The sequence below is a fragment of the Carassius auratus genome, chromosome 19, assembly GCF_003368295.1.
Source record: "Carassius auratus strain Wakin chromosome 19, ASM336829v1, whole genome shotgun sequence".
NCBI lineage: Eukaryota > Metazoa > Chordata > Actinopteri > Cypriniformes > Cyprinidae > Carassius > Carassius auratus.
In genome coordinates this window covers 18,189,870-18,261,958 of record NC_039261.1, presented here as the reverse complement: position 1 = coordinate 18,261,958, position 72,089 = coordinate 18,189,870, and the positions used below count along the sequence as shown (strand labels likewise).

At 38.0% G+C, this 72,089-nt stretch overlaps 2 protein-coding genes and 2 long non-coding RNA genes across 6 annotated transcripts; 1 reads left to right on the top strand and 3 right to left on the bottom strand.

Moving 5' to 3' along the window:
* Window positions 1-198: 198 nt before the first annotated feature.
* LOC113119691 (glycosylated lysosomal membrane protein-like) lies at window positions 199-5,745 on the bottom strand. 3 transcript variants are annotated; one of them, XM_026289299.1, is made up of 6 exons: window positions 5,602-5,745; window positions 4,246-4,520; window positions 3,351-3,542; window positions 3,056-3,274; window positions 1,643-1,908; window positions 199-670 (listed from the first exon to the last, which is right to left on the bottom strand). In XM_026289299.1, exons 1-6 carry the CDS (start codon window positions 5,696-5,698, stop codon window positions 499-501), a joined length of 1,221 nt encoding a protein of 406 aa, XP_026145084.1. In that variant the 5' UTR covers window positions 5,699-5,745; the 3' UTR covers window positions 199-498. The 3 variants fall into 3 exon arrangements, with proteins under 3 accessions (XP_026145084.1, XP_026145083.1, XP_026145082.1); XM_026289298.1 differs by lacking the exon at window positions 5,602-5,745 and adding an exon at window positions 5,202-5,301 and having other exon boundaries at window positions 4,246-4,565; XM_026289297.1 differs by lacking the exon at window positions 5,602-5,745 and adding an exon at window positions 5,202-5,301 and having other exon boundaries at window positions 4,246-4,518.
* Window positions 5,746-25,988: 20,243 nt separating this feature from the next.
* Window positions 25,989-28,810, top strand: LOC113119666 (uncharacterized). Its single transcript, XM_026289286.1, has 4 exons — window positions 25,989-26,053; window positions 26,154-26,498; window positions 26,732-26,800; window positions 28,482-28,810. Exons 1-4 carry the CDS (start codon window positions 25,993-25,995, stop codon window positions 28,652-28,654), a joined length of 648 nt encoding a protein of 215 aa, XP_026145071.1. The 5' UTR covers window positions 25,989-25,992; the 3' UTR covers window positions 28,655-28,810.
* Window positions 28,811-48,605: 19,795 nt separating this feature from the next.
* On the bottom strand, window positions 48,606-50,325 carry LOC113119682 (uncharacterized). Its single transcript, XR_003294493.1, has 3 exons — window positions 50,140-50,325; window positions 49,163-49,978; window positions 48,606-48,797 (listed from the first exon to the last, which is right to left on the bottom strand). It is a non-coding gene; the product is annotated as an uncharacterized LOC113119682 (long non-coding RNA).
* Window positions 50,326-50,507: 182 nt separating this feature from the next.
* LOC113119690 (uncharacterized) lies at window positions 50,508-51,246 on the bottom strand. The gene is made up of 2 exons (XR_003294508.1): window positions 50,899-51,246; window positions 50,508-50,784 (listed from the first exon to the last, which is right to left on the bottom strand). It is a non-coding gene; the product is annotated as an uncharacterized LOC113119690 (long non-coding RNA).
* Window positions 51,247-72,089: the final 20,843 nt, after the last annotated feature.

Sequence of the window (72,089 nt, the reverse complement as noted above, 5' to 3'; positions counted from 1 at the left end):
TGATTCTTTAGCTCCGCCCACACGTCACGCCTCCAGGCGCTCGTGTTTTTCCGGGAAAAATCGGTACAGACTATCTTTCTCTTATGAATATAATAAAACTAAAGACTTTTTGGAGTTATGAAGGATGCAGTACTACTCTATAGGTACTCAAGATTAACAGGAGATTGAGTGAAAACGAGCATTTCACCCCCCCTTTAAAATATGTGCAGCTGTTATCAATCTGGTCAATTAAATCGATTTTACAAGCAGGATTTTGGCACAAACAAACATCAAGTATACAAAACGATGGCATAAAAACAAAACAATCAAATAATAAATTATTTTTGATCTGTGATCGATTGATTAGAATGAGATTCAAGTATAAAGGTGTAAAAAAGTATGTAACATTTAAATCAAAACTTTATACAGTTATATTGAAATCCCTTATCCACTCGTCAGTAACCTCATCACTGATTGGCAGGTGGGTGCATTTGGGGGCGGGGCTTGTAGCATAAGGTCTCAGTTGATTGGCTCGTAGCCTGACGAGTGTGACATCCTCTTGCGGATCCAAACAAACACTCCACCCACAATAATGATGGCCAGAGGAGTACCAAGTCCGACGGTGATGATGATGATGATTAATGCAGAGAACGAATCAGCCGGAGGCTCGCCCAAGCCCACTAACACAGTCCTGAGAGCAAAGTGATTCACACAAACATTACTCACACAGACCAAACACACACTCAGAGTACATTTAATACGCTCTAAAGCTGTAGGTAGAGTACATTACAATTTCCACAGTGTCAATGTTCAGAGTCTCTTTTATTTTTGATGCTTTCTGAACTTTCAGACTCAACCAATCAAGAGAGTTTGGGGGCGGGGCTATCTGTTTGACTGACTGATGACAGAAGAGGGGTGCATAGGAAGAAAAGATTAAAAACATTTAATAGCCTACATATCATCAAATAAAAATATGCAAGAATAATTTTAATATTTTAAATATTAAAAAAAAAATCATAACCAAACTTTTTAATATTCAAAATAGAAAACAATACAATCTAATATTCATTTAAAAAGAGCATGTATAATATTAAGAATATCAGAAAATATTCACATAATATTACAAATATTATAAATATTATATAAATATTATTTTTTATGAAAATTCTTGGTTGAAGCTAAACAATTATTTTTATTATATTTTGCCATTTTCTTTCATCATTGCATATGGGCTTTTTACTGTTTTGTCTTGCTTTTCAAAGAAAAAAATCAGTAACCAAACAACAATTTAAAAATATTTACTTAATACTAAATGTTTTTAACATTCTAGCACACACAAATATTGCAAAATTTTACTTAAAATTAATAAGCCAGTAAAATAATATTTTATGGCCGTTTCCGAGACCCCTTCTTGAATCAGGCATGTATTTTACTGTACAAATAAATGCAGGTTTCCTGAGCAGAAGAGACTTCTTTAAAAACACTACAAAATATCACAGATCCTAATTTGAACACGGTTTGAATGTTATAATAAATGTATTAACAGAGCTGTTGTAATTATCATTATCACTGTATTTTTTATTTTGCAGAACAACAGTAAAATTACAAATCTTGGTTAGTTTTTTACATGTTAATGCATCAGTGCTGTGGCAGTGTGGCTCACCAGGTGATGTATTTGGAGTCGCTGTAAAACACGGGGTCTTTAGCGATGCCGAAGCTGATGTTCAGGCCGTGTGTGTGAGGATGGTCTGTGAAATAGGCCTGGACCAGACCGGACCGAGGGATGTGGTTCAATGACACGAGCTGGGAGTGTTTGCATGGTGTGGCGTCCTCAAACACCGGCCGAGGTTTACGATACGCCACGGGTTTCCACTGATTATAACCCACAACACCACTGCTGTTCACCCGAGACGACACCCACTGAGACACCTGACAGACAAACACTCGATTAAAACACTCACAGCAATCAACTCAACTCAGTTAACTCCAGATTTCACATTTATACTCATGTATTTACACTTTTATCCAAAGCAATAAGCCATAAGAAGCCACAGTATTCTTCCACCAAACAATGTAGCTCCTCAGAATCAGTTGTGGTTGCTACAAAGTGGTTGCCGAGCAACACACAGAAGTAAACAAAGGTGTTTGTTACATTGTAGAGTCATTTGGAACAGCTTCGAATGTGGCTCAGCCAATCAGAATCAAGCATCGGAACTCTCCGCTTTATAATGTTGTTTTAACAATAGCTAAACATTCTAATGAACACTAATCTTACCAATAAAAAAAAAAATTTAAAAAAATAATGAAAGGTTAAAAAATATATAACAATAATGCATTATAATATTTTTTTAGGGTGTTGGTCATGTTTTAATGCATTATATATTTTTTTAAAGGTTTAATGATGAATAGATTATAATATTATAATGTTTTATGCAATTTCTCATGAGATCATTGTAAGGCGCACTACAAAGCATAATAACTGCATTCAGACTACTTTCATATAGAAAGACTTTAAGTAAAGTTTTACCAGCATTTTTATTATTTTACAAGTTCGAAATCAGAAGATTGACCTTGTTCAGATCAGTGCTGGACTGATTAAAGCCTCATGTGAACGTGCCGCAGGATGTCTACTCGCGTCATTGCAATGTCTTAACATGTAAATCACTCACGCTTAACGCTTCATTCAATATTTCTCTGAGATACAACTATTTGAAAATCTGGAATCTGAGGATGCCAAAAAATCTAAACCTTGAGAAAATCATCTTTAAAGTTGTTCAAATGAGGTCTAAGCAATGCATATTACTAATCAAGGTTTTATATATTTAAGATGGGAAATTTACAAAATATTTTCATGGAACATGATCTTTACTTAATATCGATTTTTTGCTTAAAAGAGAAATGTATAATTGTGACCCATACTATGTATTGTTGTCTATTGCTACAAATATACCCCAGAGACTTCAGACTGCTTTTGCGCTGAAGAGTCACAAATAGAGAAACGTGTATCATTTATCAAACTGAATCGTGACATTAGTGTATTGTTACACCGCTAATGTCTATGTTTGCTAGTTTTCACCTTAAAGATGGAGGGTGTGTACTCATCATCTATAGAGCTGTGGACGTCCACTCGTCCCTCGAACCCTGGTTCTCCGACAGACTGAAACTCAAGAGCGAATCTGGAGCCGTTTCCTCGCGGCGTGACGTCGTCCAGCCACACGCGCAGCTGCGAGGAGTTCGCGTTGTGAAGGAGACTCGGCCAGACTTCATCTCGACCCTCCGACTCAAACGCTGAGAACTGAGGACAGAAATCACACACTTACTGTACATTACATGTTTTAATGTAATAAGTCAGCTCCTGTAGTTCTGCTGACCTGCAGACAGAGGGAGCCGTTGACGAAGCTCTCAGTTTTCTCTCGGCCGCACAGCGTTACTGTCACATCCGTCTGGTTAACACTGACGTTCAGTGACCAGAGGAAGTTCTGCAGCTCGTATGGAGGGTAAAAGCTGGACTGTGCTGTCTGCTGGGGGTCTGCGGTGTTATTAACATCATCATACTCCCACACCTGACAAACACACACAGCAGAGATCATGCTTTCATTACAAACCTTCATCTTTCTGTCTGTGAAGGCATCAGCTTCAGGAACAGCTAAGAATAAACTATTCAGTGTTCGTGTCTACACTAACAATAATAGATATTATAATTTCTACAAGTTATTGTAAAACAGCACTTACAAGTTATTATAAGACGGCACATTTATGAATCAGATGAACAAGATTAAACTTTTGAAAATCTGGAATCTGAGGGAGCAAAAAAATCTAAATATTGAGAAAATCATCTGTACAGTTGTTCAAATGAAGTTCTTAAAAATGCATATTACTAATCAAAAATTACGTTTTTATATATTTAGTGTAGGAATTTACTAAATATCTTCATGGAACATGATCTTTACTTAATATCCTAATGATTTTTAGCATAAAATGAAAATGGATAGTTTTGACCCATACAGTGTATTTTTGGCTATTGCTACAAATATACCCCAGAGACTGCTTTTCTGCTCCAGTGGTGTGCTCATACTGAATAAAAGTATAGAAATAAATAGTGCATTTAAAATATCCGGATGATGCACTTATTTAAATGTTGGACACTATCAGACTCTGATTATTAATGACAAAATAACTATTACATTCATACACTGTATAGCTGAGCACATAAGTACACAGTTCACAGTATATAGTGTGTGATTTGGGCCACAGTTTCACACTCACTCTGGTGAACACTAGTGCACTGCTGTACTGCACACTGCTCTCCGGCTCCACCTTCAGGCTGCTGGGTGAACTGCTGTTGATGAACTCAGGCCAGTTCACCTTCACTGCTGACCGAGTGCTGTTCGTGTGCACCATCAGCAGCGCAGGAGCTCCAGCATTACACAGCAAGAAGTGCAGCGTGTCATTGAGCCCCAGCCCTTGCACATGAACCAGACCCACTCCAGGAGGAAGAACCGATGGAGGAGACAGACCGGGATTCAGCTCCACAGACACCTGACATCACGAGAGAGACGACCACAGACCAGTCTTTAGAGCACAATCTGAGTTACAGAGAGACAAACCTTTAGAGCGTAATCTGAGTTATAGAGACGACCACAGGGAAAGCTATCTAGCTGAATAACACAGATGATGTTTTGTTGACATTTTAAATGGCAGAAACTGACATGTGAAAGTTGTGGAAGAATCACACAAACCAGAAATGTTTTGTTCCATATGGTGGTATTTTCTTGCGTACGTTTTTATGAATTTAAAATTGCCTTATTTAGGCTAAATAGAGTTTCAATACAGTTATATGACTTAAAACATTTTCGTAGCAAAATATTTTTTTAATAAAGGAAGCATAAAATCGAATGACACTTCATAAAAATAAAAACTTTTAGTGTTAGTGGAGGGACAAGTAAAAATGTTGGAAGAGAACTACTTTAATCAGAAAAAACAACAGAGAGTGAAGTGACTAAATAATTTATGAATCAGTTTGACTGAATCACTAAAATCAACCAGTTCAAATGAATGATTCGTCATTATATAATATTTTACATTATAATGAATGTTGGATTATAAAATATGATGCAGGTTATGGGTTTTGATACATCAGTACACATAAATAATTACTGTATATATACAACACAGGTTAATGTCATTAATTATACTGAAACATTATCTAGTTCTGTTCAAACCTTTCAAACACACAAAGAGGAACTTGACGACCAGCAGCACAGACACAAATCAACCTAAATGTACACTGGGAGTAAAACAGTGATTTAGACACAATACTATAGTAATGTTGTGGTTGTTTTGGATATGTACCATGGTAAGTAGTTGTTTGATTAGAACCAATGATACTTATTGTTAGGTATGAGCCTCAATATATACAGGAAAATGGTACATTTATTATTATTATAAAACTTGATCAAAAATAAACACCATGTCCAAAGACTAGATCAAACAACGAAGCGTGAAAATATTCTTCTATGATATTCCATGATGTAGGTATTTGTATTTTTCTAAACGTTTGTTGTTGTTGCACAGGAATGAAGTTTGTTTCATTGTTTCATTGTTTTGTCTCTCAATGCTACTTGCGTCGAAATGTATCTCTATTTCCCAGGATTCCAAGCGCAGCGCCAAACACGCCAAACAGCACAAAACACATCGAATTCGCTTTAAACGTTGCCATGTTTTAAACTATGAACACAAACGCGGAATGAAGAAGTGACAGTTCCACCGCAGCAGTGGCGTAGCCAGGGGAGGGGCCATGGGGGCACTGGCCCTTCCTGAAAACGGATTGGTATATAGGTCTTTATTTTTCTACACCTTTAGTCTATTTGCGTCTGTAGATTCCTAATAAATTCAGTTGGCGTTCTAAATCACCATGGTGCTCCGCGATTGCTGTCTGCACTCTGGAAAGCTCTCTCTCTAGCTCTCTCTCCCTCTTCTCAGATCTCATAACTCTCTTCACAGAAGTTATTGACAAAACGTCATTTGATGACACCCAGAAACATTCTCAAAAAAATCATACACAATTATTTAATGCATGATTAAATTGCAAAATAAATAACTAATACTAAAATAACACTGGACTAATTAAGCTATTCTAAACTGTTTTATAGGATCCACATATCCCAGACAGCAAGCAGTTTCGGCCCAGATCTGGCTCACATCTGGCCCACGTGAAATCCATGCGGACCAGATGTATGCCAATTCTGGGCCGAAACTGCTTGCTGTCTGGGATTTTACATGTTAAACTAAAGCTACCTTTTTGAACAAGTAGCTTTCTAACAAAGTATGGATATATGATATTTTTAAATCAATATGCTCAAGGTTAATTAGCCTTGACATAAGTTGATTTTGTTTATTCATCAATGCAAATTTACTGCAACTGCTGCTATGCAAATTGAATGGGATGTGGATAATAAACAAAAACATATAATTAAATTATATTAAATTTATATTAGTTATATTGATTAATTAATTGTGTATTTATTTCTATGAATTATTAATGTTATTCTGCATTTATATAAATAAGGCTAATATATATATATATATTATATAAGGCTATTATAAATAAATTATATTATTATTATTTGTGAGTTGTACACTATTCATACATTGGATTATTTTATTTATTAGTTTTTCTTTCACTTTTGTAAAGTGAAAAGTTAATACAAATTGTATTTGATTTTTTTTTTTTTTAGAGCAGTGAATAACTGCTATTAAAATATAATAGGGTATCACTGTTTATTACTGATTTTAAAGGTTACTGAACTCTTGAAATGATTTGGATATACAGTTCAAACAACACAAGATTGGCCCCTCTGAATTAATCGTGGCCCCTCTTGTGCCCCCCAGTTGAAAAAATCCTAGAATCGCCCCTGCACAGCAGTGCTGCTTCACATCAGTCATGTGACCCCCTGCAACGCCCGTTACGTGACGTCATCGAGCGTAACTCATCGCTCATTCATTCTCACGGAGTCGTGGAGTAAACCTGCTTTATTTCGCCGTGTGCAGCACGAGTTGTAGGGTAACTTATGGACAATAGGATAACGGTTTCCAAATACGATTTGTGACAGTAGTGATGCTATAAGAACGGCGCACATGATTATCACGTGACATCACCTCCTCGTGGCTTTTTAAAGGCACGTGTTGAGGGACTGAGCCCCGGTACAGTTGCTAGATCTTAATACTGGGAGCAGGGGCGGATCTACCGGGGTGGCATGGGGTGGCAAATGCCACCCTAAAAGAAAGCCTTGCCACCCCTGCTGCCACCCCAGTTGGCAGCAACGAATTAAAAGTTATGGCCATTTGAAAATTTACGAGCGCGAATCAGTTAATGCTGCAGCACGAGAGGACGCCAGAGCGGCAAGAGACTGATTTGTTTGGAAAACTAAAAAATATATATATCTATCTATCAAAAAATAAGCTTTAATGAAAGCACAGTGCTAGCCTAGTTGTGTAGTCTAATACGTGATACGTTGCCCACTTTTAAAAAGCGTGAGGATACGTAACAACTTCGTTGTTTCAGAACTTTCACACTTTCATTCATAAATTCACCCCGTCTGTGTTTGCGAAGCGACGGGGATTGAATCGCGGAATTCAGTCACTAATGGAACTTGCTGTATAAAGCAGAACGTCATGGAAATCGGACATATTTGAAGGAATAAATCAAAAGTAGGCTGTACATTTAATCAAATCTCGATATGGACTAGTGTCTTTGAATATTAAAGGTGTTGTTATACACCCCCTGGGAATGAGTGCTCTACCACACACGCGCGCGCGGTGTTTTCAGCTTTTCACTATATTGACACATGATGTAGGCTACACATGTGCACAATAGAGTATGCTATAGTACATCAAAGCCGCGTTTCCACCGCAGGAACTTTACCCAGGAACTAGGGACTTGGTCCGGTACTTGGTGTGTTTCCACCGCAGGAACCAGGAACTAAATAAAAGTTCCGGGTAAAAAAATGCCCCCCAGAAAGTCCCTGCTGGCGAGGTGGTACTTTTTTAAAGTTCAGGAACTTTCGGGGGCGGGACTTTGGCGCTAAACATTCTGATTGGTTGAGTTCACGCAGCATTGGTTGAGTTCAACCACCATTTATTCGGATCAACATTTTCAAAATATTACTGTTATTGTATCATGAAATGTAATTTTAAAAGTATTTCAGGCGAGAATGTAGTTGTTTAAAACTCAAATCTGTTGTTTATTTATAAAGACAGCGCCTATTTAAAAATGTGTTTCGTCGATCTCTGAGACGGTGAGCTCCACGCAATCAGCGGAGCCCAGTGATCATCTATCCGCCGAGAAGCAGCCTCTCCTGGGATAGACCTTCTGATATGTGCCGCTGGCTCTGGTGTGTCTTTAGTGGTTAAACATGACATATAATTCAGCTGCGGGGTAAATCTAACAGGTTTTCTTTGGTCTGTATTCAATTTATCTATATGTTAAAATGAAAATAAAAAAGGCAAGTCTATATAATATTTCGTTTCATTGTAATGGCTGTATATAACGTTACACATATCCCTGAACTAAGTACATTTCTGCAGCTGTTATTATGTTTAAATGAAAACGAAAGAAGGCAGTGGTATTTTATATCCTATTTCGTGTTATTGTAAATATACCGAGGGAAAAATTGCTGTAGCCAAAGCCATCTGAGTTCACGCAGCATTGGTTGAGTTCAAACACAATTTTCGGATCATTTTCAAATATTACTGTTATTGTGTCATGAAATGTAATTTTAAAAGTATTTCAGGCGAGAATGTAGTTGTTTAAAACTCAAATCTGTGGTTTATTTATAAAGACAGTGCCTATTTAAAAATGTGTTTCGCCGATCTCTGAGACGGTGAGCTCCACGCAATCAGCGGGAGCCCAGTGATCATCTATCCGCCGAGAAGCAGCCTCTCCTGGGATAGACCTTCTGATATGTGCCGCTGGCTCTGATGTGTCTTTAGTGGTTAAACATAAAATATAATTCAGCTGCGGGGTAAATCTAACAGGTTTTCTTTGGTCTGTATTCAATTTATCTATATCTTAAAATGAAAATAAAAAAGGCAAATTTATATAATATTTCGTTTCATTGTAATGGCTGTATATAACGTTACACATTTCCCTGAAGTAAGTACATTTCTGCAGCTGTTATTATGCTTAAATGAAAACCAAAGGAGGCAGTGGTATTTTATATCCTATTTCGTTTTATTGTAAATATACAGTAGGGAAAATTGCAGTAGCAAGACGAGCTGACTGAAGTTATCAAGTATAATATATATATATATATATATATATATATATATATATATATATATATATATATATATATATATATATATATATATAGTATATAATTACGCTGCTGTTTATAGATTTACCGGACTTGCGTCGTTGTGGACATCACACTCCCCAGTCGAATGCACAAAGTCTGACCTACCGATGATGCACGTCCAAAATCAGCGTACTTTTTTTTTTTTTTTTATCAGCGGTACTTTGTATTGAGAAACGCGCGCGGACCTACGTCACCAGTCATTTGCCTAATCTTCCCGGTACTTTACACCGCGGTGGAAACGCAGAAAGCAACAGGTATGGGGGGAAAAAAGTTCCTGGGAAAAAAAGTTCCTGGTAAAAATGTTCCGGGTAATTTCGGTGGAAACGCGGCACAAGTAGGCCTAATAGCTTCTTCTTCTTCTTCTTCTTCTTTTTTAACGGCGGTTGGCATCCAGCTTAATGGTGCATTACCGCCACCTTCTGTTCCGGAGTGTGGATCAGTCAGTAGGTTTACAGTATAATCTATAATATCCAAAAAAATAAAAAAATAAAACCTAATAGCTAATAATAATAATAATAGTTTATAAAAAAACACAGAAACTCTGTCTACCCACCTCTACAACCCACCAAACTAAAAGTTCTGTCTAATTCAGAAAAAAAGTAAGAAATTGCACAGTAAAGTATACTTTTAAAAAATCTAAAAGGTTATTTTAAAGGAATATCACACACGTTTTCCTATATGTTTTAATTTAAACTTGCCAAAACAATAACACCTTATTTTTCAAAAACAATTTCTAAAAGTACATTTGTATTTGTGCCTATAATGTTTATTTATTATTATTGTCAGCTAAACGCTTCCCCTCTCACACATCTGCCACTCATCACCTGTGTCTTAACCTTAATGTCTTTCCTGTGATAAAGCCCCTTACTTCTATCACACTTTATCATCTCCTATTAAGTGAGATCACATTTTATGGTCACTTATTCCTTATATGAACTGTTTCAAACGCAAGACATTGATTGCATGAGATTAAGTTTGTAAATGGCAGCCTGTGCCCTTTTGTAGTGTGCACATATACAATTTATCTTCAAACTGTGATAACTGTGACTAAATTCAGTATACAGGTGCTGGTCATATAATTAGAATATCATCAAAAAGTTTATTTATTTCACTAATTCCATTCAAAAAGTGGAACTTGTATATTATATTCATTCATTACCCACAGACTGATATATTTAATTTTTATTTTTATGTTTAATGTTTATTTCCTTTAATTTTGATGTTTATAACTGACAACTAAGGATAATCCCAAATTCGATATCTAATATTAGAGCCAGAGCCAGAGCCAGATTCTAATATTAGAATATCTCACTTCAAAAAGGACTGGACTGCTGCTGAGTGGTCCAAAGTTATGTTCTCTGATGAAAGTAAATTTAGCATTTCCTTTGGAAATCAGGATCCCAGAGTCTGGAGGAAGAGAGGAGAGGCACACGATCCTCGTTGCTTGAGGCCCAGTGTAAAGTTTCCAGTCAGTGATGGTTTGGGGTATCTGGTCATCTGCTGGTGTTGGTCCACTGTGTTTTCTGAGGTCAAAGGTCAACACAGCCGTATACCAGGAAGTTTTAGAGCACTTCATGCTTCCTGCTGCTGACCAACTTAATGGAGATGCAGATTTAATTTTCCAAAAGGACTTGGCACCTGCACAAAGTGGCATAGCTACCAGTACCTGGTTTAAGGACCATGGTATCCCTGTTCTTAATCGTCCAGCAAACTCGCCTGACCTTAACCTCATAGACAATCTATGGGGTATTGTGAATAGGAAGATGTGATGTGTCAGACCCAAGAATGCAGAAGAGCTGAAGGCCACTATCAGAGACACCTGGGCTCTCATAACACCTGAGCAGTGCCACAGACTGATCCACTCCATGCAGCGCCGCACTGCTGCAGTCATTCAGACAAAAGAGCCACAACTCAGTATTGAGTGCTGTACATGCTCATTCTTTTCATTTTCTGAGATACTGAATTTATGATTTTCCTTAGTTGTCAGTTATAATCATCACAATTAAAAAAATAAAATAAACATTTGAAATATATCAGCCTCTGTGTAAGGAATGAATTTAATATTCAAGTTTCACTTTTTGAAGGGAATTAGTGAAATAAGTCAACTTTTTGATGATATTCTAATTATATGACCAGCACCTGTATATACGTCTTGCCAGTGCCACCCCTCAAAAAATCCTGCCCCCTTCTCGCCACCCCATCAATATTTTTCTAGATCCGCCCCTGACTGGGAGGTTATTTATTTATTTATTTATTTAATTCTGGCTTGGGTTTCGTTCACACAAAATTACTAGAAATCAAAGGACTTCTGAACATGGCATCACGGTTTAACCCGTGAGTATGATTTAGAGCTCAGAGCAAGGTTTATGATTGCGTCAAGTTTTGACCAAACATTTATTTATATTTAGACATCTCAAAACGCAAAGCAGTTAACCTAAGCTAACTTTTGTTAGACATCTGTCGAGGTAATTGCGCAATGCTTTCTGGGTGATGCTGTTTAAAGAGTTAAAAGTTGGTACAGTATTGGAAATAAAAGAGCGTAATTTAACACATGATAGTGCACACATGCATAGAAATTATAACACTAATATAAGAAAAACAGAACATTAAAACAATGCACTTTAATTGATATAACGGATGTACAAATTGTAAAAAGTGTACTAATCGATTTCACCATACTTCCCCAGTTGATAAATCACATTTAGATCTGCAAACATCTTACCTGTATAACAAGTTTTCTGAAATGTTATGCAAATGAGGTATCTTATTGAATATGCATTCATTTGCATAAAAAAATGTGTGGGGTCTTCTTTAGATTTTTTTTTATCACTGCTTCAGCAGACCGATATAAAGTTGGTTCGACGTTTGACATTTTGTCAGAGATTCAGCCTCGGAGATCTTCAATAATTATTTAACGATTTAGCACAATGACAACAAAGTTCCTATGTTGTAATTGTTTTCAAATGAAGAAGAGAACACACATTGTGTTTTAATGGTTTTAATCTGCCTTATGGAATTATAACTGATAGACCTTATAATGTAAAAGTGCAGGCAAGGGTCTATCTACAAAGTGCAAAATGAAGAGAAAAATTCCATCTAAATGCTTTACTTGTGAAATGTTTAAATAATAAATCTCAAATCAAAGGGGTGTGTCTTATTATGTGTTCATAAAAGAACACTTAGCTGTTGGTTTCATTCACATAACTGTAGCACAACAAAAGTTATTGAAATTTACAGACTGAGAAAATACTTGCAAAGCATGACACAGATTGTGCAGTTTAGCGCCACCTAGAGGAACATATTGCACTTGTCTCGACCAAGTCTGACATTCAGAAGTTTAAATAAATTCATTTAGAATGCATACAGTTTGATATGTAAATTGAAATGGGTGTGTCTTGTTATTTGTTAAAAGAACAACATTTACAGCCATCTTTTACTATCACATGTAAATCGGGATGCATACTATTGAATTAAATTTGAACCCATTAAAGCTCCAATATGGAGGAATTTTGTAATACAATTTCCGAAAAATAACTTGCACAGTGTGATATATTTCCTCCAGTTGTGTACTTACAATATCTCAAAAGTCTCCAAAGATTTTTTATTTCAGAGAAATTCCGATTTTAAATAACTGGCCGTCCCGGAAAAGAAATGTCGCCTCTCAGTGACGCAATGTCCGCTCTATACTTTGTTTCCGGTGTAGACCATGTGATGTTCCACCACACCAGTCAAATGTCACATGGTCAAATGCAGAAGTGGTGGTTAAGCCGCGCATATGGTTTGGTTGTCGTTGTTATGGATCACGATTACTCTTTGGCGAGTATTGAAGTGCCAGTAAAACATAAGCATCCATATTCGGATACACGCAGACTGTGTGACAAACGGAGGAATAAAACCAGGATAAATATCGGCCAGGCGTTTATGAGATGGAGAGAGCTGCGCAAAAATCTTGGACTTGACAGAGACTCTGCTGTAAGGATTTTTATCACGTGTGGTGACCGAGATTATGGCAGTACAATTAAATACAATCGGATATGTGTTGTTAAAAATATATTTAGTCATTACTTGCAAATGTTCATTCAAATTTACTTTTAGAACGATTGGTTTGAGCACGTTAAACAACACGGCATTAACCATAAACACGTAACACTGCACAACATTAACCCAACAAATCATTTAACAAATAGCTGTAAGTTGTAACGGGATAATATAGTATAACATTTCACGTTCCTTGCAGTTCATTAATTACATAAAATAATACGATCAGATATACAGGTAATACAAAAACGAATAAATTACCTCATCCGTGATCATGATTCGTTTATCCAATTTAGATACATTGCTATGGTGAAAACGCATTAAAAACGACTTCTCCCATCGTCACCTGCTTCATAGCGTCATCAAGCTTCGTCTTTGTTATTGTTGGAAATGCGCCCTCTTGTGGTCAATTACACAAATCGCATATTGTAGCTTTAACACACTCATTTTTAAAACATACAGTATTCCATCTGAACTTCAAAGGGTGTGTCTTATTACTGGCTCCTAGAATAACATTTTGATTGTGGTTTTAGCCACAGAACTATAATAGAACTCATACTATTGAAAATGAAACCAATACATCATTTAGTTTCAAATAAATACAGCTACAAAGGCTGTGTCTTGCTACAGATTCAATAAATTATATTTTGCAGCAGTTTTCATTGTCAAAAGTGATGGCAGAATTCATGCTATTGACTTGCAAAAATCGCTTGTGCAGTCTTCCATTGAGTCTCCAGTATTACTGCCCCCTAGAGGAAGATACTGCAGCTGTTCTGAACCAGTATGACATTCAAAGTTATACATTATTTTAAAATCAATAAAGTCTTCTATTTCAACTTCTAAAGGTGTGTTTTGTTTCTGATTTCTAAATGAACATTTCAATTCAGGTTTTACATTCATATGTAATTCAGGACACATGCTATTGAATTAAACAGTAGATTTCTTGAAGCATCTCATTGTTACAGTTCTTCTGGATTTATTCTCTCTCAGTTTGTATGTCATTCCAGACAGACTAATGATGATCAGATCAGATCTATGTGTGGAGCACTGCCTGCTGTCAGACAGAAATCCCACTGCATTATTAAAATTAATGGCCAAATTAATGTTTGGAAATCTAAAGTGATATTATGCCTACCACTGCATATTATATATTTATATTTACATTTATTAATTTAGCAGACTCTTTTATCCAAAGCGACTTACAGATGAAGAGAGTGGAAGCAATCAAAAACAACAAAAAGAGCAATGATATATAAGTGCTATAACAAGTCTCAGTTAGGTTAACACAGTACACGTAGCATGGCCTTTTAACTAATATAATAAATAAAAAGAAAACCGATAGAATAAAAAATAAAGAATAGAGCAAGCTAGTTAGAGGTCTTTACACATACACACACACATACATATACAATTGCATAATAAATGAAAAAAAAATAGAATACAAAAAGATTAGAAAGGTAGTTAGATTTTTTAAGAATAGAATTAGAATAGTGAGTGTTAAAGTTCGAGGGTCAAATAAAGATGGAAGAGATGTGTTTTAAGCCGATTCTTGAAGATGGCTAAGGACTCAGCTGCTCGGATTGAGTTGGGGAGTTCATTCCACCAGAAGGGAACATTTAATTTAAAAGTCTGTAAAAGTGACTTTGTGCTTCTTTGGGATGGCACAATCAAGCGATGTTCACTTGCAGAATGCAAGCTTCTAGAGGCACATAAGTCTGAAGTGACAAATTTAGGTAAATGGGTGCAGAGCCAGTGGTAGTTTTGTAGAAAAACATCAATGCCTTGAATTTTATGCGAGCAGCTATTGGAAGCCAGTGCACATTGATAAACAGAGGTGTGACGTGTATTCTTTTTGGCTCATTAAAAATTAATCTTGCTGCCACGTTCTCGATTAACTGTAAAGGTTTGATAGAACTGGATGGAAAACCTGCCAAGAGAGCATTGCAATAGTCCAGCCTGGACAGAACAAGAGCTTGAACAAGGAGTTGTGCAGCATGTTCAGAAAGAAAGGGCTTGATCTTCTTAATGTTGAATAAAGCAAATCTGCAGGATCGGACAGTTTTAGCAATGTGGTCTGAGAAAGTCAGCTGATCATCAATCATAACTCCGAGGCTTCTAGCTGTTTTTGAAGGAGTTATGGTTGATGTGCCTAACTTGATGGTGAAACTATAATGAAACGATGGGTTTGCTGGAATCACAAGCAGTTCTGTCTTGGCAAGGTGGAGTTGAAGGTGATGGTCCATATTACACATATGAAATACTAATACAAAAAAGAAAAACAAACAGCCCATAAATATATTAGTTTATTGACATATAGTACTTTTTTTTTTGAAGCATATAAGTATGGAACAACACAAATTACAATTAATCTATAGATCTATAAATACACACATATATACACACACACATAGATCAGCATAACATTTCTATCCATGCATTACCACCACCAACACCTAAAAAGTACTCTTAAAAGAGCTTTTTTTAAAAACAAAAGTGTATTTTTGAGTAAAATATTGAGGAAAGTCCCAAATGTTATTTCAGTGACATATACAGAAAATATATTCAAACAGGAAATAATTTTGTATAATGAACATCATAATTTTATATATATATATATATATATATATATAATTTTTATAATTGTATTATATATATATAATAATAATAACTAAAAAAACAATAACATTACAGACAGTATTTATAAATCATGCTTAATTAAAATGTCATGTAAATACAGAAAATATATAAGCAGGAATTTATTTAAATTATTTATTTTGGATTGTAACATTTAGAAATGTGATTCTAAATAAAAAGATAAATAAATATAAACATTTGCTAGCTGTCAAAGCAAAAACAAAATGTACAATGGGTCCTTTTGATTGCAGTTTATTCTTATAGTTGTGGGCAAAATGTTAATTATATTACTAAATTAAGAGGTATTACACAAAATGCATTTTTTGTTTTAGTGCTCCCCTGAATAAGATATGTTGCATCAAAGATTTTTATATATAGCCCACAAGCTTAGCACAATTTATCCAAAGAGATTGTGAGACCTGGAGTGTTTTTATGAAGAATAAGGGACAGTTTAACTGCTCAGGGAAAATAAGGGACAACTATCAAAAATAAAAAAGAAATTGAATGGAATGGATTTTTTATTTATTTAATTCAATAGCATGTGTCCTGAATTACATATGAATGTAAAACCTGAATTGAAATGTTTATTTAGAAATCAGAAACAAAACACACCTTTAGAAGTTGAAATAGAAGACTTTATTGATTTTAAAATAATGTATAACTTTGAATGTCATACTGGTTCAGAACAGCTGCAGTATCTTCCTCTAGGGGGCAGTAATACTGGAGACTCAATGGAAGACTGCACAAGCGATTTTTGCAAGCATGACTTCTACATCGCTTTTGACATTGAAAACTACTGTACAATATTCTATAAGAAATCTGTAACAAGACACAGCCTTTGAAGCTAAAATAGAAGACTGTATTTATTTGATGTATTGGTTTCATTTTTAATAGTATGAGTTCTATTATAGTTCTGTGGCTAAAACCAACATCAAAATGTTTGTCTAATCTGTCAGCAACCATGGTGTTCTGCATCACCATGTCACACTCGGGTCATATAATACCCAGCTTCTTCTAAGATTTATTGCAAATCTAAGAGATAATTTATTTGAGCAGCAGGTTCAAGAGCTAAATGAGAATCCCATTCCCACCTATGTGATTGTGTTGGACAATGTCAGTTTTCACCGAGCTGCTCAGGTAAGGGAATGGTTTAACATCAATGGGCAGTTTATGAACCTGTACCTCCCTCCATACTCGCCTTTCCTGAATCCGATTGAGGAGTTTTTCTCCTCTTGGAGATGGAAGGTTTATGGTAGACAACCCTACACAAGAGTAAATCTGCTGCAAGCCATGGATTTAGCCTGTGGTGATATAGGTGAGGAATCATGTCAGGGCTGGATACGGCACACAAGAGGCTTCTTCCCCCGTTGCCTCAGGAGGGACAATATTGATTGTGACGTCGATGAAGTGCTCTGGCCTGACCCAGCCCAAAGACAAGAAGCACATTGATCATCACATGTTTACTCCTTTGATTTTTGATTTTATATTACAGTACATTGTAGGCTGTATACTGTACAATAAACAAATTGTTTGGCCCTGAACATTGTGCTTTCCATTTGTGAACAGTACTGACTGATCTATAGCTTTTGAAGGGTAGCAGGTTCAAAGAACAATAATTACAATATCACAGAGACCAAGGACAAGTTTATGAGATGCAGGGTACAGTACTGTAAAAATAGGGATAGAAGGAGAAAAAAAACAAGCAAAGAGCAAAGCAGAGTAGTCCTTTTGGATAAATTTTTAGCTACTATGATAAAATGTGTTTTCATTCATCAAAAGACAAATGACAGAAAAATATGAACTTTGTTTTGAGATTAAAAATGTACTTCTCCCTTAGAACTATGTTTTGAACAATTCAATTCAATTCAAATTTATATGTATAGCGCTTTTTACAATACAAATCATTACAAAGCAACTTTACAGAAAATTAAATTTCTACAATATTTAATAGTAGCTTATAAGTGGTGACTGTCAGTTTGTGCGCATATGACAGGATTTTTCAGAAAAAATGTATACAAGACGTAGTCAGCTAGATGATGAACATTATTAATATCATTAATAATTAATAATTATTATATGATTCAGTCACACTTGTAGCAATATTTGTTGTTGATTCAGGGTTAGCATCATCTGAGGTCCTCTGAGGGTCAGCATCATCTCTTCTCAGGTGTTCTGGATCCAGACTGGAGCTTGTGTAAATCCTAGTTACCACGGGATGAAGATCCCAGCAGAAACAGAGAAACACATAGAGACATCATTAGCATAGCTGCTGTTCCAACAAAGTAAAATTAATTAATTTAACCCAAGCTGAAGAATAAAAATGCACATTTGAACAGATACAACTGCAGTCACAATTTAAGAGAAACATTATTCGAATGCTTGGCGAAAGAGATGCATTTTTAATCTAGACAATGTATTTTCTATTTGTTGGTGTATTGTTTACTGACTGCTTGATAGTGTATATCATTTTGATCACTTTGTTTATGATTTGAGAGCAGTGTTTGGTTTTGAACACAGGTAAAACTTTTTTGAGGCGAAAGTTTCTTTTTGCAAGAGGAATCAGAGGTTTTGTAAATAGTGCTTGAAGATGAGGTTTTGTGTTCAATGTTTTCAGAAAATGGAGCAAGGTTTCAGAAATTGGGTTTTAGCAATTGAGAAAAACTGTAATAGTAATAATATAGGCCTAATAATAACCACAATCAAATATCTTGTTTACAATATTTCTTATTTAAATTCAAGTGAGCACTATAAGTGTGTGTCTTTATATCATTCAAAGACCTTGGGTGCACAAATTGCTATTGTTTTGTTAATTATGAAAAAACATTCCATTACATTTTTTCATTATCATGTACTTTGTAGACGGTCCCTAGCTGGCCTAAGCGCTAGGGCGCTGCTGCTTAAGGGGCCGTTCACATATCGCGTCTTTTGCGCTGGCAAGTTTGTTATTTCCAATATAGGCGCGCGGCATGCGCGCTCATAATGGAAGCGACGCGGTGCGACGCGCCTGTTTTTTTCAGGCGCGTCCGCACCGCATCGAGTTAAAAACATCTCAACTTTTCAGAATGCCGCAAGCGCACCGCGGGTCATGTGACAATAACTAACCAATCAGCTTCATCCTTTCCCATAACAACGTTGAAAACTCAGCCAAGATGAAGGAACAGCTGTTCATAGCTGTATATGGATTGACATTTTGAAATAAATTTAGTAGCAGAGCTACTGCGAGCGATTTTTAGTGCTGCAAATCCATTTATCCTTTGCTGAAATTTCCACGTCTTCATGGAGAGAGCACGTCATGGTTGCTTAGCAAAGGCAGACGCCTCAGGAGCCCTTCTGCCCGAGCGCTTTGGAAAGGAGGAGAAAGCGGCGCCCCTAGCGTTTTCCAAGCGTTTTTAAGCGCGATATGTGAACGGCCCCCAAGACTTTATGTGTTGCAACAAATCAAGGAGAATTAAAACAATTAAACTGCGATGTGTGTTCAGTTCGATGTTCTATTGCTTTTCAGAGAATCAATTTTTATACAATTACACTCATCCACTAAGAATTTTTTCTCGGCTGAATATATGTCTAACATCCAACGTCGAACGTCGAACCAACTTTATATCGGTTAAGCAATATGCACCATTAAAGTTTCGTCATGGCCACATTAAGGCAGTTAAATACGGTGTTCACATGGAAATCATCGTTGTGTGAGCTTACCTTACGGCACGAACCCAGAGTCTCCACTGGGTAACATCGGACAGAAAACGGTAAACCGAGCATCTTTCAGTCCAAGACTTGTGCTTGCATTTCGGGACAAAACAAAACACCATTGTCGAACTACAGTCTCTCCACAGAAATAAAACTGCGGTCAAGCCAGCCGCCAAGTAATCGGTTACCTTAATATCACAGAATTCTGTGTACAATAATATTTGTAAAAACTACAATTTGAAAAGACTAAATATATAACGTTATGTATATTAACTGAGGTAAACTTCTAAGAACGTGAGGCTGAAACGCCGGCTAGTGAGAGATTTCATGAAGTCTAAAGTCCCCGCTAAAAGATGTAGTCCCTTTTAGCAACTTGTTAGCAACCACCGTTTTTAAGACACAATAAAAGTTCAAAAAAATTACAAGAAGGTTATAATTTGTGGGTTTTATGCCATAGATCAAAACGTGAAAATATTAAGAGGCTTTGTTAACCACATATCTTATTTCAGGCAATTTAGCAAAAACCCATTCAAAAAACCCATAGACTTTAGGGCGAGGGATAGACAGTAAAAGAAATGGACACAGCGACCCCATTGGAACTCAATTGAGACAAGTGAAGCCCATTTTTAGCGTTTTTTAGCACTTCCGTTTCTGACGCGCAGACTCAAACGAAGCTTGACGACGTCAGCAACCTGTCTGACAGATGTAAATCTTCTAGTAGCTGTGCGTGCAAACTGCCATCGTTAATCTTGCAGAGACGGCGAGCTTGAGCGGGGAGTTCTTTGGCGTGAGTGAGCAGGAGTAAGTATTCTGATTCATTATTTTGTATAGTATTTTAAAATGTAACGCCAGTACGCCATATTAAGTTAATTGCCTGCGAGCTTCTCCTCCTGTCTGTACGGTAATGCGACAGAGAGCCGAGTGGTTATGACGCAATCGTTAGCCTATTTTTTACAAAAACTGTTTATACGGGGCCATAATGTAACATAGAAGGTAATGGAGCCCTTTATACATTGTCGTGTATCTTTAGAAATAAATAATGGACAAACAGAGTCTTTAAACGCCTCAGATGTAAAGTTATTCGCTGTCAAAGTGACGCCAAAATTAATGGGAGTCAATGGGAATGCTAACGCAAGTGAAGTTCTGCTACAAGATGGCGGCACCCGGCCGACTTCAACTTCCGGTCGACTTCCTTGCCGCCTGGAGGGAACCCATAGTGCTAAAATGCTAACTCACTTCCGCGTTTTGGCCTACAAAGGGACGGCGCACGTCAGGCACGTTCGACTTGAAGCAGCTCTGCGCTGCACAGAATAGGCTTGTTTGAGATGAGCAAAATCTGCGCAGAACCAATCACCGGTGATCAGCGCGAGATGCATGCCGGTTAGAAAAGTGTCCGAGTTACGTCCGCCTTGCTCTGATGTCAAGCTGACGTATGCCCAAAATCTCTCGCGAGCGCAAGGCGCACGTGTCGGATTCTGCAGTCGGGTGCAGTTTGCTCTCCACCGACTGCGCTGATCAAAAGCACGATGGGAAACGACTTGCTGACGACATAGCTTAATGCTCATTGGTTTAAACAACTGTGATGTAATGTTCTCTTTTAAAATGTTTGATTTAAAAACTCTAATATCATGTTTTATGTGTATATGTTATGTGTGAATACTACTATCTACTATCTGACAGTGTGATCTCTTTTTGTTATGCAACTTGATTTTTATTAAAAAAAAAATATAAAAAAATAAAAACACATATGTCTGTATTAAAGAACTAAATATTGATAAACACGTCTTTGGTATGTAATTAAATGGGTGTCTTGTTCATTTTATTTATTTTCATATAAAAGCAAAAGAACTTGAATTACATCCAGTTTATTAGCAACACTGTGCACTAGCGTGAATCCCGCGAAAGCCATCTTTGATCTCACAGGTGTCAGATCCACTACGAGAAGAGAGATCTGTCCGGCTTGCCTGCACTTTGTTCACTCCTCCTCTTGCTGCAGCCGCCTACTCTCGCTTACATTTCAGGCGAGGCGAGGCGCATCTCAAACAAGCCTATTGGATGCGTGTGCTGCTCTTTTATCGCTCTCGCGGGAGAGCAAGCCTATCCTGTGCAGCGCTGCTTCAAGTCGAACGCCCCTCTCCTCACGTGGTCACATGCCTCTTTGTCTCTTCAGACACATGTGGAGCGGTCGAGTTCGGTAAACTTACTACATCTTAAATTGCGATTGAGTTTTTACTGGTTTTCTGGCTTCGGTTTGCTTTCACACAGAACTCCGGCAATTTTCAAAAATTTTCCTGAATCAAAGGAAGTGTAAATTCATCTGGAGTAGGGGAACTTCCCCATTTGCACTACGCTAATATGCCGGCTCATTTAAACCCGTAAGTATTGTATGATTGCGTCATGTTTTGGCACAACGCTTATTTCTGTTTAGACATCTCAAAACCCAAATGATCTAATCTAACTAACATTTAGTTTTATTTCAACTCTCTAAACAGCACTACCCAGAATGCATCGCACATTGCGAATAAAAATAAAAGAACAATTTAGTGGCGAAATAAATACAGAACAAAATAGGGGTTTCCTTTGAGTTTAAATCCCTATATTAATTTACAGAAATTTAAAGCTTTCTTTGTCATTGAAAATTATGCTAATGTGGCAATTCATTCAATACGAATATAATTTATGCAACAGTTTATGTGATATTAGTGATTTTCAATACTATTTAGGGCAGATAGGGTGTATAGTATGCACATTGGTATGTCTGTGTGCTTTTGTTTTCAGTATTTTTCCCTCCACTTCAGCACTGTTTAAAGTAATCATGTAGATCATCTAGCTCACAATCAGCCCTTTTCTCTTCTCCTCAGGGCCAAACGTCTGATTTTACTGCCGTGCATCATTGTCTGTGCACGTGAGTATTTCATGTCTGCAGTGTTTTTAATCTCAGTGTTTATGAATGAAAACATGTCAGTAATATATTGTTTATATCCTCAGGATGTGCTTCTGTACCAGAGACGTGTGTCCAGTGTTCACTGTCTTGTGATGAAGCACCTGTGCTGAAGAAACATGAGAGCGTTATTGTTCTCATAGAGCTTCTTTCAGAAAAAGTTTACGAATACGTATGTACGGTCTCAAGTTTGTGTGATGGAGTACACTGCTCAGTCCAACACTGTTTCCAGAGGGACTCGCTCTACAGTCTGAAAATATATCCAGACGACGACGAACCGGTGCCTAAAGTACTCATGAACAAAACCATACAGCCTGGTAAGGACACAATCTAACCCGCGATTAACTAGTTCAACCACAAATGAAGGTTTACTCATCCTCATTATGTTCTGATGTTTTATTTCTTCTGAGAAAAATGAAGCTGAATGATTCATTTGAGTGAACTGTTCTTGAAGTTATTTTCAAGATGTAATTCTGAGTTATTGATCGGTTCTCTCTCTAATTCTCCACAGACTGCGGTCCAAAGAGCAGACCAGTCAGGAAATGTAAGTAAACAGCCATGACTTTGTATTAAAGTTTTCTATCAACATCTAAAACTCAAGTTATTTCTGTATTTTTCAGATGACTATGTTTACATGCACCCTCATAATGTGATTCAAGCAACATTGCAATTAAACTTTCCCTGATGTACACAAAATACTTTGATCAAATTTAGGGGTGCTCCGATCACGATCGGCCGATCATTAAAGCGCATTTCGTCAGTAAAGCCGGTTTTTCTAATCAGCCGTTAATTCCATCAGGTGCGTGATTTCACATAGAGCAGCTGTTACTACACAGAGCCGTTGTTAATAGAGAAGATGCGCCAAAAAACGCTGAAAATGAAGTGGATTTGCGCATCTTCTCTATTAACAACGGCTCTGTGTAGTAACAGCTGCTTTATGTGAAATCACGCACATGATGCAATTAACCGCTGATTAGAGAACCGGCTTTACTGACGAAATGCGCATAACGATCGGCCGATCGTGATCGGAGCACCCCTAATCAAATTGATTAAACTCATGATGGTAATAAAATATTTGATGCTTGCTGATGTTAATCGCAATAAACAGCCGACTGAATACTTTCTACACATAATGTGTGCTGAAGAAACTACATTCATGTTGATAGCTCTGCGTGACATATTGTTAGTCAAAAACCATGAAATGGAGACATTTTTAGGCCGGATACCAAGAAACCGTGACCCAATCAGAGTACTCAGTAACACATCTACAGAAATGATGGCATTATTAGTGCGCTTGTAAACACAGTCAATGACAGAGTTACATCTGGTGCAGGAATTCATGCAAATTCTGTTTCTTTTCCAGATCCAAACAGTGCTGATGGGAAACTCTGTAACGAGATCCTGATCTCGCTGGCCTTTTTCTTCTCGATCATCTTCCTCCTTTGAGGGACCAAGATAATGACAATCTACACCGCAGCTACTCCTGGGCCAAAGAAATGCTGTTCTTCATCCACTGCAGCATTACAACACATGAAACTATCACCTCACACTTTATATTCCAGGACTATGAGCTTTCTCAGACCTGATCTGATTCTGATCAAAAATGCACTAAATGCTGGGCCATGCTGGGGCACTGCTTCCAAATGGGGTGGCCGCCAGTGACCAAAAAAAAAAAAAGCTAAATTCTACAGTATATTACGTAAATCCTATTGATTTTATTATTTATTAGTATTTTATTAAGTTGAATAAAGTTACTTGTAAACAAATGTAGTAATAAAGCACATTTTTTTTTTAGTTTTTTCTTTTTTGTCATACCTGTATATATCCATTAAGTTAAATTTGAGAGCCAGTGTTTATTATTTTTTGTTTTCATAATACTAACAAGTTTATAAAATGAAAGCAATTTATGGTAGTTATGATACGGAAAATCCGATAAACTGTTACTTGTATCTGATTTGGTAGATAATTTGTTTCTGACTAAAATGCTCTGGATGCTCAGAAACCAGCAATATTCATTTCTCCTCCATTTTTCTCGATTTTGCGCTTGTTGACACGTCTTTGTAACAAAATGACAGTTGTTCGGTGTGAAATTTGCCCCGCCACTCCTGCACTCTGATTGGTTGCTGACTAGAAAGTTACAGTGATGAGTGAGCGCTTTATTAGTATTAACATTCTTCAACTCTTGGCGCGAGAAAAAAATCGGCCAACGGTCAGCACTCGGCACGCTCCTGGCGTTTTAAATAACGCGGCGCTCCAATTGAGAACAACTGAAGAAAATACGCTAGCTGCGGGGAAAATAGCTTGAAATCAACCACGACCAACGCGAGCAGAGCCTGACGGGGGTAAAACATTGATCTGAGAAAACAATTCAAACATATTAAACCATACAAACAGGTTGCCTACCAGCTCTTTGTTTGGTGTCTTTACTTCCCACACTTGATAAAGTAAAAGTCCAAGTCCGCGACGACCGTTTTGAAACGCGAACTTCAGTAAAGTCTATAAACTTATCGGCCGTAAAATGAACCAATCACAAATCAACATTTTAAAAAAAAAACAATCAACTTTCTCCAGGAGGTCTATATGACCAGTTGTGCCTCAAATAGACAGTTATTCTTCCTCCCTGTGTAGTCAATTTGACTTCTACCCACAGTTTTTTGTATTATTATTATTATTATTATTGTTTTTTTCAGTGTAATACATGCAGTATATAGCATTTAACAGATTATTTTATCCCATCTATGTAAAAAAAGTGTATAAATGCAAAAATGTATTTGTAATAAATATTTTAATGTTGTCTTCACAAATTCATTTGTTCACCTTTTTTATCTTTACATAAAAAAATGTAGAAGAAGCTGTAAATAATACATCAATAATGCAACACTTTTACTGGAAAATTATTAGCATTATAAATGGGTTAACAGTTCAACACTATTATACAGATATTTAATGATTAATTTATTATTATATTATTAATTTTATGCAGTTAGATATCTGTTCTGCCTGTTGTTAGTGAAATAGTACAGATACAGCCAGTATAAGATATCTAGCCTATAGCTGTATGGCTCAAGTCACTGCACATTGGCAGATGTGATAAAATGATAGTTTCCGAGCCTGTTCACACATGAAGTAATATTAAAGCTGTTGTAGACCACATCCAATAATACATAAAAAAAAATGTATAATTTTTATATTATGACTATTTATAGCAATGCACATAAAACAGTGTAGCTGCTACAAGAAAACAAAGCTGCGCTAGCTTTTCTTAAAGGAAATGGAAACACTTTGTGGTTAAAGTGTCTGTGCTTTACATTGAGACCTTAAGTTTGATCAACACCTTTACAAACGACAGACACAATGGAGAAGATCATGCTTTTTTGTGCTGTTTCATACAGAATCATTCAGATCACATCCAATGGTAAATTTATTCTTCTTTATGATTTCACATAACTGACCTTTTTAACTTTAAATATATCAAAATCATTTCAAATAATGTTTTTTTATTTAATCTTCCCCAGATGTTTCAGAACATGATGTGAGTATTTTTCGAGTCCGGCTAAATGAAAGCATCACTCTGAACTGCAGCATGACAGACAGATACGAGATCTCCTGGTATCACCAGAATCCTGAATCTGGACGACTAACACTGCTGATGTCTGCCAAGACCAGCAGCGTAGCGGGAAGAAAACTGCTAGTTAGGTTCAAACAAAACTGGAGTCGTCTGACAGTTCACGCAGATGTGGACATCAACACAGTCTCGCTAGTTATTTCTGGACTAACAGAGTCAGACTCAGGTCTTTATTTCTGTGGAACTAAATCAGTGGAAATGCACTTCAACAAACCCATCAGACTAAAGATCCAGGGTTAGTACTGCAGACTTCTCTGTTTCTATCAATCATTGTTTTCTTATTGTTATGAACATTCATGTAAAGAACCATTTGTGGATTGAAAGATTCTGTGCAATCATAAGTCAGTGTTTGTGCTCCAGATATGAATGATTCTTCAAATCATGTTTGTTGTTGAGCAGTTTGCTGTTATAATAATATTGAATCTCTTTGTGTTTGATGAAGTGATCATATATTATAAATCTTTTCAGACAAGTCGACAGACAGAGAAGACAAAGTTCAGTCCGTCACAGATCCTCCAGAGGAAGATGAGATCACAGGTGAGAGCAGAGATCATTCTTACTCGTGTCTCTTACAGGCATCTCTAGCTCTAAAATATTTTTTTTTATTTTTTTTATGAGGCTGTGGCCTTCTTGTTTTTTCAATTTCTCACTGTGTATTCCATGTTAAATAAATGAATGATACAGTATGGTTAAGACTGTCTCTTTCTCGCGAGCCGTTGTAGCTTTATGTTTGTTTTGAATAGGCTGGCTGAAACGATGGGAGGCGCTCGATCTCGTCCCAAAACCTAATGTCACGTCGCCAGTTTGGGAACATTTTGGCTTTCAACCCAATGAAAAGGGCGAGCCAGTGAATATAGAGGAAAAGGCTTAGCGTGTTATTAAACGACTTGCATTCATATTCAGGGCTCATCTGATTAGTATATAGATAGTATAATTTATTAGTATGATTTTTAGTCTGTTGTTTATTGTCTGTTAATATCACTATCTTAGTACATTAAGCCGTGTTAAGCGTTTTTCACGGTAAGCATTTTAGAGTTTCCCCTGTCATCCAGCGCACCTCAAGCATCAGGTCACGGAGCAACATCAAAAAGAACAGCTCAGACCGGTACCGGCCGACAGTTAGGAGTAGCTGAAGCCTTTGCGAAATCTGTCAAATACAGCCGTGAAAGTAACAGGCCTACCTGCTGAAGTCACGGACAACCTCCACGTCACTGCCCATACCCAAGAGAGGAGCAGATAACGAGCTCACACACGCTTTCTGCATGAGGAGTGCATCGACTCCAGCGCAAATCCACTGTCCTGGTGGGCCAGTGGTGACGCGATAATCAGTCTAGATTGCCACTGCTGTCCAAAGTCGTGTAATACATGTTAGAACTCTCTGATTTCTTTAAAAAACAAATTATTGGAAAACGCATGTTCTTGTTGCTGTTTGGCATTTAACAATAAACAAATAAATGTATAAATGTGTCTCTCTGTAAGTTAAAAAAGCAACAATATATGCTACATAACTCAAAGATAGAGCTTTGTATGCAGCAAAATCACGATAAATTAGGTATGTAAAAAAAAATTCAGTTACAAAAATAAGTTACAATTCTGCATGTGAAATATCATATTTTGAGAGCACAAAAGTGGCATTGTGGAGAAAATGTTCAGCAAAGAAGAAAGTATTTCAAGGTCACAAAAAAGTATTTTGCATTTATGCATTTATCAGGCGCTTTTATCCAAAACGACTTACATTGCATTCAGGCTAACATTTTTTCCTAACATGTGTTCCCTGGGATTTGAAACCCCCACCTTGCGCTTGCTAAGCAATGCTCTACCACTTGAGCTACAGGAACACTAAATTAAGTTTTTACATGTGTGCAAAGCTTCATTAGTTTGCTCCCCTGATGCTCGTACTCATTTCTCAGTGTTACAATATGCCATAACTCCAGCCAATCAGAGATGAGGCTGCTAAATTCTGATTGGCTGCCTTGACAACCAATCACAACATTCCCTGCAATACTGACTACAGCGGAAGCGGAAAATACACTGCATGCATTCTTATTATGCAAGTCGATATTCTGATCATATTCTTCTTCCAAGCACATTTGACCAATTACATGAATCTTAATAACTACTATTAATCTTGAATGTCTGAATGTCTGAATTAATCTTGAGTGTCTAAACTATGATTATTTTGGAAATGCTGTGTGAATAATTCTCTGTGTGTCTGTAGATGAAGTGACGCTGACGGAGCGTGTGCTGATGTTCGGTGGTGTTGGTTTGGCTGTATTGGTGTTTTTTGTGGCTACAGTCCTCGCAGGAGTAATCATTCACCATCACGGCTGGCAGAAAGGATGGATCGCAGCCAAACACTCATCTCTGATTCACCACAAATCACTTAAATGAAACATTTGTGTGCTTTATTTTTGACTCTTTCGCATTAATCAGCGTTGTTCTTACAGCCAATGGTGGCTCACCAGTGTGCTTCAGATGTGGATCTGTTGACCAGATCTCAGACTGCTGTTGTGGCAAGAAGAGCATTATTATGTACATATAAACTGAATTAATTCTGTTTTATGGCACATGAAGTTTGATTAAATAAAAATGTTTTCAAAATTAAATGTGCTGTTGAGAGTTCTGATCAAACAAACTTCACTAAAACTAATGAATAATTTCTGGCAGAAAACCTGATCATAACCAAAGCTAAAGCTCTCCAAACACAACTGTATGTCTGCAATGATGTCAGATCTGTTCTCACAGTTTCAGAAACCAACCAAATGTTTTCACATCAGTCGCACGATCATGAACAATTATGATTTCCTGACTGAATGCAGTAAGACTTAGCAACTAAAACCACACATACACAAAAAGTGATAAACCACCATGGACACTTGTGCTAAAAAAAATCACTATATTTAGACAAGACTAATAGAAATGAACACATTAATACGAGTTAAACTCACTGAATGTATGGAAAGATGAAGGAAAATACTCCTTTAAGAACAGTGTGTATTTACAGCTACACGCTAACATGTTTTGAGATGTTTTGTATGTGCATTTATGCTTTATTAAAGGAGCCATAGAATGCATTAGAAACAAGAATTAGACCAATAAACTAAATTGACAAAACTTACTGAGGGGGGAAAATATAGCTCTCCGTGCTAACGGGACAATGAGTTCATACATACAGTATATTCAAAAGAAGTAACTCACTGCAAACCACAGCTGTTTTGTGGAACAGCTCTCATGACAAACATAGGTCTGATCAGACAGTTTACCTGTGATTTGATCAAATGCAAATGATCATGGAAGGTACAATAATGATCACAACTACTGCATAATGGATATTATCTTGTATCATTGTCTTGTATAAACAGGCTAAATACACACTGAAAAAAGAGATCAGAGTGGCAAAGAGGAATTATTCTGAAAAAATAAGGACTCAGTTCACTTCCAACGACTCCGCATCAGTGTGGAAAAGTCTAAAGAAGATCATCAATTACAAGACACCACCCCCCAGCACTGTGGAGAATCAACGACTGGCAGAAGATCTGAACGAGTTTTACTGCAGGTTTGAAAGAACACCCATCACCTGCCCTGAACACCTCTCCACACAACCATTCACACCATTCTCACCTCCTGCATCCCCTCTCTCCCCCACACCTGCAATTCAGATCAGCGAGGATGCGGTGCGCCAGGTCTCCCGGAAGCAGAAAAGGATAAAAGCACCAGGTCCAGATTGTGTTACACCAGCCTGTCTGAAATCCTGTGCTGACCAGCTGGCCCCCATCTTCACACAGATCTTCAACAGATCCCTGGAGCTGTGCGAAGTCCCTTCATGCTTCAAACGCTCCACCATCATCCCCATCCCTAAGAAAACCAAAATTACAGGACTAAATGACTACAGGCCTGTGGCTCTAACGTCTGTCGTCATGAAGTCATTTGAAAATCTGGTGCTGGCCCACCTGAAGGACATCACTGGACCCTTGCTGGATCCTCTTCAGTTTGCCTACAGAGCAAACAGGTCTGTGGACGATGCAGTAAACATTGGACTGCATTATGTTCTGCAACACCTGGACAGACCGGGGACTTATGTGAGGATCCTGTTTGTGGACTTCAGCTCGGCCTTCAACACAATCATCCCAAACCTCCTCCTGCCCAAACTAAATCAGCTCTCCGTGCCCACCTCCATCTGTCAGTGGATCAACAGCTTCCTGACAGACAGGCAGCAGCTAGTGAGGCTGGGAAAATACACATCCAGCACCCGTACAATCAGCACCGGAGCTCCCCAGGGCTGCGTTCTCTCCCCACTGCTCTTCTCCCTGTACACTAATGATTGCACGTCTAAGGACCCCTCTGTCAAGCTCCTGAAGTTTGCAGACGACACCACACTCATTGGCCTCATTCAGGACGGTGACGAGTCTGCTTACAGACAGGAGGTAAAAGAGCTGGCTGTCTGGTGCACTCTCAACAACCTGGAGCTGAACACGCTCAAAACAGTGGAGATGATCGTGGACTTCAGGAGAAACCCCCCTGCTCTCCCCCCACTCACCATCATGAACAGCCCTGTGACTGCAGTGGAGTCATTCAGGTTCCTGGGCACCACTATCTCTCAGGACCTGAAGTGGGACATTCACATTGACTCCATCGTGAAAAAGGCCCAGCAGAGGTTGTACTTCCTCCGCCAGCTGAGGAAGTTTAACCTGCCACAGGAGCTGCTGAAACAGTTCTACTCCACCATCATCGAATCCATCCACTGCACTTCAGTAACTGTCTGGTTCAGCTCAGCTTCTAAATCTGACCTCAGAAGACTACAGAGGGTAGTCCGGACTGCTGAGAGAATCATCGGTTCAACCCTCCCTTCTATTCAAGAACTGTACTTATCCAGAGTGAGCAACAGGGCTGTCAAAATCACTCTGGACCCCTCACATCCAGCACACTCCCTCTTTGAACTGTGTCCATCTGGTCGACGCTACAGAGCACTGAGCACTAGAATGACCAGACACAAGACCACTTTCTTCCCTCAGGCAATCCATCTTATGAACAGCTGATAATAACTGTGGAACACACTACACTTTATATTTATATACACATACACTTATTTATCTAACACACATACTTAGTATACACTTAAATTTTGCACATAATATACCTGTACATACTGTACATAACTGCATTTTATAATATACCTGCCTACAATTGTCAGTTTGTATATTGTTATTCACTATCTACTTATTTGTATTTTTTGTATTTTTTATTCTTTTATTATGTGTTCTATGTTCTGTCGCTGTCATGCTGTTGTACTGCGGAGATTCTATCATGAAAATGGTATCATATGTGTAAACATACCTTGCAATAAAGCTCATTCTGATTCTTATTTTAATTGTGTATCCCGTGCCAGTAAAAAACAGCCTAAAGTAATGCAATGCATGTCCCAAGTATCAAAATATGTCACTTCCATCCCTGAAATACATATCACTGTTACGCACATTTATCATAAACATAGCTCAAAGACTTCCTACTGTACTAGCCCTCCTTCACAAAACATTTATCACAGTTTTATCACAGGTAGAATGCAAATGTTTGAACAAAAGCATTTCAGTCAAATGTAATTTATGCAATATTTCAAACCTTTAATCAACGTGGTAAAAAAAAAAAAAAAAAAAACCCCATTCAACCCATGGCAACGGTTTAAAATCAGTCCAATTCTCTGGAAAAACAACAACCCTGCATCCAGGGGCGTAGCCATCTTTTCAAAAGCGAGGGGGACAGAAACACACACACACACACACGTACGTGTGTGTATATATAAACTAGAGGTGGGCATAGATTAATTTTTTTAATCTAGATTAATCTCACTGTGATCTTGAAATTAATCTAGATTAAAATGGCTCATTCGAATTCTGCCGACGGCATTCAGAATGTGTGTGTTACCCAAATAAAATTGACAAACAGTAAGTCTTTGAGAAGGGGTTTATCAAGCTAGATGGTGCATTAGAAATGTACATCTCCTGTTTCCAAAATGCATCACAAACTGCTTGAAAAAGCTGTAAACGAATTCCACATTGCACAAGCGGGACCCGGTGAAGGTTGTACCAGTGGGCACTGTTTGAAATTGTCTAATTTGTATGTTCGTTTATTTTTATTTATTAGTGCCATTTACACAATGTTTAAGGTTTTTTCAAGTTTGTAGGTGTCAAGGTACAGAAACTAAATAAATGTAAAAAAAAAAAAAAGCCACTGGATAGTCTTCAATGTAAAAAGAAATATACAATGAAACCTACATTTATTCAGACACCTTCAACATCTCACATTACAGTTTTGCATACACATACATACATACATATATACATATATATATATATATATATATATATATATATATATATATATATATACACACACACATATACACGTATATCAAAAAATATATCTGGTGTCTGAATAATTTTTGGTTTGACTGTTAAAACTACAAAGTAGTCAAGAGCAGTGAGTGATTTTCATTTTCTTGGATTAACATTACAGCAGCCAGTAGCTAAATTAGGCGCGGTCACTTTAAGAGACGATGAACGCATCCAATATAATGCACATCCCATTTTTCCTCAACTGTTTACTTTCGCTTAAGAAATAACTGACAGTTTTTTTTCGAGCATAATTTCCAAGGTGGATATTTTGACATATTTCGTATGTATTTGTCGGCACTAGAGCAAAAATAAGCAAATTCGATGTTTTGATCAAAACACTTGAAAACGCTTATATTTAGCGTCTCGAGACGCCTTTCTCTGCGTGAGCCCTGAACACCAGAACACCGCGAGTACTGAATCGGGCTCTTTCACATCTTGTTGTTTGTTTCAAACTGCGATTTGTATTTGTTCGTTCCGGTGCAGGAGGGACTTTGAGGAGAACTTCGCAGAAGAGAGCTCGGTTCAGTGTCGCTGTCTGTTAGGCTGGACTCAACCAGTCGGTTATATAAAATATCAAGGTGAAAGTCATCAGAGCTTGCTTAGTATAGACCCAGCTCCCAACCCAACTTTGATAATAGATGAACGGCGATATTTTTTATATATATATATATATATATATATATATATATATATATTTTTTTTTTTAAATCGCCCGATAAGAGTCTCGCGTTAACGCAGCACGTTAACGCCGATAACGGCCCACCACTAATATAAACATTACAATATTATATAAAACATTACAATATAACATTGATGTTATCTATATAGCCTACCAGTCAACCGTTTTATAATAGCTTTTCTATTTGAATATATTTTAAAATGTCATGCATTTCTGTGATGCACAGCTGTATTTTCAGCATCATTCCTCCAGTCTTCAGTGTCACATGATCTTCAGAAATCAGAATAATATGCTGATTATCAATATTTAAAACAGATGAGTACATTTTTTTTTTCAGTATTCTTTGATGAATAGAAGGATCCAAAGATCAGCATTTATGTGAAAAAAAGCTTTTGCATTCATTATCATTCAAAAGCTTAGAGTCAGTATAATTTTTATTTTTTGGAAAATAAGTTATAGAAATTAATACTTTTATTTTGCAAGGATTCTTTAAATTGATTAAAGAAAAAACAATACTCAGCTGTTTTCAATATTATCATAAGTATATTCAAATAGAAAACCGTTATTTTAAATAGGCTAGTAAAAATATTTCAAAATGTTACTGTTTTGCTGTACTTTGGATCAAATAAATGCAGGCTTGGTGAACAGAAGAGACTTCTTTCAAAAATATTAACAATCTTACTGTTGAAAAGGAGTAGGAGGATGCTTAGGTAGCTAGCTTGAAGCCAATGGGGCTGTCAATAAGAACAGATCCAGTCTAGTCACTCTGATGTTAAGGTCTTTATTTTCCTTCTTCAGCAGGTATTAGGTATGGGTGTGTATGCAGGGGTGTATGTGTGTAAGCGTGTGGTTTCTACAAAAGGACAGAATTACAGTGATTTAGTTAACAAGAACAATAAACATAACATTGAATTCACAGGAGAAAACGTAATTTAAACAATGCATAAGGCCAGGGCCGGATTGGGACTCATTTTCAGCCCTGGAGTTTCATGCCTTAGGCCCACTTTAGTTCACAACTGACTAAATTAAAATTATGTAATTAAAACCTCAGAATATAATTCCCTACAGCCTTGTAATTCATTGTATTTTTAAAAACATCATCACTTCCAATTCAGTGCAAAAAGAATCGCCTAAGTGTTGCTTCACAGTGAAGGTTTATTAGAACAGTAAATAACAGGATAGTGTAAGAATCTCTTTTCTTTAAGATTTAGTATTCATAAATATCCAAACATTGAAATAAAGAATTTTTTTTTAATAAAAACAAATATATAAAACAAAATAAAAAAATAAAGATTAAAATAAAATGTATTGCACTTTCTAATGACAGTATCATCTCAGTTTCATTAATGTATTGCTGAATCATCAGGTATCATTAATTATCTCAGGGCATTTTTAATTGAGCAGGGCTCTTCATTACTATTAGTTCTTCTGAATGACAATCCTACCTGCCCATTCTGGTGTGTTGGGCTCATGACTGGAGCTTGGTAACGTTACTGGGCCTTGCTCTTCACTGTTAGCAGTGCGATTTGTAGTTGTAGAGAAAAGCCACACATGTGTATCAGTAAATTTGAAGTCATAGAGTGAAATGTTTTAAGAGTTGCAAACCTGTAGCCTTTTTTTCTCTCTCACAAACACAACACAACAGTTACACCTTCACAAATTCTTCATTGCAGGTGCACAAATCCTATTCTACAAATCACACATTTAGAAACTCGTACGCTCACATTTTTGAAACAAGTGCTGCAGTGAATGTGGTGCAAAACGCATTTACACACCCGCATCAAGAAATGTGCAGTCGTGGAGGAATGTTGAACATCCGCAAATCAGTACGTGAATTCATCAAATGAGAGTTGCACACTTGTAGAATATTTTCTCAGAAATGTCTTGTATATTTTTCTAACACAAACACAAAGTACATAACTACAGCTGCTTGAATCTGCTGCGATGAATCTCAAACACTGTTTTTCGCTTTCAAGCGACAAGTTTCGCGCTCTCCCTTTTGCACCGAGATATTTGGTTCAAAAGTGATTTGTGCATCTGTAGAGGTAGTGGGCGGGACTGTTTAGAGATTACAGAATTTCAGCCAATCAGAAGAGCTACTGAGCCAGTAGATATACGCCCCAAGCAGTTTTACGCCCCTGTTGTTCCTCATGCGTCCAGTAGGGGGAGGCTGCAGACCTATGACCTACTGTAAAATGTATTATTTATATATATTTATAAACTGTTTTTATATACAGAGACTGACTGATATATGATGTTGTGAATTTATATTAAGTTATATTTAGATATTAACCATATTCAGGCCATTAGACATACAGTACTGTGTAATCATATGGATCCTAAATGAAATATTTGCTTTACAATTCACAATTGCTCGCTATACAGCAACAGAACATGTTCTACATAGCATTTTATGAAGACCAACAAAATTTAACCATTTTCTAAAGTTCCAAGGGTCATTTAAAAGAAAGACAATATTGTTGTTCACAAAAAAAATTTATTAACACCATGACTTGGTTATTTCTTAACAGCATGACTCCTGTAGATGACTCTCCTATGGCTTGCCACTCTTCTTTAATTGTTTCTTTATCCTGCGGTCAAAGTGATCCCACTCACTGATAAAAATAAATAAAAAAGCAAAAGTTGCATAGTAGTAGAAACAATGGTTATTTATAAATAATGGCAGGATGTCATGTTTCAATTTTTTTTTCCTTTATAGGATCCTTATAGGATCCTTACAGTACCTTGCGTCAATGACAGGTCCTCGAAGGAATTTCTCCTCAGCCTCCAAGATGGACACGTTTCACAACAGCAAGAGCACAGATGATGGACTACCAGAGAAAGATTTATCACAGCCCAAATAAGCCAAGCATCATTTAGCTTTTTTTTTTTTTTTTTACAACAAAATCAAAAGTTCCTTTTCTATATTAAGCACAAAACTATTATTTTATAGAAATGATCTAACATTATGGATAAACTATTTGACATTAAAAACAATGTGAATATGACACCATGCAGAGCACAACTAACACACAAGACCATACCTCTGGAAAAGGGACATCCATAATGAATCGGATCTGGTCACTGTGGGTGTGTGTAGGTGTGCCATCCAAAATTGAAGTCATCTGAGTGTAGATAACATCAATTCGCTCCTGATCTTCAATGAACAATATTGATGGAACACTTGGAAAAAGTGTCAAGTCACTTTGATTGTTTTTTTTTTTTTGTTTTTTTGTCCATTGATGATAGACTGTGGTTAGTTAAGTTTGAGTCAGACAGAACGTCTGACTCAATCAAGTACTTTTGCCTCTCGAAATAAATTGACCCATCTTTTGAATTGATATCGCTATTCTTTCTTATTTAATTGATCAATCTTTTATAAATAATAAATGTTGCATCATTACACAATACAATCAACAACAATTACTTTAGCAGATTATTTAACATACCTCATCCGTATCGCTTCAAGAAGGTCTGCTGCTATCATACATATAGATATGGTCTGCTGTTCTTATAAATGACTGGGCTCATATACTAATATACTGCCTCCCCCCTACTGGACGCATGAGGAACAACAGGGGCGTAAAACTGCTTGGGGCGTATATCTACTGGCTCAGTAGCTCTTCTGATTGGCTGAAATTCTGTAATCTCTAAACAGTCCCGCCCACTACCTCTACAGATGCACAAATCACTTTTGAACCAAATATCTCGGTGCAAAAGGGAGAGCGCGAAACTTGTCGCTTGAAAGCGAAAAACAGTGTTTGAGATTCATCGCAGCAGATTCAAGCAGCTGTAGTTATGTACTTTGTGTTTGTGTTAGAAAAATATACAAGACATTTCTGAGAAAATATTCTACAAGTGTGCAACTCTCATTTGATGAATTCACGTACTGATTTGCGGATGTTCAACATTCCTCCACGACTGCACATTTCTTGATGCGGGTGTGTAAATGCGTTTTGCACCACATTCACTGCAGCACTTGTTTCAAAAATGTGAGCGTACGAGTTTCTAAATGTGTGATTTGTAGAATAGGATTTGTGCACCTGCAATGAAGAATTTGTGAAGGTGTAACTGTTGTGTTGTGTTTGTGGGAGAGAAAAAAAGGCTACAGGTTTGCAACTCTTAAAACATTTCACTCTGTGACTTCAAATTTACTGATACACATGTGTGGCTTTTCTCTACAACTACAAATCGCACTGCCACAGGTGCTCAGTTAATTTGAATCAAAAATACCTTCATACGTGAGAGAGGGCTACAGCCTAATCAAGACCTCTGTGTGAGGTGCGTCCACACTGTCACCAACGCCCTTCTACGCCATGCCTGGGATTACATCCTGGTGGATGGCACACTCATCACTATCGCTAATTCATCAGTCATTGATCAGGCGTAGGCTACTCATCGCGAAAGGGATACGCGGCCATAAACGTGCAGGTTATAGTGGACCACAGGGGTGTGATCTCCGACCTGGTGGTAATGTCCAGCAAGACTTCAACTTCCTCTGACGAGAGGCTTGGTGCCCTTTTTTTACGTTGCTTCCCCAGCATATTCTGTATCTAACTCTGTCTCTCTGTTCATTGTAGATAGGTTGCTTTTTATTAAAAACATATACCAATTGCAATCAATACCGCATTAAACAGAAGTAACTGCAGCTGCTTGCCAATCAATTCTGATTGTAAAGTACCTTAACCATTAATATAAAAGTGTATTATATAACGGCACAACGGTATACGGTAACGGTATATGTGCGGCACAAGAGGCACAATGGGATAAGGAGGGTGGATGATTAGCGAGGGATACCCGGTTTGTGTGAACATATTACTGACCATTTGATAATTAAATTTATAGTCTATATTCTACTGATAACTTAAAATATGTTAAAATAAATGTTACTATAATAATTTGAGGAATGTTTCATTTGCATAGATCGTGTTGTCTTTCTTAACGCTGTATTGCACCTTCGCGTGAAGTGGAAAATCGATTCATGAGCAATCGATGCCAACTAATTCAGCACCCTCACTTTGGACAGCGCTCTTGTAACGTCGGACGTAAGAGGCAGCGTGGTAAGAAGCTTCCTAAGTGACACTTCGGGGAACACACTTAGGAACATAAACAACTTTGGTAAGATATATCTTTCGAGGTCTTCTTAGGTCTTCTAAGAGTGAGCGTTATCGGGGAACCGGGCCCTGCATGCACTGTAACGGATTTTTGTAATTTGAACAGTATTTTACTGTAATATGTACATTATAATACTGTTAATTGTGCCAACAGTATAATACTGTAAATAGCAAAGGATTATGGGAAAATATAAGTTTACTACTGTAATTATGCTCTACTGTAAATCGATTTACAGTAGCGACAATGCCCGCGAAAAAACTGACCAATGACAAAGGAGCCTTCTTTTCAAGTTTTTTTTCCGTTGGTTGGGACAACTGAGGAAACACTCAACAAAAAGGTTAGTATTGTTTATGTAATTATTTTATTTAAAACCGAGATATTTTCAAATGCAGTCACTTATTAACAGCAAACTAACACGAACCAGTGTTGCAAATTGAGTGAGTTGTGAGGACAATATTCCTGTGGTCAAGAGACTTTTTTTTTCTGCCTGTTTGTCAAGGCGTGAGGTAACGTAATGTTACAATTGTTACTGCAGTCATCATTATGACAACTTCAACGGGGTGAATAAAGTTTACATTGACTGATATTTAGTGACACAGAAACAAAATAAGCTTTTTTTAACGCTCCTCTGCCTCTTTAATGTAAATTAGCTAAGCAGGAGGACTGTGGAAACTTTACGTTAACAGCAAACTATCTTGAAGTACGAAAAGAAAACGTGAGGCAACACTAAAGACGGAGGTTGTATAACAGTATTTTGAAGTGAATATTTCGTTTTCTTTTAAAAGTTTTTTGCTGTTAGATCCGCGGAACGTCGGAGGTTTGGAGTTGCTTGGAGTTCTTTACTGGTGGTTACCGTCATCTGAAGAAACTGGTAAGCTAACAACAATTCAATGAGGAAAAGCTGGTGATTATTATACCAACGTTGACTCTTATATTAAAACGTTAACATTATCTGAAAACCGTCATTTCTCTCTTTAACATACTGTTTTAAAAAAGCAGCAGTCAAGATGGTTACGCAGTTTGTGTGCAAACACTGCAAGTTATATGTTCGAACGCATTACAGATTTTACCACCGTATCATAATGCATAGGAACCTGGCTCATTTTAGGTTCAGTTGTGATTTGCCGACTTGTCCTTGTAGTTTTCAGATTCTGTCTGCACTAAAGTCACACATACTTCGTAAGCACACACAACCAAATAAGGTTAACTGCAGACCTGCTCAAACGGATGCTGTGATTTGTCAGGTTGCGGGATGCGAGCATAGCCTACTGTACATCCCCAAATTTTCATAGGTTCTGCGACCATTTAAATTGGCATATACGAGATGGGAAAAAAGTTACCTGCCCCTTTCCCAACTGTGAAAAACATTTTCATGTAAAATCAACTTTCACATCTCACATAAGCAGAAAACACAGAATCTTTGGAGAACCCTGTAATAATAGATGCTGATGCATCAAGCTGTAGACATGACAGTGACATCCATGATGAAATTTTTGTGCATTCTGAAGATGATGATAATTGCAATGATAAAAATTGATGCAAAGACACACAGATCAGATGACCCACATTTATTGGAGGATGTAGGAGATGGCAGGATTATAATTTCTTAAGACATTTCTAAAAGACTATTACTGTTTTTGTATTCATATGTCATGCATTTGAGGTACACTTTAATTTTCATCATCATTTATGATCATACTTCTATTTTGCAAGATAGGCAGACATACAGTACAGACCAAAAGTTTGGACACACCTTCTTATTCAAAGAGTTTTCTTTATTTTCATGACTATGAAAATTGTAAATTCTCACTGAAGGCATCAAAACTATGAATTAACACATGTGGAATTATATATGGAATTATATACATAACAAAAAAGTGTGAAACAACTGAAAATATGTCATATTGTAGGTTCTTCAAAGTAGCACCTTTTGCTTTGATTACTGCTTTGCACACTCTTGGCATTCTCTTGATGAGCTTCAAGAGGTAGTCACCTGAAATGGTCTTCCAACAGTCTTGAAGGAGTTCCCCGAGAGATGCTTAGCACTGTTTGGCCCTTTTGCCTTCTGTCTGCGGTCCAGCTCACCCCTAAACCATCTCGATTGGGTTCAGGTCCGGTGACTGTGGAGGCCAGGTCATCTGGCGCAGCACCCCATCACTCTCCTTCTTGCTCAAATAGTCCTTGATGCCTTCAGTGTGACTCTACAATTTTCATAGTCATGAAAATAAAGAAAACTCTTTGAATGAGAAGGTGTGTCCAAACTTTTGGTCTGTACTGTAGATATCACAAAGTGACATATGCTTATAAAGCACATTGAGAAGTATTTTAAAACAAGATGCAAGTATGTTCTCTATATATGTAATTAATTTCTCCCAACCTTTTGTTAATTGCTCTACTTTTAGGTCACTGCAACCCCAGCAGATGGAGAGAGAAGCCTCTCTCTGCCCAGTACCCCAAGCCTGATTGCACTTGGTAAGTCTATTAAAATGCTTTTTTAAATTGATACTATGGCTAAGATTAAAGTTGGTCAACACCTACCAGCAGACGGATACACGAGAGCTGACTGAACGTCTGCTCTTGTGTCAACACAACATGCATGCGTCGCGGTGCTCTTGTGAACACGCGTTGAAGATTAATATTTTGTAAATAAAGTGGTAAATTATGTTTAATTATTTTAGGTAGCAGCCAACCAGGCTGTACATCACAAGCTCTTATCCTAAAGCTTTTAGGCTGCATTTATTTGATCAGAAACACAGTCATATTTTTAAATATGATTGCAATTTAAAATAACTGTTTTGTATTTAAATATATTTTAAAATGTTATGTATTCCTTTTTTCATTACTCCATTCTTCACTTGATACTTCAGAAATTTTTGTAATATCGTCCCCTTGGAATTATAAGGTTCTATCTGACATTTTTGTCAAAATTTAGTTATTTACATATCCTCATTCTGTGACCACTTCTTTACATTATGTGATGTAGTTTTTTAAGTTATGTACATTTTGGAACTTTTTATTTAGAAATTAAAAAAGTTCTTTCTACATGGAATGCAAAAACTTTAAAGCTCAATATCTCAAAACTGCTCAGAACACAGATAGAACCTTATAATTCCAAGGGGACGATAAATTGACTTGCTGCTCAAGAAACATTTCTGATTATTATCGATGTTGAAAACAGTTATGCTGCTTTTTTATTTGCATTGAGAAAGTGATAGATTTTTTTCAGATTCAAAAGAACAGTACTGTATGTATTTGAAATAATCTTTTATAGCATTGTTTTTACTGTAACCTTTGATCAATTCAGTGAAATAATTTTAATTTGACGTGTGTGAGGCACTGCGAAAGACGTGAGTGTAGTAATCATATATCTTTCTCTAGCACATTTTAAACAAGTGAAATATCCATTTTCTTTACATATCACGACATGACATTGTGTATGTGAGTGAGTGGCGTTCACACCAAATGCGAATAGAGCATCTGGTGCAAGTGATTTTCATGTTAAAGAGATAGTTCACCCAAAAATCGAAATTATGTCATTAATAACTTACCCTCATGTCGTTCCAAACCTGTGAGACATCCGTTTATCTTACACAGTTTAAGATATTTTAGATTTAGTCCGAGAGCTCTCAGTCCCTCCATTGAAGCTGTGTGTAGGGTCTACTGTCCATGTCCAGAAAGGTAAGAAAAACATCATCAAAGTAGTCCATGTGACATCAGAGGGTCAGTTAGAATTTGTTGAAGCATCGAAAATAAATTTTGGTCCAAAAATAGCAAAAACTACGACTTTATTCAGCATTGTCTCCTCTTCCGTGTCTGTTGTGAGAGAGTTCAAAACAAAGCAGCTTGTGATATTCGGTTCGCGAACGAATCATTCGATGTAACCTGATCTTTTTGAACCAGTTCAGCAAATCGAACTGAATCGTTTTAAACAGTTCGCGTCTCCAATACGCATTAATCCACAAATTACTTAACCTGTTAACTTTTTTAATGTGGCTGACATTCCCTCTGAGTTAAAACAAACCAATATCCCGGAGTAATTCATTTACTCAAACAGTACACTGACTGAACTGCTGTGAAGAGAGAACTGAAGATGAGCGCCGAGCCAGATAATGACTCGTTCACGAGTCAAGAACCGGTTGCATCGGTTTTTGGATCGCCAGTAGTTTCGGATCTATTCAGTAGTTCGGATCGGAGAGTTCGATTCAATAAACTGGTTGAACAAAACGGTTCACCGGTTCTTTTGTGCTCGACGTAATGACGTAATTGGCGATGATTGCCCTTTATTCAAGCCTTCAGTTTACACGCGCTCATAACACTAGCACAGAATCTGTTCAGAATCAATCACCAAAAGAATCAGTTCAGTTCAGACGCTCTGTGTGTCAGTCTGCTTCATGGTGAATCACACATGCGCAGTATCATCAGCTCCTCGGTTCACGAATCTGAAGCGTCTGACAGAAACGGTTCTTGACTCGTGAACGAGTCAGTCTATTGTTCGTTATCTGGCTCAGCTCGGTGTTCATCTTCAGTTCTCTCTTCACAGCAGTTCAGTCAGTGTACTGTTTGAGTAAATGAATTACTCCGGGATATTGGTTTGTTTGAACTCAGAGGGAATGTCAGCCACATTAAAAAAGTTAACAGCTTAAGTAATTTGTGGATTAATGCATATTGGAGATGCGAACCGTTTAAAATGATTCAGTTCGATTTGGTGAACTGGTTCAAAAAGATCCAGTTACATCGGATGATTCGTTCGCGAACCGGATATCACAAACTGCTTTGTTTTGAACTCTCTCACAACAGACACGGAAGAGAAGTCAATGATGAATAAAGTTGTAGTTTTTGCTATTTTTGGACCAAAATGTATTAATGATGCTTCAACAAATTCTAACTGACCCTCTGATGTCACATGGACTACTTTGATGATGTTTTTCTAACCTTTCTGGACATGGACAGTATACCGTACACACAGCTTCAATGGAGGGACTGAGAGCTCTCGGACTAAATCTAAAATATCTTAAACTGTGTTCCGAAGATAAACGGAGGTCTCACGGGTTTGGAACGACATGAGGGTAATTTATTAATTACATAATTTAGATTTTTGGGTGAACTATCCCTTTAAGTCAATGCAAAGACCCGTTTACGTGCTTCTGGAGGTCCTGCAGTGCTAGGCGTTTTAGCACGGTGCGGACGCGCGAATGAGCGAATTGAGCATCTGGCGCTCAATTTAAATAGTGATTTAAGGGTGAGAGCGCGAAGAGAGAAAAATAATTCTGATTAGTCCTGAGGATATAACGCGTTCAGGCTAAAAATAGGTTCAGCGCTTATCGCGGTTTGGAAAGAACCTGCATCTTGCAGTACATTTTTAAACATGGAAATGGAGCAGCAAATAGGGTCAGTACACAGCAAAATGACACGACAAACTCTTTTTTTATGGCATTTATCACGTTTTGGAAAAGAGCTCTTCATATATAAATTTTGACTTGACTGACTTATAGGGTTGCCACCCGTCCCCTTAAAATATGGATCGTCCCGTATTTGAGAATAAAATAGCGCGTCCCATTTTGAATCAATACTGGACGTGGTTTGTCCCGTATTTTCGGAGTTGTCTTCAATGCAGCATCTCATGCAAATCATCCCACCGGCATTCTGTGAAGACTCGTCATAATCTGCCCCTGATTGGGTAATACTCACTGCCATCATTGGATTGATTGGTTCTTTGATCGCTCTCTGTAGTTAAATCACAATTTAAATAACAGATTTGTTTCATGCTACTAAGAGAAACAACATGAAGTTGATTGTTTAGTCACTGACTTGATTCACTGATGCATAAACAGTATTAAACGATTTAGAAAGAAAGTCTGTGTGAACTTGAATGATTAGCTACACATCAGAAATCACTGATCACAGATCAGGCATTAATGAACACTGTTACTCACTGTTTGTGGCGGTGCTGTCGAATCCATATCATAAAAGTCTGTTTGTAACGCCTGTGCTGACATTGCGACTGAATTATATGTAAATATTTGGGCGGGCAAAGCAGAGAAAGGGGAGGTAACAATTCTCCTTATAACGTCACAAGGAGGAGATTCAAGATCAGCCCATTTGAGCTTCCATTTTCTCAAAGGCAGAGAAAGATAGCAAAATCTCGATTTACACCGATTAGAATTTCTAGAAACTTGGGGACCATATACAGGCTAGGGGAACTCATTATAATGTTAAAAAACCTCAGAAAGTGAAATGTTCATGTCATAGGACCTTTAAAGCATCACTTTGTTTTTACCATCATTGCATATTTCTCTATTGAATTTTTTTATATTTTTTATTTAAAGCATTATTTATTTTATAAAAGTATATGTAAATGTAAAAAAAGCAAATATTAGGAGCAAATATTGTCCCTTACTGAAAAAGGTGTAACTGCAGAGAGGGGTTACACAGATGGATGTTAAAAGCCTCAGGGGGTACAAATCTAAAAAGTTTGAGAACCAGTGGCCTAGAGACAACACATCCCAGCATAAACATTCCCAATAAATTATCTAAATTCACAAACCACTGTTAATTTAAACAGAAAAGCAAAAATAGACTACTATGTTTGATTTGGCATGGCAGAAAGCACGCAAAGAGCTGTCCCTTTATAATCACTAAAAAAGTGTCCCTCGTTTTAATTGCAACCTCACAAAGGTTCATTATAATCTGTCTAATCTGTTCATAATCTGTCTACAATGTATAATTAATTATTTATTTTATATAGTACATATTGCTTTTATTAACATCAAACTGCATACAGCACCATGTTAGGACTGTTGGGAAATCAGTGGTTTGATACATTTGTTTTTTCTTGTGCTTGCAGGTTCATTCTGAGAATAAACCCTGATCAAAATCACAGATCAGCCGGGCATCTGGAAAAAGGGTGCAGAGAAAAATCGCCAGCCTGAATCCCCTTGTGGCATCTTTCATCAGAGAGCTTGTTGAATTCGATTGGCCAAATTATTGAAAGAAAACACGACTAAAACATGTTTTTACTGTCTGATTTGTTCTGCTTTTCAGAATGTTTACATTTTTAGCCATGTTACAAATACACAGGATGAAATAATTAAATAGTTAAACAATGAAACAGCACATTTTAATGAAAAATGTTCATGAGAACTTATGAATTTTTTGGGGAGTAAAAAACTTTTAGGTCACAGCTAGTGGTTTTTCATTCGTTAAACATCAGTTACACCTGTTGTTAATTTCATTAATTGGTTTGTCTTTTTATACTCTGTGTTTGGTTTTGTTGCTTTGTTTTCTGAGTATTTTGAGTTCTATGTTAAATAAAACTTTGACTGCTGCGATTAGATCCGTTTCATCAACTTTATTGCAACCTTACCTGTGACTTGTAGTCTTGTAGATAAAAATTTAATAAATTTTTTAATAATAAAGAAAATGAAGCTAAACTCAAATCTACTAATTTGAGTAAAATTAGTCTAAAAAAAGTCTAATTGAGTAATATGAAATCAATTCTAGCACTGTAAATAAAAATACAGTACTCATACTGTAAATAATAATACAATATACAGTATTATTACTGCATATTAAAACACAGTACTTGTACTGTAATTGAAAAATACAGTACTCATACTGTAAATATTAATACAGTATGCATTATTATTACTGTAAATGGAATTACAGTAATGATACTGTAAACAATTTTACAGTAAGTTACTGGCATCCAGCTGCCAGTAAGTTACTGTAAAATCTACAGCAACCTTTTTACAGTGTGGTTTCCCATCTGTAATGTGTGGAAATGCACCCATTTAATATAGTTTCAAAACAATACAAAAACAAAATAATAATAATAATAATCCAGATTTCATTTGGGGGAGGGACACAAATTTTTTCCACTAACTTATCTTTTCTCATAGATGTTTTCTCGTTAAAACGAGCAATTAAGCGCTGGGTGTGTGAACAAATACAGATGAGCTAAGTCTTATTGAATTTACGAATTAAATAAACACAATTTTGTTTTCGATTGTCTTATTAAAATTTGTTTTCGATCGATTTATTTTCATTTTCGTTTTTAGGACTTCCGACGTACAAGTAGCAAGCTTATTTTTCAACATAAAAATTGAAAAATCTAGTTTAATTTTCGTTTACCCGTTTACCAAACAGAACGAAATAATAATAATAATAATAATAATAATAATAATAATAATAATAATAATATTAATAATAATTAACCTATTATAAAATTAAGCTAGATAAAGCTTTTCATATTTTTTGTTAGTGGGTTAAAAAATGAGCTTGCTTTTTGTGCGTGGGTAAATTAGTCACATTAATGCTTTTTCATAATGTCTGGCTGTGGTAGAGGCTATATTCCTTGCTAACATGCATCTCATATAAAGCACAACACTGCTCGGTTCAGCAGGATATATATTTAATAATATATAATCACTAAAACATTATTAACATATAATCAGACTAAGCTGCTCACACATGTGAAACAAATATTAAAGCATAAGCCCATTTGTTTACCCACGAACAAAACGAAAAATCTATCTTAATTTTCAACCAGAACGAATTGTTATTATTGTTGTTATTATTATTATTATTAGCAGCCGTATTTTTCGTATTTCGATTTGTTGTTAAATCAAACTTCAGTCATTCAAATAAAGAAATATTAAGCCGATTTTGATCTGATCGTGGTCTATAGAGTCATGGGTCTGAGTTAGATAGCACTAGGGCTATATTTTAGACAGACTGGAAATCCTAATAAACATGCCGCTAAAATTAAAACCATTAAAATACATTTAAAACAGTGTCGTAATAATTTGAGCAGCTTGCAGATCCTCGTTTATGTCACCAAGGACTTTATCGCTCACATTATGTACCATCTACATAATATGTCGTTATTAGGAGAAAAATATGTCGTTTTTACGAGAAAAGATGACGTTAAAACGACATAACATCTCGTTATTACGACATAAGTGAGTGGAGAAAATAATATGTGTGTGACAGTAATGCGTCACCGAACTGATCACAATCAACCATGGTGGAAAAACAATTCCCTGTTAGGGACATATAGATAGATAAAAAGTTAGGGATGAGAGCTTACTTCAGTTTGTACAGTTGAATTCCAGTGGGAAAAATAAATTACGTCACTTTTATAAAATGGTCTCAATTAAATTTTTTTATCATTTAATGGTTTCTATTTCTTAATGTCTATTGTCTAAAGACCTAAATATACAATTTAAGCCATTTCTTATTAACATGTGACTTATTTTAGAGAACAGGAATGACCCACATATAAAAGCAAATATCCCTGCTAACAACATTACGTAACTGTTACGTAACTGCAACGTAATCTGGTGACCAAAGTTTCGTCGTGGCGACGTAACTAGTTACGTCGTGGCAACCGGAAAAGTGAAAGGTGCGTATACGTCGCCACAACGTAACTTTGTGACGTTGCCAGTAAGTAACTGCGACGTCGTGGCAACGTCGCGGATCGGTGGTCGTGTGCTGGTAATCAGTTGGTCATTTTTTAATAATTATTCTATGGGCGGACATGCAGTACTTGAACCTAATTTATGTCCTCATATGCCCAAACTAATTTAAAGGCTGTTTCAGCAGCTGTGAATGATGAATACATACTCTAAATGAATTCAGTTAATTTATTAACAAGCAAATATGAACAGTAATACACCCAGATTATTAATAAAAACAGGATATACAGCGAAATATGAATGAAAGCATTCAGCCCATACAGAAGCACATAGATTGAGATATATTAATAATAAATACATTTCCATATATTTAAATATCTATACCCTTCTGTAAGCATCCAGGGTCAAAACATTATGCACAAACATGCAAGTCTTAGTAAGCACTCAGCACATTAAATTTAAATATTATCATTAACAATGCACACATTCATCAACTAATCACAAACTCCCACAATAATACGTCAGCTAATCACACCCTTAACCAAACCACTACAAATAATTCATTGAAAATAATATGCAATAGCTTATGAACAGATGTATTATAGCAAATCAAGTTTAATGAATCTCACACCTATCATACAGCATTATGGCCAGTTCACACTGCCACAAAAATATATCTACATATATATATATATATATATATATATATATACATATATATATAAGCAATTAACATTAAATTCTAAAATCTTAATTCTTACTTTCTCTATTCTTGCAATATTCAAGTGTTCGTGTCCCTGAGTAATATCTGCATCCGCCGAAGTCTGAAGAGAACACAGTATGCTAGTAGACAGCAATCCTCGTGAGAGAGAGGTCTGGTGTGGAAGGTGGATCTGGAACTGACTTCTCTTGATTATCTGTCTTCACAAACTGCCCTGAAATACAAATGTCTCGTCACACCCCTAGTAGCCAGGGCAAGCGATACATTAGATTTCTTTTGCATGTCTGACAGTGTAACATTAAGCTGAAGTATTTCTAATGAGTTAAACCTGTATCCTGTTTTCTGGGTAACATTGAGAATATCACTGTATATTGTTGCAACACCTCCGCCACGACCAGTCTGACGGGGCTCATGCTTATATCAGTAGTTTGGTGGAGTTTAGACTAATGCTAAATCAAAAATGCCTATCAAAATTAACACTGGAACAAACACAATCTTTATTGATTGGACAGCACAAGTACTTCTATTTGAGCGTGTAGAACAAAAGTCACCATAGCAGTTATTTGAGAATTGGCTTACTAGTCATATGGAGCGAAGTGTCCTGGAGATGTTGTCCAACAGGAGATCTAAAAAGCCTAGGACGCTCCCAGAAAAGATTCCAATTATTAACAAAAAGCAGTTTCTGTTCTTTACACCATGACAATAACCATTCGTTTAAAGCAAAAAGTCTGCTGAACCTTTCATGTCCTCATCTATATGTGGGAAGTGGTCCTGACAAGATGATCATCATGCAGGCGATATGCTGCGCACCATCTTGATCAGGCTCCTGAAGTCTCTCTTCAGTGTCTCCGTCTGCCGCAGCATGGTGTCGTTAACCCCGGCGTGAAGCACGTCCGCTCCGATGCTCCCCTCACCCTTCAGGATCATGGGAATCTGTGCAGAAATATCAAGAACATGAGCACCAGGGAAACAGTGAGTGTGGACTTTACCTTCAGCTAACATAGCATGAACGGGCCGGACGATGGAGTCTCCGATGATCACAGCGTCGTGTTCTGTCTCGCGAAGTGGAGCGAATCGGGTTCTGGTGGAGATCCTGAAGACCGGAGGCGGTGGATGGAGAGAGGTCGTCGCCCAGGGCCTGGTTCATGTCTTACACTGTGAAATAGGGTGAAGGACATCTGGGAAGATCGCGTTCTGGGTACACCGGGCCTTTGCAGAGAACCACACAGAGTAGAGGTGGTAGGAGGGTTAGCTGTATACTTAACCTGGACTCATGAGCATCAACCCCTGAATATTTCCAGCACAGCCCTCCACTCGCTCAGCTGGGCCTGCTTCTCCACAATATCATGGATCTGTTTCTTAACGGCCTCCAGCTCCTTATTAGCAATAAACAAACTAGAGAATAGGGGAAATGCAGAAAAGAAAAAATAGTAATATGGAAAAAAAACAAAAATATCTTAAGATACCAGAATTCACATGTTTAGATTTTACAGATGCATGATGATATATTGTAAAAAAATAAATATGAAGTTATTTAATAAGCTTTCTCGGATCACCTGTGTTTTCTATGTCTGTCCGCAGCTCCCATTAGACATTTTCTTGGAACGTCCTCTCTGTTTTAGAGGGTTTTTAAGACACTCCTGAAATCACTGTACAATTTTTTTTAATCAATATTTGTTTACAATGAAAAATCAGAACAAGCTTGAAATAGTGGTTTGAAATAGTTTCAGCCAATTTTAGACCGCAAGTGACGTCACTGACAGACTCTACATTGCAGACTTTTAGGTTAAATTAATTATCTTAACATTACTTCATTTATCTATTGACAAATTACCATCAAAAACATTTACAAAGCAGTCAAAACCGATCCTTTACGCATAAGCTGTAATTAAAAGCCCAAACTTTCATTAATAAGAGCTCAAATCTAATATGCTATAACGTTAATTATGTTTCTATGCTAGCGTAATACTTGATAGCAGACATTTCAGGAAAAATACCATAATCACAGAGGTATAAATATTAACAAAAAGTACTTAAAGTAGACTGAGGATAATATTAACGTGTTACTTAACCAATATGTCCCAGTTGTTGGCCTTTTCTTTGGTATAACTGACGAGAAACAGAGAAAATGTCAGACTAGTCCTCTCCTCTCCAGCAGCTGATGTGTACGCGGTTGCCATGGTAACTCAACGGTTAGAAGGCTAATAAAAACAATAAAATAATAAAAAAAGGTTTTGGCGACGTTAGACTTTTGTTTTTACTTTGTTTTATACATTTTATCAAATTACTTATTTATTATAAATTGTAAGACTCACCTCAGAAAGCTAATTCTCCTGTCAGACACAGTTGAAGTGAAAAGTGCCTCAAACAAACGCGCCGTCCTTCTGATACAACAGTCTCTGCTGCAGATGAGATGGTGTAGCCAGTTTGTGTCATTATTTCACGTTATAACTCCTTACGAGATAGAAAGTTTCACAACTCTTTTCTTGTCAATACTGTGCGCGCGGTGCGTCAGTTGTGGAAGCGAGCGCGTGCGTGTATGTCACGTCACTATATATTAAAAGCATGTCCATTCTGACTTGGTGAAAAGAAACATATTTTATCTTTAAGGAACGTTTAATCTCGTGTCTGAAGTTTAATTGCACTTTTTAAATAGCTCTATACTCAGAGAGCATATAAAAAACGTACACAAAATATGGTAATGATATTACGTGCATACGACGTTGTAGTTACGTTGCCAGTAAGTCATGAAGTTACCAATATATTACGAATAGAGGACCTATCTGGGACGTTCTTGGTTATCTGGTCACGTCGGAAGGACGTACTGACGACGTTGTGAGTTGGTAATGTGATAGTAATAAAATTACGGGCATGCGACGTCGTAGTTACGTTGTCAATTGGTAAGTCATGGAATTACCAAAAATTACCAGTACGTTACGTAACTGTTACGTCGTGTGTTAGCAGGGATCCTCCTGATCCATGCTTCATTACAGTCGGTGGCATCTTTTCCGTCCCGGTTTTTCCTTATATAGTTGTATGGGATTGAGGAAGGGGCAAGTCTCAAGCACCGCATGGCATGCTTTAATACAGGAAAAAAACACCGGTTCGTACCGGTTTATTCAGGCTCTCAGTCACATCTGGACAGTGGTGACAGTAACGGAGTAGCTTTACTTCGTTACTGTACTTAAGTACATTTTTCAAGTATCTGTACTTTACTGGAGTAGTTTTATTTTGAGTAACTTTTACTTTTACTTCACTACATTCCAAAGCATAAGATCGTACTTTTAACTTCACTACATTTCATAAAACATATCGTTACTCCCTATAATATATCACGTGCTCCGACACGCAGAAGCGGTGTCTGATCATGAGTCTTTTCAAAATAAACTTTAATCGGATCGTGAATCGCACTAAACGATTCTTTTACGAATTAGAATGATCCGATTGCAGCTGTTCTGGAGTCGACCACTCACTGATTCAAATGAACCGTTTAGTGCGAGTCTCCAGAAGTAAGAACCGGCAGATCTTGTGAGCGCGCGTGCGTCTGATGTTGCTAAAATTAAGTTATTAATGTCGAAATTTAGGATTAATTATTGTAACTGAAAATCATATTTAGGTCAAAATTGTCAGTTGTTTGGGAACTAAATCCGCTGTAAAGAGTGATCTATTTAAGCCCACTGAAATGCTACAGTGCAAACGATGCATGCAGACACATCAATCAGCGTCTCTGTGTTTTAGGTTAAAAAATAAAATAAAATAACCTTAAACTAACACAGATTAAATAAAATAACTCATGCATGTCCAAATTCCCCGCTACCTTAATATTAACTGTTTTATTAAAATGCTACCATGACGTCTGTTTTTATATTGTGTATCAACAGTAACGTTATACATATGTATATTGTTTGGATTAACTAGACGAGTAACGTTAGACAGACATGAATGTTGACATGAAGAAAGGATGTGATGTTCAGAACATGGTAACTACAGTAATTATCAAAGAGGGGAAGAGATGCACCCCGTTTGGCCAGGGGTGTTTTTACACCACAGACAAGGTTTGAGAAGGAAAAAATCATTATGAAAATATAATTATATTTTCCTTAAAATGTTCTTCCTAACTTCAGGCCTAATTATCATGTCATATATAACTGTGATGTTCTGTAAAACCACAAACTTTAAAACACTTTAAAACACAAGTCCATATCAGCAACAAAAATATATCTTGACTCCATATAGTGGTTATTTTGGAAAAAATCCCAGGTATTTTGAGCAGTAGGATTATATATATAAAAAAAACAAATAACAAATTGAGTACTTTTGTTCTTTCACTTGAGTAAAATTGAAAAAGGAGTACTTTTACTTTTACTGGAGTAATATTTTATTATACGTATCTGTACTTTTACTCAAGTTTATTTATTTAATTTTAACTTTTTATTCATCAAAGAATCCTGAAAAAAGTTTCCAAAATATTATTTGGTATTAATAGTTCTAATAATAAATCATCATATTTTCATGATTTCTAATGATCATGTGACACTGAAGACTGGAGGAATGATGCTGAAAATACAGCAAATAGATTGTATTTTAAAGGATATTAAAATAGAAACCATTATTTTATATATTTTATTTTGATAATTTAGAATTATTACTGAAATGTAACCTTATTTTGTTTCAAACAGTTCATTGAACAATAATAAATGAAGTACCTGAAGCTGACAATGAAGTAAATGTATAATAATTAGCAAAGATGATTCATTTAGCGCTGTAAACGCGCGTGTGAGGGGAGACGCGCCGCGGAGCGTCAGACGCGCGTGAGGACCAAACACAGCAGAACGGTAGGAAACCGTTATTATTTCTCTTTTACTATAGCGATTTATTTTTAGATACGTGATCTGAGTATTTCATAGATTTGTAGAGTTATTAGAGTATAGAGTTATTAGAGAAATTGAGTTATTTTTTACATTCTTTGGTCGAAGTTTTCAGATCGGCACGTCAGAGCCTGTTCGCGACTCGGTTGATTCAGATCGGCACATCGGAGCATGTTCGCGACTCGGTTGATTCAGATCGGCACTTCGGAGCCTGTTCGCGACTCGGTTGATTGAGATCGGCACTTCGGAGCCTGTTCGCGACTCGGTTGATTCAGATGACTTCGGAGCCTGTTCGCGACTCGGTTGATTCAGATCGGCACATCGGAGCATGTTCGCGACTCGGTTGATTCAGATCGGCACTTCGGAGCCTGTTCGCGACTAGGTTGGTTCAGATCGGGACTTCGGAGCATGTTCGCGACTCGGTTGATTCAGATCGGGACTTCGGAGCCTGTTCGCGACTCGGTTGATTCAGATCGGGACTTCGGAGCCTGTTCGCGACTCGGTTGATTCAGATCGGCACTTCGGAGCCTGTTCGCTACTCGGTTGATTCAGATCGGCACTTCGGAGCCTGTTCGCGACTCGGTTGATTCAGATCGGCACTTCGGAGCATGTTCGCGACTCGGTTGATTCAGATCGGCACTTCGGAGCCTGTTCGCGACTCGGTTGATTCAGACCGGGACTTCGGAGCCTGTTCGCGACTCGGTTGATTCAGATCGGCACTTCGGAGCCTGTTCGCGACTCGGTTGATTCAGACCGGGACTTCGGAGCCTGTTCGCGACTCGGTTGATTCAGATCGGCACTTCGGAGCCTGTTCGCGACTCGGTTGATTCAGATCGTGACTTCGGAGCCTGTTCGCGACTCGGTTGATTCAGATCGCCACTTCGGAGCATGTTCGCGACTCGGTTGATTCAGACCGGGACTTCGGAGCCTGTTCGCGACTCGGTTGATTCAGATCGTGCCTTCGGAGCCTGTTCGCGACTCGGTTGATTCAGATCGGCACTTCGGAGCCTGTTCGCGACTCGGTTGATTCAGACCGGGACTTCGGAGCCTGTTCGCGACTCGGTTGATTCAGATCGGCACTTCGGAGCCTGTTCGCGACTCGGTTGATTCAGATCGTGACTTCGGAGCCTGTTCGCGACTCGGTTGATTCAGATCGCCACTTCGGAGCATGTTTGAGATTTTTTTTGTTTCAGATCTGGACATCGAAGCAGGAAGTGTTTGTCAAACAGTTAATTGGTGATAAATGAATATTTGGACTTGAGGCTTTTTTTTTTTACCTGTCGATTCAGCATGTACATGGACCCACACACAAAGGTGGACACACTCTAGACTTAATCATCAGTACCCAGACAGCAACATAGTGCTGGCCCAGATCCGGCCCACATCTGGCCCGCATGAAATCCATGTGGGCCAGACCTGGGCCGAAACTGCTTGCTGTCTGGGTAGAGCTCTAAACTTTTCATCCATTGTTATTAAGGACGTTATTCATAACCGTACTGAAAATAAGTAAATATTGTTAGCTGATGCTAACTGTCTAGCTAACAAGCTTGCTGGTGCTAACTTGAGGTAATTTTTATAAATAATGTCCAAATATTTTTATTCAACCACCTATACTTTTACTTTTACTGGAGTAATATTTTATTATACGTATCTGTACTTTTACTCAAGTACTTGATTTGTGTACTTCGTCCACCACTGCATCTGGATGGAGATTTCTGCTTGCATTCACACATGGAAGGCTCTCGACAATTTACAGCAGTTTTCTGAAAAGAAAACTCTTAAATGTAGCATTTATCACATGACCTTCACTCAGACCACTGTCATGTCATCATCGTAAGTTACTATAATAACTTGTTTTTTCTTTTCCAACTTTTGGTTTGCTTCTGTTATCTGTTTGGAAACAAAAATAAACCTTGTAGATACCTTTTTATTTTCATTAATTCATAATATTTAGGATGAAATCAAGAAAACAGCAAAAAAAAATTGATTAGAGAAAAATCATTATATATATATATATATATTGTCACCAAATATATATATATATATATATATAAGCAGTGCTTCTGTATTCTCAGACAGCTGGTTTTACTGCTGTGGACCAGCTCTTATTGCACAAGTGAGTGTGTTATTTCTGCAGTGTTTTTAATCTCAGTGTTTATGAATGAAAACATGTCAGTAATATATTGTTTATATCCTCAGGATGTGCTTCTGTACCAGAGACGTGTGTCCATTGTTCACTGTCTTGTGATGAAGAACCTGTGCTGGAGAAACACAAGAGCGTTATCATTTCTATAATTCCTCCTTTACTAACAGATTCGGACAGAGTGTACAATGTGTCCAGTTTGTGTGATGGAGAACGGTGTTCAGTGCAAGGTTGTTTCCAGAGAGACTCACTGTATACACTGGAAATATACGACAGTTATATTGATACAGTGTCTCAGTTGCTCTTCTCTAAAACCAATTTACAGCCTGGTAAGGACACTAACCATCCAACCCATGCAAAAAGAACTAGATTAACAATCATTTGAGTGAACTGTTCTTGAAGTTATTTTAATTCTATATACACACACTGGATAAGTTATTGATCAGTTCTCTCTCTCTAATTCTCCACAGACTGTAGTCCAAAGAGCAGACCAGTCAGGAAATGTAAGTAAACAACCATTTAACACCCATGACTTTGTATTAAAGTTTTCTATCAACATCTAAAACTCAAGTTATTTCTGTATTTTTCAGATGACTATGGTTACATGCACCCTCGTAATGTGATTCAAGCAACATTGCAATTAAACTTTACCTGATGTACACAAAATACTTTGATCAAATTGATTAAACTCATGATGGTAATAAAATATTTGATGCTTGCTGATGTTAATCACAATAAACGGGCGACTGAACACTTTCTTCACTTTAGGTGTGCTGAAGAAACTACATTCATGTTGACAGCTCTGCGTGACATGAACATAATGCAACATATTGTTAGTCAAAAACATTGACATTTTTAGTCCAGATACCAAGAAACCATGATCAAATCAATGTAACACATCTACAGAAATGATGGTATTATTAGTGCGCATGTAAACACAGTCAATGACAGAGTTACATCTGGTGCAGGAATTCATGCAAATTCTGTTTCTTTTCCAGATCCAAACAGTGCTGACGGGAAACTCTGTAACAAGCTCCTGATCTCGCTTGCCTTTTGCTTCTGGATCGTCGTCTTCCTCGAGGGACCAAGATAATGACAATCTACACCGCAGCTACTCCTGGGCCAAAGAAATGCTGTTTTTCATCCACTACTGCATCTATCATCTCACACTTTATATTCCAGGACTATGAGCTTTCTCAGACCAAGAGGCCTTTCTGATCAAAAATGCACTAAATGGACCATTGATTTATGCATGTTTTATATCAGACTTCCTGTGTCTTCCTCATTCTCTCAAACATTGGTCCACTTTAAGAGCACTGCCACTTTATATGCGCATTTCTTTTCTGGTCTTATGCTACACACACAGCATTACAAAATCTGAAATAAACTCAATTCAGTCTTCAAATAAGCACAACATATAAAACAATAAAAAAAAAAGACATTCTTCAGGAGGCCTCAGACCAAATGGGCATTAAAGGGACAGTTATTATTTTCCCCTGTAGACTCAATTTGTATTTTATTATTGTATTGTATTATATATATATTCCACAGTTGATCTATGTTTAAAAAAAAGATTTAAATTTAATATGTATTTAAATGTTGTCTACAGAAGTTCTTTTGTTCACTATTTATTTCTATCAAAATAAAAATAAAAATGAAAATGCAGAAGAAGCTGCAGATATAAAGCACTTTAAATTATTTTGAAGCTTCATAAGCTTTCCTAAAGAAAGGAAGGAAACACATTGTGGTTTAGTGTCTGCACAGTTCCCAAAGCTCGTTTTATTAACAGATGCTTTACAATCCACATTACACTCAGTGTTGATTCGCTGGATTAGTAATTTGGTCGTTTGTTTTTGTATTTCTGTCGGTAATGATTTGCTCTCGGTCTTTTAAAAGTGATTAACAACAAAATATCCATAGTGTTAGAATGAGAATGTCTAATCAAATTATTGTACCCGATGAGATATAATATAAATAACACAAAATTCACTGTTGTTGGCACTAGGGATGTAAACGATTAATCCACGATCGAAAAACTGTCGATGAGATGATGCAATCGATTAAGGCTGTCGATGGTCGGTTAACCGATGTAATGTTGGGCTCGTGCGGCTCGTGATCAGAACGCGCGAGCGGCTATATAAATGCATCACCATTAATTCACAGTGTAATAATTAAGCTTTTAATGGGATTTAAACTTTAAAAGTACATTAAACTAGAAAAAACACAAAAGTTCTTCAACATGAAAAGCAATAGAACTGTAGTAACGGAGTCATTTCATCAGATAACTGCGCTCTGCATGACAGAGAGACTATTCATTCTTACAACTTGTTAATTCGTTCCTACGAGTCATGACTTATTAATTTGTGGCAATAGTCCAGGTTTCGTTAATGTTGTAATGTTGAAATAAGGGAACAAATTAATAAATCAAGCGAATTCTTAATTCATGATATCTTTCATTTCCCTTCCCATGTTTACCACACACAGTAAGAGATGTGATTAAAAGTGAAAGATAATCAAATAAACCTGCGATATTAGAGGAATTAAGAAAAGAAACCGGTAAACCAGAACAAAGCCACATTAATGAAGTCTAGATCTCGAACGGCATCCAGAGGTTTGGTCACGTTCTAACATTTTCATAACCCTGCCAAAATGGATTTGGATTTGTGCCGAATGAGACATGAGCAGCAGGGCCGTGCAGAGACCTTTGGAGGAGCAGGTGCTCAAAGTATAAAAGGGGCACATGGAGCAAAGTTTTAAATGGCACTGTTCAAAATATCAATACAGCAATATAATGTGATGCATTTCTTGCTGATTCACGTATCGATATGGATGATTATGTATTGATACAGCAGCACATGCTTTGATGCAGTTTTGAAAAAGAAACAATAGAGAAGAGAATTTTAAGTTTAAAAGTAATATATATATATATATATATATATATATATATATATATTTCCACCTAATTATAGCTCTGGGATTAGAAACTGAAATGTCTTAAATTGTCCCAATCTGAAGGCTTTTTCTTCTCTGTCAGAATAATTAAGAACAGCTGTTATAGTAAAAACTATAGAAAACACTACTACTCTTGCACCTAATTAATAAGTCCACCTTAAATATTGATACAAAATATATAGTACTATATAGAATATAGTGATTAATATTATTATTATTACTGTTGTAGTTGTTGTTGTCTAAAATTGAACACCTTTGCAATGTTAACAAATGACAGGCTACATGTGTTATTCTCTTGTGCTTTTCATGAACCAACTGGATAGGGATCCACTGCATTTCCTTCTGTTTTTTTTATTATCTCTTTGCGAGGCATCTTTGCACTGCAGAACACACACACAAAAGGACATTTCATTGAGTTTACAGGCTAAAGTGGTATTGCTGTTGGAAACACTGTTGCTATTGTAGAAAGAAAATATTTGTGTCACATTTAAAATATAATTATATTTTTTTCATTTTTATAATGATAATTCACAGAATGAGAAAATCTGAATATGAATTACCAGTGTTGTGGTAATTATTTTTAAGGCAAAATAAAATAAGTACTGTAATATAATAATAGTTTAGTCAAATAACATAAGACCAGACTCTTCGATGCCTGTGAAACTTTTCTCCCTCAAACAGTACGCTAGCATTACTTCTGCACTCAATATAAACAACATATCTGCATGTTCTCACATCAAATCTTTCTTGTAAAATAATAATAAGTAAATAAACATCAAAATCACTTCGCTGAGAATGAAACACCACTTACCAGCTGCCACGGTGTTGAAAATATCCTCTAGCAATTAAAAAATGCGCGTGCGGCGTGACGAATATTCTTCTTCTACTAACTTTTTATGGCGGATGGCAAACCAACTTTTGGTGCATTTACCGCCACCGACTGGACTGGAGTGTGAAGCACTGATAGGCAGATGACAAAAAAAAAAAAAAAAAAAAAAAAAAAAAAAAATTATATATATATATATATATATATATATATATATATATATATATATATATATATATATATATATATACATACATATATATATATATTAAATTCTATTAATTATTCCTATTTATTTAATGTATTTTAAATTTATTTAATGATTCAACACCCATGTTTTTAAGTGATTTTTAACATGTTTCGGGCTGATTACAATAAATACATTTACCTGATTCATGTTTTCCTATTTTAAACAATGAATGATTTAATCTAGTATGCCCTACTTCTTTCCTGTTCTTAAAAACATTTCTTCCATTTCCATTTGCTTTCTGTTGAATATTATACATAAACCTGCCCTTGTTATCACAGTTCCATTCCTCTTGCAATTTGTTATTCATGAATTCTTTTATTTTCCCTTTAACTTCATTTTTGCTCAGAGTCACTTGAATATCTATTTCTGTATGTTTAAGAGCTTTCTTAGCAAGCTTATCAACCACTTCATTAGCCTCCACTCCCACATGAGCAGGAACCCACAAAAAATTTAGCAAGCTTACTTTACTTACTCTTAACAAACTTGCAAGAATCTCATATATAAAGTCTTGCCTTGATGATTTTACTCCACTTGCAAGACTAGATAATGCTGCGTAAGAGTCAGAACAGATTACAACTAAGCTTGGTTTTACCTCCTCTACCAACTGAAGGGCTGGCATGAGGAATCGTCCCGCTCGAATGAGGTCATCGTCAGGTGAAAGGTCATCATGTAGGTCATTTTATTTACGGCTAAATTATTATTTATAAATGTTACTAATATTTAGATTGGCCATGGGCAGGCATTCACAAAAGGGCATGTCATGACAAAAAATATTAGAGGAAATTTTGCTTTGACAAAAGGCCACTTTGGGCATTCTATTTACTATGTAATAAAGATCATCTATAGTAAAGGGTTCCTCACAAAGTTCTCTATTGTGGTCATTAATTTTAGGAATCACAGAATGAACCTTATGGAAAAATAAAGATGAAGCAACAAGATCGAAAGAAGAGGTATATAGATTTTGATAAAAATTAGAAACATGAGACGAGATCATGGAGGGGTCATTAGATATTGAATTATTAGTATATAGAGAGGAGATCCTCTTAATACTTCCACGTTTTTTCTCTCAATTGAAAAAGGAAACAGAGTTTTTTTCTCCAAACTCGAGCCATTTAGCTCTCGATCTAATGAAAGCGCCCCTTGCTTTCTCTAAAAATAAATCATCCAGCCTGCTTTGTAAAGTATAAAGAGATTGCTTGTTATCTTCTCCCAGGATGGACTTCTTTAAAATTTGGCTAATCTTTCTAATTAAATCTGTAACTTCTTTATTTTTAACAGATGTTTTATTTTTTCCAAATTTTATGAAGAATTTTCTACATTCATATTTAAACTGCTCCCATTTAGATGTGGCCGAGATATTAGCCTGAGCCTTCACACTCTCTGCAATTTCCCTAATTTGCTGACAATATGATTCAGACAGTGAAAAAGAACAATTGAACTTCCAGTAACAAGGGCTAACTTTTCTTCTTCGCTTAGATTAATCATCAGAAAAAGTAATATCAATTGCTGCATGATCTGTTAGAGGTGAGGGTGAGATTTATGCTGATGTCAAATATGAAATTAAAGAGTGAGATATTAGCCACAGGTCTATACGAGATTTTTGAGAAAGATCAGATTTAAACCAAGTGAACGTGGCTATCGGGGTTTAAATATCTATGTGCATCAATCAGGTTCAGACATCTACATAACTTTCCTATTAAGGGGTTAATGCTGTTAGACACAGATCTAGATGGAAATCTATCAGCAACAAAGTCTGGTGCTTCATTGAAATCACCACCAATTAATGTAAAGGCAGAGGGATACTTCAGTTTCAGATTATTTACATTAAAGATTATGCTATCAAGAAGAGTTTTATTGTTTGAAGAATTGTTGAACCTATATAAGTAAGTCATTATAAAGAAATTGTTATTCAAGAGAACAACTGAGATATTCCATCTTCCTATTCCTTAAGAAAGCGTTTCTATAATTTCTCACTGAAATCCATTATCAAGTAGAATAGCGACCTCACCTGACGAACTAGAGTTATGACAGAAAGATATAGAGCTTCCCCACTGGGTACGCCAGAACTTTTCATCATTCACACTGCGCAGTACACTCGACCCCCAGGAAGTGCGTGCTTCTAATCGACTTCATTCTAGTGATGGGAAGTTCGATTATTTTCCACGAACCGGTTCTTTTGGAAGTTTCGATTCAATAAAGCGGTTGAAAAAAACGGTTCACCTATTCTTTTACGCTCGACGTAATGACGTCATTGGCGATGACGTAATGGCGTCAAGTCTATCGAACATTCAAATATATAGAGTCAGTAATCATAACTTTAGTCAGTTAAAAACCTCATAATCATGAAAAGTTTACAGTTAAGTTTTACAACAACGCACCCAAATACAGTAACAGCAATAACGTACATACCAGGATTTAAGTCTTGAAGATATAAAGTAAATAAATTAGGTGTCATCAGCACAGAAACCATGATCCACTTACTATACATAATCCATTGTGATTTGTTATTAAATGAATTTACGATTCGCCAGATTGCCCTTCATTCAAGCCCTTGGTTTACCCGCGCTCATAACATTAGCACAGAATCAGTTCAAAATCTATCACCAAAAGAATCAGTTCGGTTCAGACGCTCTAGCTGTGTCCCAATATTGAGTGTGCACACTTCGAAGGACACGGACTTCAGCATAGTACAGCTTAACGTTCAATGGCAGCTGTGACAACTAACAGTGCTGTGTTTGACCGGTCCTAGTCCTGCAGATGCAGTCTTTTATATAGTTAGCAATAATGTATTAATATTCTCACAATAAATGTTGTTACGTTCATTTTTAAAACTGTAAGAAAGTACATTAGCAAAGTATACTGTACTAATATAAAGTACTAGGTTTTTTTTCTTTCTCCCAGGAGAGCGGCTCAAACTGATGGTGTTTTCGGATGTTAAACCTAAGCTATGCTGTAAATGGTTGAAAAAAGTACTTTCAGTTATGTATAGAACAATTTGTTTTAATTTGTAAAAAAAAATATTTACAGGACAAAAAAATAAACAGATAAAAGAAAAAAAATATAAATTACACACTAAAAAAGAAAAATGTATACAACTTATGCATTTCATTTTTTACTTGCATCACAAAAATAAACTAGAGAAATTAGGTTTTTCCATTGACAATATGAAATTTAAAAAAAAGATATTGAAAAACTGTAATAAACCCATTTTTTCCTACTGTTATCTCTTGGCTAATGAAGAATGTGTTAAGCATTCTCTTAAGAAGAGAAAACTTGTGCTATTCTCTCTCTCTGGAGTTTGATGTCCTCCCTGAGCAGCTCCACTCGCTCTCTCACCTGTCCCAGGACACTTTAGCAAATAAACCATGCCGGTTAACAACAACAGCACAATGAATTACAGCAACAACAACAAAAAATGCACTATTAACTTTTATATTACTATTTTATAATATTTTTAAGTCTTTCCCAGCAGGTTCACTCGCTCCAGAATAGTAATAAAACAAGAGAAAATGGAAACACTTATGAAAAATATAAAGACAGGTTTGTAATATTACCAATAGAAAATATGACACAACAGGCCTATGGAATCAGATTTTTGCCAAATAAAACGAACGTAACTTTTGCGAAAACTAACAAAAAATATACATTTATAAATGAGAAAAACACTCTGAAAATAAAAACAATAAACTAAATAGCAAAAAAGTAACAGCGTCTTCACTGCAGTATTTTGTTTGCATGGCCTGTATGGAATCAGATTTGTGCCAAATAAAACGAACGCAACTTTTGTGAAAACGAACTCTGAAAATAAAAACAATAAACTAAATAGCAAAAAAGTAACAGCGTCTTCACTGCAGTATTTTGTTTGCATGGCCTGTATGGAATCAGATTTGTGCCAAATAAAACGAACGCAACTTTTGTGAAAACGAACTCTGAAAATAAAAACAATAAACTAAATAGCAAAAAAGTAACAGCGTCTTCAAATAAACTGCATTCTTTGTTGATTTTACTTTCAGCTTCAGGTTTGCTGAACGAAGTTTTGAATGCGATGCAAGTGTTTTCATTTTCGCTTTCCAAGTTTTTGTTAGCGCTTCGCAGATTTACGTTTGCCATTCTGACACAAACCTCTCGTAAGGGCGGGCTTAACAGCAGCTCACTCTGATTGGCTCGTGAGATTTTGATCGGTGGCTCATTGAACCGGAAGTAGTGTTTAAGTGGCGCGGGCGCATGTGGGGATATGTTACGGTAATAAGAGGATATTAAGACATGTAATGATAAAACACGGATATTTTCCACATCAGAAGAATTATAGGCTTATTCGAGATGAGTAATCGGGAGCCTCACAGAGCGTCGTCAACATCCTCCTCGTCAGAACATTCGAGGCAGCCTGAGGTAAGTTTATTGTTACTAATATAATAAATAGAAAAATCGAGATATAAGTGTTATTCCTGTGCAGAATGCAACAGTTGGTCTTTATTTAGATTTTTCATTACTTATATGAACTCAACTGCGTTTCTCAAAAGCATTGCGAGCTAAGATTGTTACATTAAAGAGCATTGGTGCCAAAGTAAGTTAAGTTATAACGTTACCTGGGCATATTTTTTAGGTTTAAAATGGATATGTGAAACACAACGTTTCTTTATGATCTTTCTTTAATTGGAAATGTCTTATTTTGTATTTACGTTAATGATAACGCTGTGTCATTAATCTGACTGAATTAACGACGTAATTAACGACTGAAGAGTCAACGTAACTTAATGTTATGGACAAATGCAATGCAAGATTGCACATGTTATTTATCGGCACATGAATGATTTAGATTAGAAACCACTATCTGTTGGTGTTTAAACATCTTCTTTTGCCAAGGAGTCACATGACCAAGACATTTAACTGTCTTTTATTTTCCTGTGTATAATAATTCACTAGAAAATCACTTTAAATTGCCATTCATTTATTTTGAACAATAATGTGTTTTATAAAATACTGTAACAAAAGTATTTAAGACTTTGTAAACCATTGAAAAGCATGTAAAATCATTAACAAGTGTTGTTGAACAGTATCTATGAATTTTAGAAAATAAATTAAAACTTTTGGGAAGAACATGGTCTAGACATTCAAGTTCATTTTGAAATCTACACTAAAAGCAAGCACCATGTTGCACTGCTGTTTCATGATTTCTTTAAATTCATTAAAATCTGACAGATGTGCAGTGGGAAATGTAATGGTTTGGGTGCATTTGTTTAAAGGCTTGTCTCTGAAGCAGGTGCCTATGTGCTTGACGAGTCCGCCACTGGATCGCTCGTGGGACAGAGAGTGCCTCCTCATCCCGAGTATCCCGATTTTAGAATGAGCTCCTTTTACATTATACTCCTCTACGTCCGCTACGTTTTTTCAAAACTCAGGCAATTTGATAATACCTAGAATATCAAAATCAACTGCAGGCGGCAGATCCTTTTCCTATTTGTCACCTAAACTCTGGAATAACCTACCTAACATTGTTCGGGAGGCAGACACACTCTTGCAGTTTAAATCTAGATTAAAGACCCATCTCTTTAACCTGGCTTACACATAACATACTAATATGCTTTTAATATCCAAATCCGTTAAAGGATTTTTAAGCTGCATTAATTAGGTAAACCGGAACCGGGAACACTTCCCATAACACCCTATGTACTTGCTACATCATTAGAAGAATGGCATCTACACTATAATTTGTCTGTTTCTCTCTTGTTCTGAGGTCACCGTGGCCACCAGATCCAGATCAGAGGGTCACTGCAGTCACCTGGATCCAGTACGTATCCAAACCAGATGGTGGATCAGCACCTAGAAATGACCTCTACTGCCCTGAAAGACAGCGGAGACCAGGACAACTAGAGCCCCAAATACAGATCCCCTGTAAAGTGAAAGTGAAGTGAAAGTGACATTCAGCCAAGTATGGTGACCCATACTCAGAATTTGTGCTCTGCATTTAACCCATCCGAAATGCACACACACAGAGCAGTGAACACACACACACACACACACACACACTGTGAGCACACACCCGGAGCAGTGGGCAGCCATTTATGCTGCAGCAGTTGGGGGTTCGATGCCTTGCTCAAGGGCACCTAAGTCGTGGTATTGAAGGTGGAGAGAGAACTGTACATGCACTCCCCCCACCCACAATTCCGTCCAGCCCAAGACTAGATTGGGAGTCCAACCCTCTAACCATTATGCCACGACTTCCCCGTCCTTGTCTCAGAGGAGCACCAGGACAAGACCACAGGAAACAGATGATTCTTCTGCACAATCTGACTTTGCTGCAGCCTGGAATTGAACTTCGTCTGGTCAGAGGAGAACTGGCCCCCAACTGAGCCTGGTTTCTCCCAAGGTTTTTTTTCTCCATTCTGTCACCGATGGAGTTTCGGTTCCTTGCCGCTGTCGCCTCTGGCTTGCTTAGTTGGGGTCACTTCATCTACAGCGATATCGTTGACTTGATTGCAAATATATGCACAGACACTATTTAACTGAACAGAGATGACATCACTGAATTCAATGATGAACTGCCTTTAACTATCATTTTGCATTATTGACACACTGTTTTCCTAATGAATGTTGTTCAGTTGCTTTGACGCAATGTATTTTGTTTAAAGCGCTATATAAATAAAGGTGACTTGACTTGACTTGACTATCGTATACCAGACCTATACAGGCCGTCGGCCGATACTATTTTAATAGTATTTTAATAAAAGCTGCATTCCTCAGATATTTGACTATTTCTTATGACTTTGAGAACAACCTAAAGTCACCGCCTGAGAGGAAAAGAATGCACAAGAACAAGAAGAACCTCATCCCTGATACACAGCCAAATAATGCTCTGATAGCCTCGTGTCACGATTATGCTAGCACCATGCCGTCAATAGAGGTATCCATGTCGGAGGAAAACTTTCCTCTGCTACCTGTGACTCCATGTGATTCCCCAGTGGCAAAAAAGGCTCTTTATAATGCAAAACACGAGCCCACATCCCAAGACAACATTGTCATTTATACTCTTTCCCAGCTTATTAAGGAGCAGGCTGACTCCATAAAAATTCTGGTGAGTGAAAAGAAAATAGATGGAAATGCAATGAAAATTGAAGGACTAAAGAAAACGGTGGACTTTGTATGAAGTAAAGTTAAAGAAGCACAGCAGAGAGTTAAAAATGTTGATGGCCGCCATAAAGAGGAAGAAAAAAAAGTGGCAGTGCTCCAAACTCGTGTGTGTGAACAGGAGACTTACTCAAGAAGGTGGAACTTGAAGGTCTATGGAGTGGCCGAAAATACTGCAGAAAACGTGAAGGAAAAGGTTACAGAGCTTTGCCGGAATATTCTGACAGATGACAAATTAACACAAGTGATCAACGTTGCCCATCGCATTGGGAAACTAACTCCAGCATGTATGGAAAGTGGCAAAAAATCACCCCGTCATGTGTGATAACAAACTCCGTTTTGTTGAAGATCTCTCGCAACCTGTCAAGGAGGCTAGGATGAAGTTGTGGCCTTTGGTGAATAAGGCGCAGAGTGAAGGTAAATCTGCTTACTTCATGGGGCACGGGCTTTTGTCAGTGGGAAGGAAATCACTTGAAGATCTGAACTGACATTGGCCTGAAATCCCCATAACAATGTAGGCTACATGAGACGATCTCTTAGATCCCCATTTTTTGGGGTAAAATATAATATTTTTTGACACAACCCTAAGTGGGTTTCCAGGCTCTTGGGATATATATATTTTTTTTTTTATTTTAACCTTGCTCTTAAGCCTGATCCTTAGTTTTAATTCTTGAAGATCGTTTATTTGGGATGTAGCTAACTGACCAACAATTTAGAATACTTTTATTTTTTGATAAACACAGTCTCCTTTCTTTTATCTGGGTCACAAAAATATGGTCTTAAATTTCCACCATTTATATATTTATATATATTTTTTATTTTAAGGTGCAATAGGTGCTCAGTATTTGTTAATTGTTCCGTTATAATTAAGGCATAGTAATATAAGCCTTTTCTTTTCTTGAAAATTTAATTGTCTATTGTTACTGTTTCGGATCACTCGGGAAACTGAGGAGTAACAGATGAAGATGTTCATTAACAGACACAAGCAGAGGAGCAGGTAGTGAGGAGTGAATGGGAGTTTGGATCCGTGCAGGTAAGGCTGTGACTTCTTGAGGGTTCGGTGAAATACACACACTCACTTCGGGGAATTGGGTCCTTCGGAGATAATCCTTAGAGAGAGAGTAGAAGAGGAGTTAGTCCTAATAGTAAGCATACAGGAATAATCTTGTCGCGAACGTGACCGGACGAAGACTGAGTGCGTGTGTGTGGCTTTTATGGTGCAGCACTGATGAGTGGGTGATGAGGAACAGGTGGTGGTGATCTAGTATTCCGGTGAGGGTGTGCGCTGTGATTGTGTGGAGGTGGAACCTGGCGTGTTTGTTACAGTACCCCCCTCCCCAGGGCCCGCTCCTGAGGTCCGGGGACCCCGACGATGTGGTGGGCGTCCTCTTCCCCTGGGAGCTGGTCGATTGGGATGAATGGAAGGTATCCAGTAAGGCGGGATCCAAGATATTGTTGCGTGGGACCCAGGAACTTTCCTCTGGACCATATCCTTCCCAGTCCACTAGGTATTCCAGCTGCCCACCACACCGCCGGGAGTCCAGGATGTCCTTGACTGTATAAGCTGCACCGTCATCTAGGAGGAGAGGAGGGGGGGCTTCCACTTCGCCAGGTTCTGTGGAGGGAGAAACAGAAGGATGGTGAGGTTTTAGGAGTGACACATGGAATGTGGGGTGAATCCGGTACTCAGGAGGAAGCTGGAGTTTATAAGTGACCGGATTTATCTGCTGGATGATGGTGAACAGGCCAATGAATCTGGGACTGAGCTTGCGGCAGGGTAGATGCAGGCAGATGTCCCGGGTGGACAGCCAGACCTTCTGACCAGGTTGGTACTGGGGGGCCACGGACCGGCGAAGGTCGGCAGTCGTCCTGCGTCTGCGAAGTGCCCGCTGTAGCTGGTGATGAGCCGCGTCCCAGACCCTCTCGCTCTCCCGGAACCAGTAGTTGACTGCAGGAACATCCGAGGGCTCTCCTGACCAGGGGAACAGAGGTGGCTGATAGCCGAGTACGCACTGGAAGGGGGTGAGTCCGGTGGTGGGTTGACGGAGGGAGTTTTGTGCGTACTTGGCCCACCCCAGGAATTGGTTTTAGGAGTTCTGGTGGCCGTGGCAGAAGGTACGGAGGAAGCGTCCGATCTCCTGGACCTTCCTCTCCGTCTGCCTGTTCGACTGGGGGTGATAGCCGGAGGACAGGCTGATGGCCACACCTAGGAGGGAGTGGAATGCTCTCCATACCTGGGAGATGAACTGGGGGCCTCAATCCGACACGATATCTTCTGGGATGCCGAAGTACCTGAAGACATGGTTAAACATCAGTTCTGCCGTTTCCACGGTAGTGGGTAGGCCCCTCAGAGGAAGAAGATGACAAGCTTTAGAAAATCTATCTACTATTACCAATATACATGTGTTATTCTCAGAAGGTCCGTGATGAAGTCCACCCCTAGGTGTGACCACGGGCGATTGGGAACGGGCAGAGGATGGAGTTTGCCAGATGGTAGGTGGCGAGGACTCTTGGACATGGCACAGCTGGTACATCCACTCACGTACCTTCTGACATCCGAGGCCATGTTGGGCCACCAGAAGCGTTCCCGTAGCAACGAGAGGGTTTCATTGACCCTCGGGTGACCAGTGCCAAGTGATGTATGTGTGGAGTGGATAAGTGGGGTGCGCCGTGTCCTGGGGATGTACAAGTGTCCTGGTGGGCAACCCCGGCAGGGTGTCGTTAGGAGGTTCGGCCGGAGGAAGATTCTCAGCTGACCAGGTGATAGGGGCGACTATGACCTTGTCCTGGAGGATGGGTTCTGGATTTTATGACTTTTCTTCAGGGGCGTAACATCTGGACAGAGCATTGGCCTTCACGTTTTTAACCCCTGGGCGGTAGGAGATGGTAAATTGGAAGCGAGTGAAGGATAACGCCCTGCGGGTCTGTCTGGGGTTGAGTCTCTTGGCTGCTCTAAGATATTCCAGGTTCTTGTGGTCAGTGAGAACTTGAAACGGATGTTTGGCTCCCTCTAGCCAATGTCTCCATTCCTCCAGGGCAAGTTTGATGGCTAGCAACTCCCGATTCCCGATGTCATAGTTTACCTCCGCCGGGTTGAGTTTCCTGGAGAAGAAGGCACATGGATGGAGGCGGCTGGGAGTCCCCTGCTGCTGTGAAAGGACCGCTCCCACTCCGGTGGTTGAGGCGTCCACTTCCACTACAAACGGTAGATCGGGGTCCGGATGTACGAGGAGTGGGGCGGTCGTGAAGGCTTGCTTGAGGGCTTGGAAGGCTTCAGTGGCGGTAGGAGTCCAGGAGAGATTTGGGTTTCTGGCGGAGAAGGTTGGTAAGAGGGCTGGTGATTGTACTGAAATTATGAATGAATCGTCTATAGAAATTGGCGAAGCCAAGGAATCGTTGCATCTCCTTGATAGTGGTAGGAATGGGCCAGTCCCTGACTGCCCTCACCTTCCCCTCGTCCATCCGGATGCCACTGCGGTCGATGGTATACCCAAGGAACTGCACTGAGGGCTGATGGAATGAACACTTCTCTGCTTTAAGATAGAGCTGGTAGTCCCTCAGGCATTGCAGGACCTCCGCAACGTGGCGCTGATGTTATGCCAGGCTCCGGGAGTAAATCAGGATGTCATCTATGTAAACTAGGACGGACTTGTGGAGGAAATCCCAGAGCACCTCATGAATGAAATCCTGGAATATGGAGGGGGCGTTAATAAGCCCATACGGCATGACGCAGTACTCATAGTGGCCAGCAGGGGTGATGAAGGTGGTCTTCCACTCGTCCCCCTCACGTATCCGGATGAGGTTATACGCACTGCGGAGGTCCAACTTGGTGAAAACAGTGGCACCACGGAGATGTTCCAGGGCCGCTGGGACGAGGGGAAGTGGATACCGGAATTTTAGAGTTATCTTACTTAATGCTCTGTAATCGATGCATGGTTGCAAACCTCCATCCTTTTTAGCCACGAAGAAGTAGTTGGAAGCAGCAGGGGAGGTAGATGGGCGAATGTATCCTTGTGCCAGCGCCTCCTTGATGTAGTCCTCCATTGCCTTCTCCTCGGGGACGGATAGGGGATATATCCGTACCTTTGGCACTGGTTCACCCGGCAGCAGATTAATAGCACAGTCCCACGGCCGGTGTGGAGGCAGCTTGGAGGCCCGCTTAGGGCAGAAGACATCACTGAAGGGGGCGTAGCACTGAGGAATGGTGATGGATTGGTTCTCGACAGGGCTCTCGATAGATGTGGAGTAGACTGGTAGTGGTTCGGGTGGATGTTCCACTGGGACAGGGCAACCGGAGATACATGATTGAAAACAAGCCTCGCCCCACTTCAGGATCTCTCCTGTCTTCCAGGAGATAACAGGGTTATGCTGCTCCAACCAAAGGCGCCGTAGGATTACGTCAGCGGTGGAGTCCTCCAGAACCAGCAGATGGATTTCCTCATGGTGCAGAAGTCCTGTTTGGAGGGAGATGGGACCCACACAGTGACGTATGTATTTCTTGCTCAGCGGCTTGCCGGTGATTGTGTGGACCTGGTAAGCAGCCGTCGTAGCCATGGTAGGGAGCTTGAGCTGACGGCAGAGGGCGCCGGAGATGAAGTTGCCGGCTGACCCAGAATCGAGGAGGGTGGAAACTGGAAGAGATACATCAGCGGCAGTAAGTGTCACAACAGTGGTGAGTGGTTTCATTTGGTATCGTGAAGGGAGAATGGCACTCACCATGGGACGAGGAGGACGGACGGGGCACACAGCTATGGTATGCCCCGGAGCTGCACAGTATAGACATAGATTCTGGGCCAGCCGTCTTTGACGCTCCGCCATAGTGAGGCGGTAGGAGTCAACCATCATGGGTTCGTTGGCTGGTTCTGGGGAGCTGACGTTCTCTGGTCAGCAGAGTGATGTGGAGGACTGCGCCTGGCCCTGGTGCTCTTCTAAGCACGACTGTATACGAGTGGCGAAGCGGATGGACAGCTGGATGAATCGCTCGAGGCCGATGGTATCCTCGTATGCAGCAAGATGGAACCGCACTCGGGGATCCAGTCCTTGGTGGTAGGTCGTTAGCAAGGCCTGTTCGTTCCATCCACTGGAGGCCGCCAGAGTTCTGAACTGCTAGACATATTCATTGACAGACATTTTCCCATGTTTTAAATTGTACAGCTTCTCACCTATCGAAGAATCCCAGGCAGGTCTGCCGAAAACTTCTCGGAAATGGTCAATGAAGCTAGAATATGACTGGATAACTGGGTTATTTTGAGTCCAGAGTGAATCTGCCCACAGTAGTGCTTTGCCTTGTAATTGGGAAATGATAAAGGCTACCTTAGAGCGGTCCGTGGGATACAAGAGCG

What these genes read in the sequence shown, in the direction of transcription:
- LOC113119691 (XM_026289299.1), bottom strand. Translation starts at nt 5,698, where the DNA reads ATGGCAACGTTTAAAGCGAATTCGATGTGTTTTGTGCTGTTTGGCGTG. An exon ending in TAGAGATACATTTCGACGCA is followed by an intron (nt 4,521 to 5,601) that starts AGTAGCATTGAG and finishes TCTCGTGATGTC; the next exon opens with AGGTGTCTGTGGAGCTGAAT. An exon ending in GTGCACTAGTGTTCACCAGA is followed by an intron (nt 3,543 to 4,245) that starts GTGAGTGTGAAA and finishes TGTGTTTGTCAG; the next exon opens with GTGTGGGAGTATGATGATGT.
- LOC113119666 (XM_026289286.1), top strand. Translation starts at nt 25,993, where the DNA reads ATGGAGAAGATCATGCTTTTTTGTGCTGTTTCATACAGAATCATTCAG. An exon ending in CATTCAGATCACATCCAATG is followed by an intron (nt 26,054 to 26,153) that starts GTAAATTTATTC and finishes AATCTTCCCCAG; the next exon opens with ATGTTTCAGAACATGATGTG. An exon ending in AGAGGAAGATGAGATCACAG is followed by an intron (nt 26,801 to 28,481) that starts GTGAGAGCAGAG and finishes GTGTGTCTGTAG; the next exon opens with ATGAAGTGACGCTGACGGAG.